Below are 72,089 nucleotides of genomic sequence, written 5' to 3' on the forward strand. Positions count from 1 at the left end.
AGCCCTCTCTCTGCCATGTGAGGAAACTAGGAAGAGGACCCCGAACAAGAACCGACCACACTGGCACCCTGATCCTGGCCTTTCAGCCTCCAGAACCACCAGAAATAAACCCTTGTTGTTTAAGCCCCCGGCCGATGGCACTTCTGTCACGGCAGCCGCAGTCACTGAGCCAGGCAGTGAGGGAGGACCTCTCGGCCGGGAGTCGTGGGGCAGGCGAAGCGTGAGGAGATGTCTGTGGGAGGGGAGGGGGGCATTTTGGACAGAGGGACCCAGAGCTCCTCCCAGGGCCCTCAGGTGGAGGGGGCTTGGGGAGACTGAGGAACAGCAGGTGGGTCACTGTGGCCAGAGCAGGGAGGGCTGCGGTAGCAGGACAGGGTGCAAGAGATGACCCAGCGAGGGACGGCCGGGACCCAGCTCGTGCAGAGCCCTGTCAGCCACTGTAGGAGAGATGGGAAGCCACTGGGGAGTTTTGAACAGAGTGACAGCATGGTCTCACAGTGTCTCACAAAGATTGCTCCGGTGGCTGGGGCTGGGCTGGAAACAGACTGGGGGTAGGGCAAGGCTGGGTGAGAGAAAGGGGGCTCTCACAATGCTTTACGGGGGGACGATGGGGGCTTGGCCAAGGCAGTGGGGTGGGGATATATCCAGACTCAGTGCTGGGCAGGGCTGGAAGGTGCAGCTGTCAGGATTTGCTGAAGGATGGAATAGAGAGAGTGAGAGAAAGATGAGTCCAGGTTGGCTCTGTGGTCTTGGCTTGAGCACCTGGAAGACTGGAACTGCCATTTATGAAGGTGAGGGAAGACTCTGCAAGTAACAGGATTTGGTGTGTGTGTGCACGTGTGTTCACACATGTGCACATGTGTGCAAGCATGCATGTGTGTGCAAGTGGGCGTGTGCTCACGTGTGTGCGGGTTTGCATGTGTGTGCATGCTGAATTTAATAAGCTGATCAGACATTTAAGCAAAGACATCAAGAAGCCATCTGCGCTTGCAAGGCTGGAGTCGGGTGCGGAGGTCAGTTCGCTGGTGGAAACGCGGAAGTCAGCAGTGTGCAGATGGCGCTCAGAGCTGTGGGAGATGAATCCTTCTGGGAGCGAGCGTGGGCAGTGGCAAGAAGAGGTCTAAGGGCTGGATCCCAAGCCCTGCCGTTGTTTGGAGCACAAGCAGAGAAAGAGAAATCAGCAAAGGAGGCTGAGAAGTGGCCCCTCACAGGATGAGGACCAAGAAAGAGTGGTGTGAGCAGAGTTTCCAAGAAATAGGAACCATCCCACGTGCCGTGCGCCCACAAGGATTCAGCAGGAGGAAGCTCACGAGCTGACTGTGGGATGCGGCTGCACGGAAGCCACCAGCAGCCTGGCCAGGTGGCGTTTTGGTGGAGTGGCGATCAAGGACCTCCCAGGAGGGGGATCGAGGGAGACCAGGAGGAGACGGGGTGGAGTCACAGAGAAAAAGGAACTCTTTGGGAGTTTCGCTATCAGGGCGAGTAGAGAAATGGGGTGGTGGCTGGGACAGGGTGTAGGGGGACAAGGTTGTTTTTGTATTGTTCGTATGTTTTTTTAAGATGAGAGAATTACAATATGTTTATTGGCTGGTGGGTGTGATCCAGTAGAGAGGAAAGATCTGATGATGCAGGAGAGTGAAGGGATAATTACTGAATTATTTGTCACAGCAAAAAATTAGAAACAGCCTAATGTGTCTATCAAGAGAAGAATAGATAAATAAAATATGTTATATTCAAAATGACACGCTACTATACAGCTGACTCATTGCCTGGAGGAACAAACTGCAATAGCAAGACCAGGTCTCTGTGCTGCACTGGCTTGTTGGAACGGACGCCTGGGCCCTGCACTTGGGTCACATAGCCGCCTCCAAACACCTTCATTCATCAGAGAGGACCGCTACGTTGGAGGCTGTCTTGGAAGATTTTCCTTCTGTTTGCCTTGGCCAGAAGAATTCTGTATGATGATGATGATAAAAGAAATAGCAGGTACTAATTATGGAGTGTTTCATCCACTCCTTGCCCTCATGAAACTTACATTCTAGAGGGACATTAAACAACCCATTCTAGCAATCGTTGATTTCAGCTATGATGAGTGCTATAGAGGAGAGTGTCAGAGAGGCCCCGCCTAATCTGTAATAGGAGGATCAGGAACTCTTCTGGTTTAAGCTGAAACCGGAAGAATGAGCATGAGTCAGGCAGGCAAAGGTGGGAGGAAGTGAGAGGGAGGAATATTCCAAGCAGAAGGAATGGCATCCCTCCATTTACTCAACAAATCATTTCTGAGCGTCAGCTATGTCCAAGGTGCGAGGACACATGAGTGAACAAGGCACAAGGCCCTGCAGTCTTGGGGCTGCCATCCTAGCAAGAGAGGCCGAGTAACCACACATGATGCATGGTTTAGGTGGGTGATAGGGTTGTGAAGATAATAAATCAGGGGAGCCATTGGGGGAGAAGGATTGATTATTTCAGACAGCGTGGTTTGAAAAGATATGGAGAGAGAGGTGACCTCACACCTGGAAGAGAGTCCCAAGTATAAGAAACAGCAAGTGCAAATGCCTTGAAGTGGGAACGGGCTTGTCTTGTTCAGAAACAGCAAGAAGGGCAGTGTGCCTGGACCTAGGACAGGTGGATAAGGTGGGAGTGAGGTCAGAGAGAGAGGCAGGGGCCAGGTCACGTTGGGCCTCATGGTAGCGTTTTAAGCTTCTGTAATGCTAGGTCTTAGCTGCGCTGCAGGGTCAAATTTTTTGGGAAAAAGTCCAGGCTCCCCAGGTACTGGGTGAGTGGCTGGTTTGCCTCAGCTGCAGAGGAAAGACTTTTTCAGCCCCCACCCTAGCCATATATCTTACCTTATCACTCCCGTCCATTTAGCATGAGCCATAGACTCCACTCCAGAGGAGAACTCTCACTTAATTAATTTTAGATTTAAAGCAACAAGAAGTCCTTATATTAAAAACGGAGTGGGGGGAGAACAGCTTGTTAATTAAAATGTCAGTTAGGGTGTTCCTGGAGAAAACTATGATTAGTGGGTGTTTCCTTTGGTTACAAGCCCTTGTGCTTTGATATTTCATGTGTGAATTTAAAGAACCTCACACGTGTGCCCAGCACCCAGGGACCGGCTACATTTTATGGTGGTTTCAGTGGGTCATTCTGTTCTGCAAATTTCAGTGTACCCCAGGTCTTCTGGGATGGCGCCCCCTGGCCCCAGGACTCTAGCCTCGGAGGGGTCCTCTTTCTCTTGTCACATGCCATTGCCACCTCGCAGGCTCTTGCTCTCTCCTGTCTTTGGGAAAGCTCTCTATTCACCCTTTGGGGACCAGTGGCACCTTTTACAAAAACTTACTGAATACCCATTCAAAAATATTTCCCCCTCTTTTGTGCCTTCAAAGATTGCCTGCATCTTTGTTAGAATCTTTGTGGCAAAACAAACAAACCAAAAACTGAGAAATGAAAAAGTTTTAAAAAAAATTATTTCTGCTATCCAGCTACCTTCTAAGAAGGGTGGAATCTATGAAGGCTCCTCTGTGTGTCGTCGTACTGGGCGATGGGGGTGGGGGGCTGGCCTGGAAAAGCTGGGGGAGTCCATGCCAAATGTCCCCTCCTGAGGAAAGCAAGAGCTGTAGGAGGACGGGGGGAGGAGGGTGGAGATCCAGGTGGACTGGCCGGCACAGTAGAGAGACTCAAGAGGGGAGGGTGCCGTGTGGGGAAGGGCCTGTGGGGAGAGGAGGCAGCTGATGGCCATGGAGGACATTTGAGGGGCTATGCAGAGGAAATAAATATTTCATGGGGGATTTCTGTTAAGATTTGTGTGTGATACGCTCTGTAAATCTCTCTTTTGTCTCTCCATGACATATTTAGTGACAGCTGTTTTTCACTAGGGCTTTGTGAATTGGATCAAATTGCTCCTGAAAGGGTAAGTATCAAGAACTAGGAAGGATCTGAGATTCGCCTTACATGCAGGGTACCAAGTCCGCCGGCCGAAGTGTGACGGATGCAGGCTGAAGACATGAGACTGTGGATAAGACACAAGGACTTCGTGACTCAGAGTGCGGATATTTGTGTTGATTCCCCAAGCTCTGATTCCCAAAGGGTGACACAAAAAGAGCCACCTAACATCTGCAGCTCAAGTTGTGGGTTTACAAGAACCACTAGCTTAGGGAACCTGAACCTTTCATAATGAGTACGCAATCCTGCTTGAAATGTGCCCTGGAGAGAGACATTTTTATTATGTTGGACAACCAATGCACCTTCCCATTGCTCTGGAGAGAAACTCTCTAGTTTCCAAGGCTGTTCATTACACAAATATCCTTTAAAAGATGGTGCCAAAGACAGCCAGTGCCTTTTCTTTCAAAATGTACAGAAATGTAAGAGATCCAGAGGAAGATCCAGTGCTGATTCCTGCTTGACAGTAGGTGTAGGATGAGAACAGAGGATGTTTATGAGGCCCTCGTGACATCTGGGTTATACATTTTTATAGTATTTTTTTGAGAAAATCAGTTTATTACATTCTGTATCAGTTAGCGATTGCTGCATAACAAACCACCCAAGACATGGTGTGTGAATTAAAAATTATTTATTGCTGCTTGTGAATCTGAGTCATCCGGAAGTGCTGCTGGTTTTGGCTGGGCTGGGCTGATCTTGGCTGTGCTTTTTAATAAATACTTCAGCCCCAGCTGGGACAACTGCACTGACTTAGCTCTGTTCCATGTGGTCTTTCACAGCACAACGAAGTTCCAAGGGACTGAGAAACAGTACCCCAAACCTCCTGGGCCCAGGCGTGGAGCTGCCACATTCTATTGTCCAAGGCAGATCACAAGACCAGTTCAGATTTAGGCATGGGAAAGAGATTGCACCTCGTAAGAGGAACCCTGAAGTCACCTTGCAAAGGCCTGTACATACAGGTTGAGGAATAATTGGGGCCATTTTTATAATCAGTATATCATGTTTGCTTTCCCTAGTGGACTCTAAGCTGCTAGATGACAGGAATTATGTCCCATTCATGCCTGTATCTTGGTGGCTGGCCTGGACTGAGCATAAAGAAAGCATCGGTAATGTCTATCAAGCCGGGAGCGGTGTCTCATGCCTGTAATCCTAGCACATTAGGAGTCTGAGGAAGGAGGATCCCTTAAGGTCAAGAGTTCAAGACCAGCCTGAGCAACATAGGGAGACCCCATCTCTACAAAAAATAGAAATATCAGCCAGGCACAGTGCTATGCGCCTGTAGTCCCAGCTACTTGGGAGGCTGAGGCAGGAAGATCCCTTGAGTCCAGGAGCTTGAGGTTGCTGTGAGCTAAGATGATTCCACTGCACTCTAGCCCAGGTGACAGAACAAGACCCTGTCTCAAAAAAAAAAAAAAACAAAAAATGTCTGTCAAGTGAATGAATGCTATGCAATAGGGTGAATGAATGATACAAACAAGAGGTTGTTTCCTTGGAGGACTAGGCAGTCTGCTGAGCGATTCACTGAGATTCCCCGATATCTGCCCCAGATCACAGCTGCCTGCCCAAGGATGTGTACCGTTCTCTCAGCATCTTCTCATCCCTCCTGCATTCACGTGGGACCTCATCCCACCACACCTGGACCACCCTACAGCCCTGTCACTCTGTGCCTGCCTCTCCTCTCTCCTTTCGACAGTCCCCCACATCAGCTCCAGGGATCTGTATCAAATGCACACCTGACTGTCACTCCCCAAGGCCTAGAAGATAAGGTCTCAGCTATTAGGTATAACATTCCAGGCCCTTTGCCCTTGGGACTTAGATCCTATGTTCCTTCCTGCACATCCTACCCTCCTGCATCACCAGGTCACCAGATCTTGAACGTGGAGCAGATAGACCCCTGCACTTAGGTTCCAGCTGTGCTGTCTGCTGTACACTGGCCCAAATTTCCCACCTGTGCTCAGGTGTCACCCTGGTCTTCCAGGGAGGGGTGTTTGCCTACACTTTTCTCTCCTGGTTTTCATGGGAGACCCCGCCCTACCATTGCAACTTATTCTGAGAGCAGAATGGGGTCTTATACAGAGTTGACTCCCATAATATTTGCTGAACCCAACTGAGAGAGAGAGAGAGAGAGAGAGAGAGAGAGAGAGAGAGAGAGAGAGAGAGAGAGAGAGAGAAAGGAGAGGGTAGCAGAGGGGAGGAGAGAGAACTTGGAGTGCAATTAAAACATAGGCACACAGGTCCAACACATGTGTCTCTAATCCCCTAACCTCCCCCCACCCCCCAATCTGTCCCTGGGCCTCATCTCCCAGAAGCCCTTTCTGGAACAGCCCTTAGCCTGTGGGCTAGAGCCTTGCCAGCCTCAGGCTCCTCCTGGAAGTGGAGCCCCAGCCCCAGCCCCCAGCAGCAAGGCCTCTGCTTGGCACTGCTGGAGGGGTAAGGGAGGGAGGTCTCCCATTGTCTTGGGTTTTCACCATTTTAGTCTTTGTTTCTAGCTTTATTTAATTTAGTACTTAATTACTGTTTACTGAGTATGCTTGTAGCTAACATGTATTTATTTACTCTGCACTTTGAGTTCAGTGGATTTTTTTCCTTTTCCTTTCTTTATCTCTGTATTGTTTATTCTAATAATGCATGATTAAGTTAAAAAAACTTTTCTTACAGAGAAAGTAAAAGTCCCTTGATATTTCATCCTTCTGAGATAACCATTGTTGACAGTTTTGTGTATATCCTTTCAGACTTTTTTAAAATGCTTATATAAATATATATGGATGTGACCCAAATATATCTAGGAAGCCTTTAAGGCCAGTCTCTGCTCAACAGTCATCCAGAATAACCCAAATCAGACTGCAGAAGCCTGAAGAATAATGTAAATCTTTATTGTTGGTTTCCTTAAAAAGGTAATGCAGGGGCTTTTCACAGTTTTCTGAGTCGGCTTTAGACATCTCTCTTTCTCCCCAGTGTCTCATTCATAGCAGCTGCTAAAAATCTCTTCCTGCTTCCTCCCACCACCTCTTCTTTCTCTGGGCTGTGTTCTCCTGAATTCTATTGACATGGAGCCCTCACCCCCAAGCATCACTCCACAAAAGTGCTGTTCTTCTATGACTGCTGTTCTTGTAAGAATCAGCCTTTCTGATATTTTTAAGAAAAAATTTGCTACATCACTTTATCAACATAAATAGGATTATGTTATACACATTGTTCCGTTAACTACTTTTTTCCTACACTCTGCTGTCTCATAGATAGATTTCTATGCCTATGCTTTCAAATCTGCTGTCTTAGTCCATTTTCTGTTGCTATGACTGAATACATGGGAGTGGGTAATTATACAGAAAAGCGTGTTAACAGGGCACAGTGGCTCATGCTTGTAATCTTAGTACTTTGGAAGGCTGAGGCGGGAGGATTGCTTGAATCTGGGAGTTTGAGGCTTCCATAAGCTGTGATTATGCCACTGTACTCTAGCCTGGGTGACTGAGTGACACCCTGTCTCAAAGAGAGAGAGAGAGAGAGAGAGAGGGAGAGAGAGAGAGAGAGAGAAGAGGTTTGTTTTGGCTCGTGATTCCTGGAGTCTGGGAAGTCCAAGATCAGGCAACCTTCTGATCAGCTTCTGATGAGGGCCTCATGGAGGATCATAACATGGCAGAGGGGGCATCACATGACAAGAGTAGCAAGAGCATGTGTGTCTGTTCTTTCTTTCTCTTCTTATAAAGCCACCAGTCTCATCTTGGGGGCCTCACCCTGATGACCTTACACTAATATAATCCTAACCACTTCTCCAAAGCTCCACCTTAAATCCACATACAAATTTGGAGATTTAGTTTCCAACATATGAAATTTGGGGGACACATGCAAACCATAGCATCTACTATTTCCTTTTTAAGTCTAGTGTCTAGCCCCATTGAATGAATGTTCTATAATTTATGTAACCAGTCCCTTGCTGCTGGATCTTCCGGTGGTTTCCAGCTGTTACTACTAAGAGCAATGCTGCAATGGACACCCCTATGACTTTGAACTTTTATGCCTTTTCCTTCTCTTCTATGTTGACCTCTTAGCCTATCCTAAGTTTTGTTGTTTCCAGCAAAATATTTGACAAAGTTATAGTTTTTTGGTTTGTGGTGTTATTGCTGCTTTGCTCAGCACATGTTTCCAGTGTCTTCCTTCTGGTTCCTTTGGGAAATTCTCCCCTCATTCCATGTGACCCTGGTGGACTGCCAGGATGTTTCCCAACCCAGATATAGACATGTGACCAAACTGGAGAGTCCAAACACCCTTTCCTGCTGACCTTGGTGATAAGCCAATCAGTTTCCCTGCCCTAGCACCCCCATCATCCCTGCCCAAGCCCCTGCAGCAGCCTTCTCTGTCATCTCTGCTTCTAGGGATGTGTAGCACATCCACCCTCAAATGGTGGCTCACCTTCCCTGCCTCTGTTGCCCCTGTGCCTAAAAGCATTGATAGTGATGCCCTGCTTTCTACAAATGAAGTCCTAGCTCCTCAGTCTGCTACCTGGAGCCCAAGGGACCTGGGTCCTCCTTCCCTCTCCAACCCTGTGGCTCCCCACTCTATTTCAAACATCTCACATTCCTGACAGGTTGTACCTCCCCCTGGGTTTTGAATATGCCCTGCATTTTCTGGCTTCCATCCTTCTGACCATTTACTCTTTGCTCCACAGAAGTGTCACCCCCACACAATGTAGGTGCAAGTCCCACCTAAGTTTTAAGCTCCTGGCACCCAAACCTCCCCCAGCTGCAATGGGAAATAATCAACTTCATCTTCCTTGGGGCTTCCAAAACATGCTGACAACTTTGTAACATTTTTGCATTCCTGGGGGATCCCTGCTCACAAAGGAGTAATCTCAAATGGGGGGTGGGGTGGACAGTGGCTATTGTAAGAACATGGAAGTCCCACAGACACCAAACTCAGCCAGAACTCATTGGAATTGAAGCTGGGACCAGGGAAACCACCAAGGGTTGGAGGGACCCTCTCCATTGCTCAGTGGCTACTTGCCTTCCTGCCTCTACCTGTTCATTGATTTCAATGTGTGTAATGGCAGCTTATGCAAATACTTGCCTCCTCCCCATCATTACCCTGGAAGCACTTTTGTATTCATATTCCTCCCCAGAGTCTAATCCAGTGCCTGGTCCACTGTAAGCAGGATAAAAGCAGGCTAACATTATTTTAGCACTCATATGTATGATGCACAGGGTTCGTGTTTTCATACTTTTCTGGTTTAATTCCCCCCCCCCCCCCCGCCAAGAATAAGTGCTGTTATTTATCCCATTTTACAGGTAAGGAAACTGAGGCAGCACTTTGCCCAAGCTGACCTAGCCAGCAAGTGAGAGAACTGGGACTTGAATCCAAGCCTGTTTGAGTGAATATATTCACTCATTAATTAACAGAAGTGATCTGTTCACTAACAGAAGTGAACAGAGGTCACCCATGCAGACCCCAGCCTCTAGTTCAGGAGTACAGATCCACTTTGTTCTGGAGGCAGCCAGCTGTTTTCACCTTAAACATCCCCAGAGTGAGCCCTCCAATGATTTTATCCCTCCTCCTAAACGTCAGGCATTTCTTCTTTGAAATCCCTTTCCTCTTGTTCATTTTGTGTTACAGTAACAGCTACCACACTGGGTAATTTATGAAGGAAAGAAGTTTATTTCTTACAGTTTTAGAGGCTGGGAAGTCCAATATCAAGCATCTGCTGTGATCTTTCTTGCTGTGTCCTCCTGTGGCAGGACAGGGGAGGGCAAGAATGAATGATGGGGTGCAAGAGGGTCAGGAACTCACTCCTGCCGTAACAGCTTTAAGCCATTCAGAGGGTGGGGCCCTCATAGTCTAATCATCTTTTAATAGTCCCACCTCTTGCTACCATCATGGCAATTACATGTCAGCTGAGTTTTGGATGGGACATTAAAACCATAGCACCTTGTCAAGCTTCCTCAGACTTGAAACCAACTCTTGCTTGGCAAATAGTCACCTGCTCTTTTTGAAATAACCCTGTGAAATAAACATTTTAAAATTCTATGTAATAGATGAGAATCTCAATAAGAAGGGAAACAAGCCACCTTAGGTCATGTAGGCCAGACACAGTGGATCTAGAACTTGCACCCAGGACCTTGGACCCCAAATGACCTCTCCAGCCAGTTTCTCCACATCTCCCACTAAGTTGGAGGCACAGTCTGGGATCACGGAAGGAACAGACTTGGCTGTTTCCAACGTGGATAAGAATCAAGGAAGGAAATAGCAAAGCTGGGAGAGGGATGCACAAGAGGGCAGGAACTGTCTCTTAGGTTCGGGGTGGAGTGTACAGGTAGAGGTGGGGGGCACAGGGATCAGCCTGGGGACAGTGGAGAATATAGAAAAAGCATACCAGGCTGTTGGCCATGGCTTTTGCTGGGTGACCATAATATTAGCTAGAACCACAGGCCTGAGCCAGGACTATCCCAGGCAAACTGGGACATCTGGTGACCCAGCCTAAAAAGCTCTCTCTGATCTACCTTCCTACCTCTCTCAATGTTTCTCCATCCACTCACCCTCTCATTTGTTATTGCCCCAACACACTGGCCTTCTTGCTCCTCTGTGAGTGTCCTAGAGTGTTGCTGTGCCAGGACTCCTGCACTTCCCTCTGCCAGGAAGGCTCTTCCCCTTCCCCTCCACGTGGCTGCTCCTCTCGTGGTCGAGGTCTCAGCTCGTGTGTCATTTTCCAATAGAGGCTTTCCTGGCCCCCTATTATGAAGTAGTCCCTTACCTCCTGCCCTCTCTCTGTCCTGGTTATCTACTGCTGTGTAATAGATCAACCGCAAATCTAGTAGCTTAAAACAACAATATCTCTTATAGTTTCTGTGGGTCGGGAACTTGGGAAGGGCTCTGCAGGGTGGTCTGGCTTAGCATCTCTCATGCATTGCAGTCATGGTACCCAGAGCTGGAATAGTGAAGGGCTGGAGCCTGGCTCAGCATCCCTCTCTCTGTGCATGTAATCTGATGGCCTCTCCATGTGGTCTTTTGAGGAAGGCTAATTTGAGCTTCCTGACAACATGGCGGTCTGAGGATAAGGATTGGTGGCTGGTTCTCATGACACTAGGGACAAATATTTTACTACACAAGACAGAAGCATCATCACCTTTTAGAACCAGCCTTAGAAATCATACTTAGCTTCCTCTGCCATATCCGATTGGTTACAGGTGAGTCACAAACCTTCCCAGATTCAAGGGGAAGGAGATTGACTTTAATTCTTCATGGGAGCCTTGATTATGTCTTTTAAATTTTATTTTATTTTCTGTTTACTATCTGTCCTTTCTCCTTGATTCCTACCCCCACTAGCAAATATAATCCATGGAGAAAGAGACTTTTTCTGCCTGATTCACCTCTGTATTCCTAGTGCCTGTCTCATAGAAGGCACATAAAAGTTTCACTGAAATGATTAATGAAATGCTACAAGGTATACCAGAGACCTGGGGTGGCCTCTCAGGTGCCTACAGCTCTAGTGTTTGAGCAGTTATTCAAAAACCATGGTCGGAAACTCCGAATGATATTTTCACGGTTGTTTTGTGGGCTAGGGTGCCTGGTTCATTAGTCTGAGTGTCCCAGACCCCAGGCTCTGCTGCCCCTCAGCTGCCCCTGGTCCCTAGTAGCTGGGCACAGCAAGAACCCCTCTTCACATGAGAACCCCCAGATGGGCAGTGCCTTCCTATCCATGCCTTCCTGTCCTTCCTAACCTATCATTGTTTCAGGAATCCTGATTCAAGGGAAAGTGCTCAACTATTCTAAGCTCCTAGACCTTCTGTGAAATAATTCTTGCAGGGATTTTGGGTGTAAAAGAAAATTTACAAAGGCCAGCTATGAATCCCACTCTGAAGCCATCTGAAAAATATTTATTAATTGGTGTGTTTAGGCAGAATTCACCAGAGAAACAGAACAACAGGGTGTATGTGTGCAGAGAGAGAGAGAGAAAGAGATTTATGTTAAGGAGTTCGTTCGTTTGATTGTGGATTGTAAATTCAAAATCTGCAGGGGAGGCTGGCAGGCTGGGACCTGGCAAGAACCGTAGCTCAAGTCCGGAGCAGTCTGCGGGAGGAGTTCCTTCCTGCTCAGGGGTCAGTTTTGGTGAGCCCACTCTCACTGTGAAGGGAAATCTGCTTAACTCAAAGTCCACCAGTTTAAATATTAATCTCATCCAAAAAACACCTTCACAGAAACATCCAAAATAACGTTTGACCAAATACCTGGGCTCCGTGGACCCGCCGAGTTGTCATGGAGAATTAATCTTCACAATGGGCCCGTGCAGGGGACAGAACTGGAAAGGAAAGACCCAGCCCTGGTGAAAGTCACATTCTAGCAGGGAGGCAAATACCGCCACAGTGGCTCTTAAAATGCACATTCTAGTGCATGGAGCTCGGAGCTCAGCGCCGGGGTCTGGGGAATTCTGCTCTGGAGGCAGGTGGTCCCCTTGGGCTAACATGCCCCTGACCAGGTCATGCTGGCACAGAGCACGTGGCTCCTTCCGAAGCGGGAGCAGCTCTTCTGGATGGTGGCTGCAGGGCCTGGCCCCCAGGTGCCTGCAGTGTAAAGGTGGGGAGGGTGCTCCAGGCAGAGGCGATGACAGATGGAGTGAGGGCATTGGGTGGGGTTGCAGTGTGGGGTGGAGAGGCCAGGAAGGGAGCACAGGAGGCTGATAATGAGGTTTGAACCCACTGCGGCAGTGTGGCCAGGCGGTTAAGGTCATGGGTGTTTAGAACCAGACAGACTTACTGCTGAATGCAGACTTGCATACTTCTATATGTTGAAACTCCAGGCAAATCACATAAACTTGCTGAGATCCTGTGTCTTCATCTGGAGAAAAAAGGAGGGCTAATTGTACTGTATTAGTTTCCTGTTGCACCTGTGACAAATTACCACAAGCATGGGGACTTAAAACAGCACGAACGTAATATGCAGTTCAGAAGTCCAGAATGGGTCTCGTGAGCTCACATCAAGGAGTCGGCAGAGCTGTGTTCCTTCTGGAGAGAAGAGAACGCCTCCCTCCCTCTCTCCGCTGCCCCCGCATCTTGGCTTATGTGCATCGCTCCAACCTCCGCCTCCGCCCCACGCTTCCTCTCTGACTCTGGCCCTCCTTCCTCCCTCTCACCAGGATTGAGATTACACTGGAGCCACCCGGGGAATCAGGACCATCTCCCATCTCAGGATCCTTGACTTCATCACAACTGCAAAGTCCCTTTTGTCACGTAAGGTGACATATTCACAGGTTTTGGGGTTAGGATGTGGACATGTTTAGGAGGCCATTATTCTGCCCACCATGCCCATCAACGTCACTGAGTGACGTGATTAAATGAGATGACGCGTGTGAACACCTGGCACTCGTGCCTGCTCCCTAGATGGCAGGTGTCATTGTCCTTATAAAGAGTTGTGCGTCCACCATAAAAGCTTGGGCCTCATCCTGAGAGGAATGAGAAGTACAAGCGGACCCTTTCCCCTTAAGACTTCTTTGGGTTTTAAGCATAGGAGCAATAATGCCGATAGTACTTTGTGATGCGAAGGAAGCAGAGAAGGGAAAAATACTAAGTTTTGGACTTTTTTTTTTTTTCAATGAGGCTCAGTCCTTTTAAGAACGACTTGCCATCTCCTCCCAAGATGTGCCAGGGGATGTCACCAAAGGGGAGGCCCGCACCACGAAGGTGGCTGCAGTGCCAGTTCCTGCGGTTGGGTTTCTACGACTGTTACAGAAACGCCACCGTCTGACCCGCCCGTCTCTGTCCGTCTCTGGTTCCCTGGTGCCGGTTTGGTCCTCAGTTTGGCCAAATTTCCAGTCTTCCTTCTTTGTTGCCTGGAACCTAATCAGTGCTCCTCCACCTGCCTGGCGTCTCCACAGACGCAAAACCCGGGGGTGAGCAGTCACAGGCGACACCCTTGTCACAGGCAGCTCTGACCAAGGGCTCCGGGTCCCAGGAGTCAGCCTTGTACGGACTCCGCTCCTGCGGCCCCTATAATGGTACCCAGCACCGCAGAGCCAGCACGCGGGGTGAGCCCTGCTCCCCGCCCGCCTCGAGCAGGAGGCCTTCACCTGAGGGCCTGGGACCCCGGGAGAGGAGCGGCTTCCCCTGGAAGTGCCGGCAGGATTTGCCCACGAAGGGACGTGCACCTTTCTAGGGAGGGGAGGGGGACATAATTTTTTTTTTTTTATCAGATTCTAAAATGGATCTGTGAACCCCATTGAACCCCTGTGGACCCCTGTGTTTACAACCACAGAGAAACATGCCATCGCTTAAATTCTTGACCCTGGTTGATACCGCTCCTTTGAGTTGCCCATCCACCAGGTCCGGGCGGTCACGTGACCTGCTGGTGCGGGGCGGAACCGCACGGCCCCCTCCTAGCTGGGAGCGGCTCCCGTCTGCTCCGCGTCGCGGGCCTGCAATTGCCGCGCAGCCGCGCACTGTTTATTCTTCCGCGGAGCGCCGCCGCGCAGCCCCGCGTTCTTCATGCGGGGGCTTAGCCGGAGGCCCTGGGAGAGAGGCCCGGCCCGGCTCCGCTGCAGATGCGCGCGGTCCCCCTGGTCGTGCCCTCTATTAGAGCACCCCTCGGCCTTTCTCCTGGAATTTGAAGGGATCAGGGCGAAGGCTGAAGCTTAGATTTTTGAGCAGAGGTAATTTCAGAAGGTGGAATCATAGCTTAAGAAACTCTCTGGGGAATCTTCCTGATGCAAAGCTAACAAGACATTGTGATAATTTCTCTGGAGCTGGCCTCATTCCAAGTTGGATTTTAAACGCAGATTATAAAGCAAACACCATCCCCCACAAGTATTAAAGGAGGGGAAAATAACAGAACGGGGGCTGCAAAAATGGTCTCTATTGTGGGACCAAAAGCCGTCAATCATGCAGGCTGACAGGCGTCAGAGATTGACAGACAGGCCCTCGCTCCTGACTTCAGTTATCAAGGGGAATGGGAAAAGTGTCTGCAAGAACATGTTAAATTGCCAAAGTCATTACCAGTCACCAATTACCAAAGAAAAGATAACAAGGTGTATTTTAGAAAAATCGATGCAACAACATGCATTTCAATACAGCAAGTTTTTCAGAACTTTCAAAAACAAAACGAACTATTTAGGGAATACACAATGGTTTTCAGTGAATACCAAACACCAGGCTTTGTAAAGTCATCAATATTCACTTTAGATTTGGCTCTGCTGTAGGGGAGCAGGGATCAAGCAGTAAACCAATATACTCCATTTTTTCCCCTACAGTTCCACCCAAAGGACAAAAACGATGACTGGAGGGCCAGGTGGCTTTCTGTAAACTCCTCCCTAAAAACGACCTCGGTGGTCACTAAGGGCACCTTCTGGGGCCCTGGGCATAGACGGGACACAGGTCATGTATGCGGTGGCATGTGATGAGACGAAGAGTGTTTGTCCCGTGGGACCCTTCCATGTGACCCAGCAGCACTTCCTACTCGCCTGCCCTGAGCCCTGCCCTGGGCTGGCCCCTGGGGAGGGAGACATGAAGGACACAGTGCTGCTGCCCTATTGGGTCTCAAGTCTGGCATGGCAGAGGGAGGCACACGGACCCAGTGGATTATAAGGCAAAGCAGATGGATGAGAGTTACCGAACTAGTATGAATGTCGTGCAGTGGGAAAGGAAGAGGCTGCTGTAGCCCGAAGTCGGAGAAGGGTGGAGAGAGAAGAGAGCATTTGAGCCCATTCTTGGAGAATGAGGATGCTTTCACTGGAGATGCAGACACCCAAAACGAGGAGTGTGAAGCCTCTCAGCGGGACAGAGCAGCAAGATGGCAGTATTGGGGCAGGAGTGAGCTCTACTGGGGTGATTCTTCCAGGACAGGCTGAAGTGTTGGCCATTTTGTCAGCCACGGGGAGCCATTGCAAGTTTTTGAGCCAAGTTGTAGAATGGCCAGAGTTGTGCTTTGGGAAGACAGCTCTGGCAGCACATGGACAAGGGGGTGACACTTTGGGGGACTGTTGGAGTACGCCCCATCCTGGACTAGCGTGGGGTATGTGGAAGATGCAATGGGCAGCCGTCATACTGCACGCATGAGCCCAAGAGGTTCAGTCTGGTCTCTGCCGCCAGAAGGCCTTCTCAGCACGGAGGCCCTGCTCAGACCCCGCTTCCTCGCGCTGCCTCCCTCTCCCACCCACTGTTAAGAAGCTCCCACCTTTCTTGCAGCTGCCAAGGCTCTCTGTCGAGTGGCTCACTGGGTATGAGCTGCACAGTTGCCACGGTAGTCCAAGTTAGGATCTCTGCAAGGACAGCAACCGTGTCACACGCATCTCTGAGCTCCCCCGGTGCACAGGCAGCACCCCCCCCCCCCCAGCAGAAAGGAATAGTTAAGCAGCAAAACCCTGAGCGGGGCAAACATTTCGTGGCTGTGCTCAAGAAACGCCAGACTATCCTGAATTTGCCCAAAGGGCCACTCATTTTCAGCTTGAATTCAAATTGCCAAAAGGGTCTCATGGGACTAGATAAAATGAGACTTAGAAACCCTTCCTGATCCTGCAGTGTTTGCACAGGGAGTGCCCAGGGAGAGAGAAAGAGCTGTTGGGCCTCAAAAATAGAAAGGCACAGGCAGGAGGCAGAGGCATTTGTCGTTGTCAGCTCTGGAGGAAAGCAAACCCTTTCCTGAATGATTGGTAGGTGGCGTGACCGTATCATTAATTGTCCAAAGAGAGACACTTTTGAGGGTGAAAGGGGCACCATCTGCAGTTTCTACATGATGGCAGGCTTTAATTGGGATTGTCCCTGACAAAAACGGTGTGGTCACCATGATGATGGGCCCTGCCTGGCTCATCTCCCTGCACACATGAGTCCTTATATTTTATAGGTGGCGGGAGCATCCACTCTTAGCCTGTCCCCATTCCTCGCATGCTTCTGCTCCTCCCTGAGACTTAACTGACAGGTGCGTTTGGAATGAGGACAGAGCATGGCCGGCCCCTTCTAGGTTCTCTCTGTCTTTGGAGCAGGCATCCTCAGCACCCCAGCATTCTCTCTTCCTCCTCGTAGCTGACCTAAGGGAATGTCTGTCTTTGTAGAAGAGGCCGAGGTTGGACAGTTGGCCAGTGACCAGGTGGAGGGAGAACTAACAGGGAGCCAGATTTGATCGCTGACCTAAAACATTAATCAGCCTCATCAAAGACGGACCTGATATTTTCAGCTTTCTCTGCCTGATTCTGGTATGTCCTTCTCAGTTGGTTTCATACTCAGATTAGCATGTGGCTGTCACTACCCCAAATTCAAAATCCATCCTAAGCAGAGGCTGGACATTTTCAGAATTAGGAAAAAAGTTTTCACACATGGGAGTGGTGTGCCAGTGCAGGCCCACTCGAGACCAGAACTGAGAAGGACACAGCAGTAGAACCTGAACAACATTAAGAAAAAGAAAAATTTGAGCTGATTCGTCTTCGTGTCCATATCTGGATGTGAGTTTTTGCTGGTTTCTTTGGAGAAGGATATGGAAATTAATGATCAGAACTCCATAATATGTATATATTTAAAGAAATAAATTTAATTGAGGTAATAAATTATATGCAATAAAATAAACTAATTTGAGTTTTGACAAATATATACACCTTTGTGACCACCACACTAATCAATATATAGAACATTTCCATCTCCCCAAAAAGTGCCCCTGCACCCTTCTCAGTCAATCCTTCCTCCAAAATTTCCCACCCCAGGCAACCACTGATGCAATTTCCATCGTTATAAATTAATGTAGTATATTCTAGAATGTAATACACATGGATTTATGTTTTCTTTTGTGTCTGATTTATCTGTGTTGTAGCATGTATTGGTAGTTCTTATTTTTTCATTGCTTAGTAGTATTCCACTGTATGGGTATGTCACAATTTATCCATTCATCAGGTGATTTCGATTGTTTCCAGTTTTAGGCTATTTTGAATAAAGCTACTATGAATATTTGTGTACAGATCTTTCTGTGGCCACATATTTTTCTTGGGCAAATACCTAGGCATTGCTAGATTGTACAATATGTGCATATTAAGATTCATAAGAAACTGCACAACTGTTTTCTAATGTGGGGGTACAATTTTACTCCCTCCACCAGAAATGTGTGATATTTGGTATTGTCAATTTTTAAAGAAAATTAAGCCATTGTAGTGGGTATGAGCAGCACTTCATTGAGGTTTTGATTTGCATTTCCTTGGTGACTAATGATGTTGAGCATCTTTTTATATATTTATTAACCATACGTATATCTTCTTTTGTGAAATGTCTAATCAAATATTTTGCCTATTTTTAATTTTTGTTATATTCTTAAGTTGTAAAAGCTCTTTAAATATTCTGGATATAAGTCATTTGTTGCATACACAGTTAGTTATTACTTTTTGTATTTTATTTTATAGTTTATAGTTTTAGGTTATATATTTAGGTCTATGATCCATTCAAGTTAATTTTTCTGTATGGCGTGAGGTAAGGGTTGAATTTTTTTATCCCTTAAGAATACCCAGGTGTTCCATAAAGACTATCCTTTTCCCCATTGAGTCATCTTGGCACATTTCTTGACTCTATTCTGATTCTTGACTCTATTCTGTTTTATTTCTTGACTCCATTCTGTCCCATTGACTTATTTGTATATTCTTATGTGAATACCACATCGTCTTGATTACTGTCAGCTTTACAATAAGTCTTTAAATCAGGTAGTGTAAGTCCTCCAATGCTAGAATACCACACTATAGATCATTTGTGATTGTTGCAAATAAATGTGCTTGAATTAAATGCATAATAAATTGTATACATTATCCTTTCTTAGTGCGGGTTGTTCAATCACTCTCAATCAATACGGTTGTGGTCTTCAGAGAATCCTGAGTTAAAGTACTCATTTAGGTTTTGTAATAAATAAAGATCTAGACTGGTGGAGTCCCTGTTGTAGTGGCCATGATTCTGCCTGCAAATCAGACAGCTGGCCTCCCTTACAGGCTGTTGTTCTTTGATAAGGTGAGTCCTGGTCTGGGTTATCTCCTCCTGAAACCAGCAAACACAAAGCTGTCAACACATCTGCTGTCTGGTTTCACCAGCTGTGGCATGGTGGAAAAAATTCTGGACTAGCTAGTGGCAGAGTGCCCCTTTCTGGCATTCATGACAGAGCTGCTTGGGATTTTCATAAATGGCTAAAAAAAGGACTAAATTAAAGAGTCAAATTCAGGGCTCACCAAAGCCCCCGGTCCTCCAGCTCCCCAATGAATCTTCTGGTCCCTAGCCAAGAGCTGCCCTCAGGTAGGGTCTTCCAGATACCCAGCAATGAGACACATAAGACATCCTTATCAGAGCCTGACTCTGGGCCAGGCATTAGCTAGACACCCAAACAGTACCACTCCATTCCAAAGGGACTGTTTTCCCAGGCTGCAATGGACTTCAAGCCTCCCATAATTCTTGTTGCCCTGCAGCCAGTACCCCACCATCAACTTGGCCTGCAGTGTAGATTTGGAATCAAAATATCTAGGTTCGAGTTCTGGCTCTGACATCTACTAATAGAGTGACCTTGGGTGAAGCACTTTACGTTTCTGAGAGTCTAGCTCTTTCTCTGCAGAATAGAGACTCTAACATCTGCTTCACAGAGTCACTGCAAGCATGTGAAAGTGTGTTATCAATATAGATCACAGTGCAGGAATCCATATAAAAGATTATTATAATATTATTATTTCTCCTTTGAGCCAAAATATAGTTGATGGAGGCATGAGGAACATCAGTGGCTCCTAAAAGAGAAAAAGAATGTTTATTAGTATTAGTTTATTAGTATTAGTATTGGTTTGCGATGGCTGCTGAAACAAATTACTACAAACTTAGATTAAAACAACAAAAATATATTACATCACAGTTCTGGAGGCAAGAAGCCCAAACTCAGTCTCACTGGGCTGAAACCAAGATGTGGACAGGACCACACTTCCTTCTGAGGCTCCGGGGAAGTAGAATCTGCTACTTGCCACTTCAGCTTGTGGTCGCTGCCAGCATTCCTTGTGTTTGTGGCCCCAGCGCTCCACTGCTGCCTCTGTCTTCTTATCACCTTCTCTTCTTCTTCCGTGTCTACCTTTCTTCGTCTCTTTCTTCAAAGGACACTTGTGATGGCATGTGGAACCCCTCCAGATAATCTAGCATCATTGCCTCGTCTCAAGATCCTACACTTAATCACATCTGCAAAAATTTTAGCATAGTTAGTATTCCAGGTTCCAGGGATTAGGATCTGACATCTTGGCAGCCCCACTACTCTGTGTGCGTGTGTGCGCACACATGCGTGTATGTGTGTGTGTGTACATGTGCACAACACATGTGCTGGTGGGTGTGATATGGAACAAGAAAGGAAAGCGTATCCCCTCTATCTCATGTGTACAAATCACCTCCAAGACAAAACAGCCCGTAATTCAGTCTCAATGGCCGTTGTGAAAGCTCGCCCCCAAGTTCTTCCCATGGACGAGCAGCCCTTTCACAGATTCACAGAGCACAGAGCTGCCAGGGATTTTACTATTCCCTTAGCCCAGGGGTCAGCTAATTGCAGGCCCGTGGGCCAGACTTGGCTCCTGCCTGTTTTGCCAAGTTGTGTAGTTATGACAGAGAGCGTATGACTCGCAAAGCCTAAAATATTTACTCCCTGGCTCTTCAGAAAAAGGGTGCCAGCTGTTGGCCTAGACCAACGCCTCTGCCATACAGGTGGGGGAAGGCAGGCTCAGAAAGGCAGGTGACTTGCTTGAGCTCCACAGTGACTTAGGGGCAGATTCCAGACCTGCGAGTCCAGTGCTCTTGCCCAAGTTGACTCTCCCCGGGGGCTCCTCTCTGCCACGACTTGCTCTTCCTCAGGCATGAGGGCAGGTGGAGCCCAGCGCCTGTCAGAGTCCAGCAGATCTCAGCCCCCTGTGAGGAAGACTTCCAGCAGGGGCTGCCCCCAGCCACTGGAGAGGTCCAAGCAGATGCTGGGTAACTTCCCAGTGGGTGCCCTCTGTGTCCAACATGGTGCCAGATGAATAAATGAACGGATAGTGGGATGAGTAAATGATGTGGTCAAGGTGTCTCAGGGGCCTGTGCTGGCACAGTGCTTGGAAAACACTGGAAGCTGGATCTGGGGCAGCAGAAGGGGTCCCAGAGACAGCCCTGGCATTCAGATCTCTGGCCCGAGGCCAATATGGGGCAAAACCCCCAACTCCCCACCTCCTCAGAGGCCGAGGGAAAAGTCAGGGTTTGCAGAAGCAGCTGAGCGAGTGAAGTCCACCGGCAACTCTCAGAGAGGGGGGGAGGGACCGTGGGGCCTTTAATGATGACTAATTTGCAGCTTATTAATGCGGCGGTAATTAAGAATATTCATTTTATTAAAAGCCGTTTATTGTAATAGTGCATGCAAATCCGGAGACTGGCATTGTGCTCACGTACCAATCGACAGAGGTCTATTGTGGCTCTGCGGATGGCAGGTCGCTGCGTCACTAATTGTTAAGAGTTTAGGGTCTAATTTTAAACCCTTTTAATTCCATTTGAAATAATTGCCCTAATGAAATTCAAAGTACTCAGAGGCAGCCCTGGAAAAAGTGGCTGATGCCCCCCTCATTCCCCCAGAGAGCCGGGCTTCGAGAGCGGGGGCAGGAGCTGTGCTTGTCCTGGGGCTGCGCGGGCTGCCCTCTGCCCGGGTACAGAGGGACACAGGAAGAGGACGCTGTCCGGGGTTAGTTGTTTCTGTGAGCCACACAGGGGAGGATCTGCAGAGAGGAGAGGGAAGCCCCCACCCAGAGATGAAGGTTTTAGCTGCAGAGGCATGGTGGGCTTGCTGGCAGCTCAGCGGAACCCAGGGACATCTTCGTTACGATAGAACTCTTACTGAGAGCTCCCTGCTGCCGGGTGCTCAACCGACCCGAGCACTTTACCTGCGCTAATCCTCACAGCTACCTTCTAAGGTGGATCGCGTCGTCTCTTCATTTTACCGATGAGGCGTCTCAGGCTGGAAGAGGCTCAGTATCTTTTCAAAAGCCAAGCAGGCCAGGTGGCAGACGCAGACTTGAGCCGGGCACACTGGGGACAGGGGACAGTGAGTGGGAGGAAAGGCTCTGGAGCTTGGAAGTCTGTGGCGTCTGTTGGACAGCCCTGAAGACGGCCCTTGGGACCCTGCCTTCTGGTGTCCACGCCCCGAGTGCGGGTGCAGCCTGTGATGTGTTTCTGACCAATGCATTATGGCAAAGGTGACATGTCACCACTGTGATTTCAGGACTTTTAGAAGACTCCTTCTGGCTGGTAGTCTTGCTCCCTTTCTCCTGCTGGCTTGGAAGAAGTTGTGTGCCGTCAGCAGAGGGACCCACGTGGACAAGGGCTGCGGCTGGTCTGTAGGAGCTGAGGGCCTCCATCCTTCAGCTTCAAGGAACTGAAGCCTGCAAACAACCTGAGAGCCTCACAGTGAGCCCTTCCCCAGGCAAACTCCAGGATGAGAACACAGCCCCGCCAGTGCCTAGATTGCAACTCCGTGAGACCCTGAAGCAGAGAACCCAGCCAAGCCAGGCCTGGACTCTTGACCCACAGTGACTGTGAGCCAATAAATGCTGTTTTAAGTTACTAAATTCGTAGTCATTTGTTACTCAGCAATAAAGAAACGAATACAAAATTGTTGGGGTGCAGAAAAGGATGCCCCCCAATACAGTAGGCTTTGATGTGCTCAAATAAAAGGAGACAGCCTCAAGGTTTCCCTTGGACCTTCCCAGGCCTCCCTGTCTCTCTGCTGCTGTTTTTTTTTTCCTAGAGCACCAGAAGGGCTTTCTCTCCAAGTTCTCTCATCTGATGAAGAAAACTTCTAAAAGAAATGCAACTGTCTTAAAACCCTTTCCCTAGGAATCTTACCAAGTAACCAGGGAAGCTTAACCACTAGAGGAGAGAGGAAACTGGGAGTCATGACCAAGCTCATAGTTTTCACCTATGCCAGAGGCAGCTCTTAGAGTTCACCTGGGCACTGTATCCGTGTAATGACACAACCTTTGTTCACATGTGGGTCTGTCCTCACCTCTCTGTGACTCGTCCACAAGCTATTGTTTGCCCTTTGGTCCCATTCGGCATCCAAAGAGAATCATTTAATAACCACTGTCTGGTCTTCAGGTCCATTCCTTGACAGCCCCCAGCCCCATTTCCTTCCCTCAAATATAGAGGGTGTTAAAACAGCAGCCATCTGGCCCTTTCCTTGAGTTTTCATGTTTTTTATGACTTGTGTGCACATGTGTGCATGTAATAAATTTGTTATGCTTCTCTCTTGTCAACCTGTCTTTTGTTATAGGAGTGTCAGTCTTTAGGAATAGGGAGAAAAGGGATCACCCACTTTCTGCCCCTACAAGCATCTAATAAAAAGAAAGAATGGCAAGAAAAGCAGAGGATAGTTTTCAATCTTTTTGCCCATCTGACACATCCCCTGTCAGAAAGTGTGGCTGCTGATGGCACTACAGAAAGTTAGGCTGCAAAGGGAGACAGGGCCTTCAACATGAAAGGCCTTTTAGGGGCATGTTAAGAAGTGTGGGCTTTCTTCTGTAGGATTTAAGTGGGGTAGAGTTTTAGGATGTATTAGAGAGATGGAGTATTAGAGAAAGATCACTCTGGTGGCCAGAGCCTAGGATGGGTTGGAGGCAGGGAGCCCCGGCAGGACATTCCAATGGTTTCGGTGAGAGATCAGAAGAGCCTGAACCAAGGGAGAAGTGGGGAAGATAGACAGGCATGTAATTTGCATTTTGGAGGCAAAAAAGTGGAATATCCAGTAAGATATATTTCTCTTACTCTCAAAGATCTTCGGGAAAGGAAATATTCTAGCTCATGCTTTCCTTGTGTCCAAGACTCAAAGGCTGACTTCCTTCACTTGGTTTTAAAAATCACCTCATTAGTGACATTGCTACAAAGTCTTCTGTGTTTGGGGATGCATTTCTTCCCCCAAGCACTTTGCATGGTACTCTTGCTTTCCTGAGGGGCAGCCATGACTGCTCTCATTTTACAGAGCCTCAGAAAATGACTGCAGTAAAACACTTCCACGGGATCTTTCTGGTCAAATGCCACTTATTATATCATCTGCTACCACCTAAAGGATTTAGCATTTTTCCCCTTTCACAGGGAAGTTATTTCAAACTCAGTCAGATCTTGCAGAATGAGATCTTGAAGAATGAGTGGTGAGTGCAAAGACAGAAGTATTGACGCTTCACCATCTATCCATTCTTTCAACATTATTGACACTTAGGTATAGGGATCGCCAGAGGTAAATAAGAAATAGCCTTACGTTCAGGGCATTCATAATCTGTGGAGAAAAACAGATGTGTAAAGCAAAAATTGCAGCAAACATTTCTCTACTAGATGCATACGTTGAATGATCTGAGACTCTCAAAGAAGGGATTGATATGGCACTCAGGTCGAGAGATTCTCTAAGCAGAAGGTTGAGCTAGTGCAACCTTGCATAAGGGAATGAAAAGACACCTCTGGAAATGAGTGTAGCTCAGGATTCAAAGGAGAGAGGGAAGGAAAGTTGGGGGCCTGAGGTTGGAGACGTCAGAATGGTCCAGATCCTACAGGGCCTCATGCATCTAAGAGGCTTGGACAGTATTTTGTAAGCAGGAGGCATCCTGGAAAGTTTACGCTTGTGCATTATGAAGCTTACCTTACAAACTGGGTGCTCCTTTGGGTGCTCCGTCTCGGTGAGTGAGGCCAAAAGTCTGAGAGTAATCTAACAAGCACCTTCTTCCTTCAGTCCCCAAGCCCTGTCCATGTTACCTCCTCGGTTCCTCTTAACATTGTTCACTTCTCCTAGAGTTCCTCAAATCCACTCTCCACTCTGCAGCCAGATCATCTATTTTTCTTTTTAAGGTAAAATCTTTTCTTGTAAAACAAAATTTACTTACAATGAACTGCACAGATTCTAACTATGTAATTTGATGAGTTTTGGCAAATGTATATACTCTTGTAACGCCCCACCCCAGTTGGGACATATCCATCCTTCTAAAAAGGACCTGCTTTTCCCAACCAGTCAATCTCTACCATACCACAGGGAACAGCTGTTCTGATTTCTATTACTAGAGATTAATTTTGTATCATGGTGCTTTTGCTCAACATCTTTTTGGGATTCATTCAAGCTATGATGTGCATCAGTTCAATGCTGTTTATTGCTGGGTGGTATTCCATAGTGTGACTATACCAGAATTTATTATTGATTTATCTGTTAATGGATATTTGGGTTGTTTCTTGTTCGGACTATCATGAATACTGCTGCTAAGGACATTTATGCATGGGTGTCTTAGAAGAAACATGTCTTCATTTCTCTTGAGTAACTACCTAGGAGCAGAATAGCTGGAGCATATGGTAAGCATATGATTTACTACTGAATGGTTCACCATTTGACACTCCCACTAGCAATATGGAGAACTCCAGTGTTGCTACATCCTTGTCAGCACTTACTAGTGTCTTTTTAATTTTAGCCATTTTGGGCGTAAAGTGATATCACAGTGGCTTTCATGCATTTCCCTAATGGCTAATGATATTGCCTAACTTTTCATGAGCTTATATTCACTCATATGTATTCTTTTGTGAGGTATATATTTAAGCACTTTGCTCACTTTTGGGGGGAGATGTGGTTTGTCTTTTTTTATTGAGTTCTGGGACTTTGTTTTATATCTAGACAGACATACATGTATTAAGAATGTTTTCTCCCAGTCTGTGGCTTACTTTTCATTTTAGTAATGGCAAAGTAGAAGTTTGAAATTTCAATAAAGTCTAATTTGCTAATTGTTTTCTTTTATGATTAGTGGTTTTTCCCTCCAGCTTTATTGAGGTATAATTGACAAATAAAATGATTAGTGTTTTTCATGTGCTAAAAAATATTTGTTTGCTCCAATGTACAGACTGTCTCCTCTGTTTTCTTCTAAACATTTTAGAGGTTTAGCTATTGCATTTAGGTTTATTATCTATTCAAATTAATTTTTGTATATGGCGTTAGGAGTTGAATTTCTTTTTTTTTTTTTTTTCCTTTCATGTTTTTTTTTTTTCTAGCACCATTTGTTGAGAAGATTTTCACTTCCACATTGAATTGCCTTGGTGCTTTTGTTAAAATTCAAATGACTGCATATGTATGGATCTATTTTTGGACTCAATTCTGTTCCATTGATCTAATTGTCTATCTTTATCTCCACGCTACACTATCTTGATTACTGGAGTTGTACAAGCTTTTTATAAGTCTTGAAATCAGGAAATGTCCTCCAACTATGTTCTTTATTTCAAGATCATTTTAGCTGTTCTAGACCCTTGGCAAAATCTCATATATATTAGAAATAACTTATCAATATCATTAAAAAAAAGTTAATTGAATTTATGATTGTGATTGCATAGTATCTATAGACATTTGAGGGAGAATTGATATCTTAACAATGCTGAGACTTCCACTCCATAAACATGGTATATTTCTTCATTTATTGAAGTATTCTTTAATTTCTTTAATTTAATAATTTACAGTTTTCAGTGTAAAGGTCTTGCACATCCTTGGTTAAATTTATTCCTAAATATTTCATGTTTTTATGCTATTGTGAATGAAATTTTCTAATTATTTTCTGCTAGTATATAGAAATAAAACTGCTCTGTTTACATTAACCTTATATACTAGTGATCTTGCTAAATTAACATGAGTTTGAGTAGTTTTAAAATGTTTGTTTCTTGTAGTTTCTACATAAATATCATTGTTGAATAAAAGACAGTTTTACTTTCTTCCAATATTTATTTCTTTTTCTTCCAAATGGTATTGGATACAACCTTTAATATGATGCTGCACAGAAGGAATGACATCAGACATTCTCACCTTCTCCTCAGTATTAGGTGTACATTGTTAGTATTTTACACACTAGATATGGTGTTCATGGTAGGGTGCTATTGTTATAGTTCTTGTTATCATTGCTGTTGTTGTTTATAAAGCCCTTCATCAGACAGAGGAACTTTCTAAGAGCTGAATGTGTGCTGACTTTCTCAAATGATCTTTCTGCATCTAGTAAGACGGTTTTTCTCCTTTATTTTTGTAATGTGGTGAATGACATTGATTTTCAAATATTAAATCAACCTTGCATTCCTGGGATAAACCCCAATTGGTTTTGAGGCAGTATCTTTTAAAAATATTTCTGGGTTCAATTTATTAATATTTCATTAAGGCTTTTTATACCCAGGTCCATGAAAAATATGGGTATATGACTTTTTGATTGTAATTTCATCGTCTAATATTGGTATCAGGTTATGCTGGCTTTATAGAAATGAGCTGGGGATTGTTCCATCCTCCTCTATTTTCTGGAAGAATTTATGTGAAATTGATGTTATGTGTCTGTAAATGTTTAATAGACCTCACCAGTAAACTCAGCTAGGGCTAGAATTTCTTTATGTGAAGATTTTTTTTTTATTACAAATTCAAATTATTTAACATAGGTCTATTCCAATATTCTATTTCTTCATGTGTCAATTTTGATAAATTGTGTTTGATGTGTGTGTTTTTAAGGAATTTTTCCATTTCATCTAAGTTATCTAATTTATTGGCAAAATAGTGTCTTATTTTTCTGTTAATATCTGTAGCATCTATGATGTATCTTTTATCCCTAATATTGTTCTCTCTCTCTCTCTGATCAGTCTTCCTAAGGTTTTTTCAATTTTATATGTTCTTTCCAAAGAATTAAATTTGGCTTTGTTAATTTTCTTGCTTCTTTGCTTTTTTTATTATTTAATTTATTTCTGCTCATATCTTTATTATTTCCTTCCTTTTACTTTGATTTAATTTTCTCTTCTTATTTTAGCATATGAAGGCAGAAACTTTGATCATTTGTTTTAAAATCTTTCTACTTTTCCAATATGAGCATTTAAATACACACAAACAGACACATCTACGCACATAAATTTCCCTCTCAACACTGCTTTGACTATAATCCCACAGGTTTTGATAGTTGTATATTCATTATCATTCAGTTCAAAATATTTTATATTTTCCTTTACCATTTCTTTTTTGAAACATTGATTATTTAGAAGTGCATCCTTCAATTTCCAATTATTTGGAGATTTTCCAGATATTTTACTGTTATTTCATTTTTAAAATTAAAATCCACTATTGTCAGAGAACATACTCTGTAAGTTTCTAATCTTTTTGAAATTTATTGGAACTTATTTATGGTCCAACAAATGGCTTATCTTGGTGAACAGTCCCCTCTGCACTTGAAAAGAATATATATTCTGCAGGTGCTGGGGTATAGTGTTCTGTAAATGTGAATTAGGTAAAGTTGGTTGACAGTGTTGTTCACATTTTCTATACCCTTACTGATTCTTTTTTGTCTACTTATTCTCTTAATTACTGAGAGGGTGATATTGAAATCTCCAAACATGATAGATAATGTCTGCTTTATTTATTTTGACGATCCATTAATAGACACATTTAGAATAGTCATGTCTTTCTGATGAATTAACCCTTTTATCATTATGAAATAGCCCTCTTTATAAGGAATGATAATATTCCTTATCTTGAAGTCTAATTTGTCTGATATTAATACAGCCACAGTGGCTTTCATATGCTCACTGTTTGCATAAGAAAGAGCATGATATATCTTTTCCCTTCAATCTATCTGTGTCATTACATTTAAAATGTATCTTTTTGTGGACAGAAAATAGTGGAATCTGGCATTTTTATCCAGTCTGATAATCACTGGACTTCAAAGTTTCTGAAGCTGTACAAGGAGGGGCTTCAGCCAGCGGATTGGAGACCTGCCTTCCAGTTCTGTCTCTGTGACTCTGATAGATGGGGAGAGAATCCCTGAGTCTCTGGGGCATCTTGTCCTTGGCTAAGGGACCTGCTTGTCACTCACCTGGGCTGCCATGATTTGGAGTCAGGACTCAGGGTGGGACCATCCAGGGAGAGTGAGCTGGTGGGGGAGGGTGGGTGCCAGTGTGTGAAAAAAAGTATCAACTCTGACTACTTTCTCCACGTGGTCTTGCTTTCGTAATGCCGCTTTTTATCATAGTCACATTCCCATGATTCTATCTTTGGCAATCTATTCCCTTAATTATAGTGTTCCTGTGGTTGAAAAGGTGCCATTCTGAAGAACACACTCAGGGAAACGGCTTCTCCTGTCATTCCCCTCCTCCTTTGCTTTTCGTCCTTCCAAAGCCCAGGGAGTTGCTCTGAATCACTTGCATGAGGATTTCTTCCAAGGGAAGAGAACAGGAAGTGGGAGGAAGAAACTAAAGCACATGGAGGGCCTGCCATGCCTCAGATCTGTGTTACGAAACCCTCATGGCCACCTTAGAGGCGGTGCATTTACTGTCCCCGTTTCACAGCCGAGGAGGCAGATCTTAGGGGGGATGAGTAACTTCCCAAGGTCATTGTAGCTACCACTAGAGTGTAGTGTGTCTACCACTGGGGAGATCCCATGAGTTGCCTGTCACCTGCCCACATCCTAATATAATCCTCTCCCCCCCATGTGATTCAGAGGGGAGCAGACCCATCCCAGCGCTATGGATGTAAATCCCAATTAGTGGAACAATCCACGTGTGGCCTTCTCCTGCAATCAGTCATTGCTCCAGGGGGTGGGCTGGCAACACAATTGACTCAGTTAGACCAAAAGGAAGGATTTCTATCCCATGTTAGGGGGAGAGGCTCATCCCTCTTTTGCCAGATGTGAGCCAGGAAGCTTGTGTTCTTTGCCAGGGGGAGAGGAGGGCCAGTGTTGAGTGTGGCAGAGTGAAGAGAGAAAGTAGACCTGGATCTCTGATGATACTGATCCATCAGTTGCTGGTACCCTCCCTGCAGCCCGCACTAGCTCTAATGTTCTCATGTGAGGAAATGCATTTTTGTATTGCTTAAGCCGGTTTAAATAGCATTTCTGTTTCTTGAAGTTAAAGGCATTCTAATTGGAAAAGTCACAGAACGAGCAAGTGGCAGGCAGATCCCGATCCAAAGCTGGGGTATGTTCGGATCCAGAGCCAGTGCTCCAACAGCTCAGCTCCATGCTCCTTTACCCCCCTCCTCTAGTTAGAGTTCGTGACCCCTGTCTTACGGATGAGAGAGCTGAAGTTTAAAGAGGGGAAGTGATTCGCCCAGGGTCACAGAGTTAGCGAGAGGCTCGCCCTGGCTCAGAACTCCTGTTTGTCTGACTGCAGAGCCCACGTTCCTCTCTGCACACCTCCGGTGGCTTCCCACACTTTTCTGGCTGCCACCGTTCCTGTACCTTTGACTCCAAACAGAGGCCTCTCCGTCACCAAATAATGTGATCAAATCAAACCTTCTTTCCATACAATTAGAAAACATAACAGGTTACAGCAAAAAAATGCAAAAACCTCCAAAGCCGCTCAAAGCTAATTAATTTCTATTACTAGTGAGAGAAGAACCACTTAACATGTCTTTTCTTATTCAAATTACCATTGACGGCACCTGCTTTTTTATTCTTGGGAAATCCTGCTACAATGCGGGTAAATTATGTAAGACTGTAGAATTTATGAAGATAAGGCAATTAGCATTACAAAACCGAGTCCGGGTTACAATTTCTGGGGAACAGAAACAGTTATGATGCTCCCTTAAATGGCCCAGTGAAGTCTCACAGATTGAGTTAATCCTGTGGTAGTCAGGAAAATTGAAGGCGAAACGGCGCCATGCTGGTGGGTAATTAATTGTCTGGGCCCCTTGGTGATGGGGGTGTCTGTGCCCAGGAGGAGGCGGGGACCAGGGCTCTCTGCCTGCTCCCTCCAGCAGGAAAAGGAATGGAACCCGAAACAGAGCTTCTGGGGTCAGGAGGCGGGAAGGGGAAGAGGAACTTCCTCCCGAGGTCCCTGGTCTTTGGGTCAAGCAGGGTCCTGCTCCCTGGAGCCACCCTCCCTTGTGGTTTCCAGAAACCTCCATCCTGCCTGCCACTCCAGCTCTCAGCACAGCTGCCACGGAGCAGGTGCTTCCCTGGAGTGTTTAGATGTTGCTTAGACTTTGCCTCTGAGCTGGGAGGACTTTTAAAGACACTCTGGATTAGCAGGGGCACAGATAGAGGGTGGGGTAGGTTGAGTGGTGTGGGTCTCTGGAAATTGAGTGCAAAATTTAGGGGTATGTGTGTCCTTTTCTGCAGGAGGGTCTGCAGTTTTTTATTAAATCATGAGTGAGTTTCAGGCCACCCCATCCTTGGCTCCATTGGAACCCATGTTGCACATTTGGAAGGGCAGAGAGGGGCGGGGGTTTTCCCACTACCCAGCTGGTCCTTTGCACCTGCCTGTTGCTGGTTTCCCGCCCAGTAGTGACTGTTCCCTGGATCAGAACTAAGGCTGCAGCACCTGCCTTCTGGGCCTCCAGCTTAAATGTCAACTGCCTGTCACCCAACCAGCTCCGATAGCAGTGTCAGCTTCCCAAGCAGTTCACTGCTGGCTCATAGAGTGCCTTTGTGTGAATTAGGAGATGGTGCACTTCCTCTGGAGGATGCAACCCTGCACAGCGGTGTACCATTTAGCAAGCTTGGCAAGCAGCACCCAGGCTGGATTCCAGACCCTATTTACCACCTTGATTTGTGCCCTTGTGCAGTGTACAACGTGCACAACCATACATATCCTGTTCTCAAATTCCTCGCTCCAGAGGCTGAGTCACTGACTGTTACTAGCTTTTTTTCCTGACAAGGAACTGAGCATATGCTAGGTACGCCTGGCCAGTGGAAGAGCCAGCTGAGGATCCAGGTGACCATATAGCCAGTAACATAAATTTCCTTATGGCAAGGCAGATGTACCGAATATAACACTTATCTCCAGCTGACCTTAGAGTCAGGCCAGGCATATCTAGAAGTGGCCACGCAGAAGGAAGAGCAAGTGCAGAAGCCCTGGAGTGAGAAACGCTCCCCTATGTCTGAGGATTAGTGAGCAGGCTAGGGCAGGCCGGAGGGGCAGGAGTGTAAGTGAAGGGCAGGCAGACTGGGGGGCAGCCTGTGGGGGGCCTTGTAGGCCACTGCAAAGACTGTGCGACCCTGAGTGAGCTGGGGGTGGGAAGCTTTAGAGGATTCCAAGCATCGAAGTGGTGCCATCTGGCCTGACTTGTTCCACGGAGTCGGAGTCACGATGGCTGCTATGCGGGGAGGAGGTGTCAGGAGCAAGGACAGAAGCAGGGAGATGATGGGAGTTATTGAAAGTGTTCATCCAGATAAGACACACTCATGGGGCTTGACTCATGAAGGAAACCGTACAGATGGGTGAGACGTAATAGCATTCCCAGATGTTAAGATCCAGCCAACAGGACTTACTGATACATGGGGTGTAGGGTATGGGAGGAGAAAGGAGTTGGTAATGCACCAAGCTTTCAGGCCTTGTGAAATGGAAGGTAGAGCATGTGTGGAGATGTTCTCTGAGAGCTCAGCAACACAGACATACCCAGGCTCTTTGTTAAGGCTCTGATTCCAGGCCAGAGTCTCCCCACTGGCATCTTTCCCCACCAGGCCTGCACAGGGTGGCCCAGACTGTTGCTCTTGACTTTCTTCTACAGTGTTATCCTGGATTTTTCTGCTAAACTGTTGCCTTGTACCTGCCTCTCAGATGTCATCCATCTATCCATCTGTCTATCCATCCACCCATCCATCGATCCATCTGTCCATCTATCCATCCATCCATCCATCCATCCATCCATCCATCCATCCATCCATCCATCCATCTGTCCATCTATCCATCCATCCATCCATCCATCCATCCATCCATCCATCCATCCACCCATCCATTCATCACTACATATTTACTGAGTACCTACCGTGTGCAAGACACTGGTCTACATCAATGTCCGAGAGAGCCATGAACACTGTCATCTCAGAGCTTGAGCTTCCTCTGGACACCATCATCCACTCTACCAAGGGTCCACCATCTACCAACCCACCTACATGCCACTTCCTGACGTCAACCCTTCTGCTCCTCCAGGGAGACCTGGAAGGCCCTTGGACTTTACCTCTCTTGCCCCTGACATTTCTTTAGCAACCAGATGGTCATTTAGTGCAGTAACAGGAGGACCTGGAAGCCCCTGAGACAGGCAGCTTAGGCACAGAACTTATTTTCTACTCTGTCCACAAACCACACATTCCATGGGTTACTACAGTAGCCTCAGGAAGACGTATGAGAACACCATTTCTTGGAACTCTTTCCAGCTGTTTACCTGTGTTATTTTGGGACCCCAACTGGTGTGGCCCAGGCTGACAGGCTGACAAGGGGTATTGGGACCTAGAACTTGCCCTATCCTGTGGAGAGGGGCCATAACTTGCCTGGACAGGGCCGGGGTATGTTCTGAAAGAAAGTCCAGTCAGGCAGTGGATCATAGCAGAGGTTGGAGGGGACCACATTCAGGTAGGGAGAGGGCAGCGCCCAACACCACCTGGGAGGGAAGCTGAGGAACATTGTCCTTCTTGTAGGACAAGGTTTTGTTGCCCAGAGCTCCCAATGAGGTACATACAGCTCAGCGGCCTAGGACCATGCATGGGTTTGGGACATCAAAAGCCCTTCTGAACCATTAATCCATCACTCCACACACTGAGGCCATGAGCACAATTTTTCTCATTTTATAGACATCAAAGCTGACGCTTAGAGACAGAACACCTGGGGCCTCCAGAATGAGGGCAGAGCTGCAAGGATGTCCTGGTCTTAGTCTCCTCGTAAAGCTGCTTCTTCTGCCAAATAGAGTCTTCTAGGCCACCCTGCCTTGCCGTGGGTACCGAATGGCCTTGGATCTACCAAAGGTGAACACTGGAAACGAGCCCAAAGCCATCCTCCTGTGCCGGCCCTATCCACGTGCCAGGCCCTGGGGCGATCCCATCAACACAGCGTCTCATCCAGGTCTCCCAGTGTGTCTGGTGTCATCGTGCCATTCATCTCTCATTTTATAGGGGAAACGGAGGCCTGGAGAGGTGGCACCTCTCAGAGCTGTGTCTGTTCCTGTCTGACACCCACAGATGTGGATTCAAGTCTTGGTCCCACCACTTACAGGAGGGTATTTGAAAGTTAGGAAAGTCTTTCTGATGCTCAATTTTCTCATCTGTGAAATGGGCTAAGAATACCTACTTCCGAGGGGTATGGTGTGGATTAAAATGTTATAATATGTAAAGTACAGAGCCTGGCATAGGGATGGCATGAATTCGCATTTGCCCACGTCCAATCCCCAGCGATGCTGAGGAACCCAAGCCGGGGGAAGTCCAGGGAGGAAAAGGCATCTCCCCAAGGGGTCGTTCGTGACCAAAGGTGCGAGGAAGCAGGCTCGTGGGAAAGGGGAGAGTGGCATGTAGGGCTGTCAGATTTAGCAAATTAAAGTACAGGTCCCCAGTCAAAGTTCCATTTAATTTAAATTCCAGATAAACAACACATGATTTTTAAGTTAAGTATGTCCCAATGGGCACATCTGTATTGTATCTGGCAAAAAATGTGGGCTGCAGACCAGACGGGGCCTGTCGCTGGTCCCCCTGGGAGCCCAGCAGCTTGGCTTGGGCTCCTAACCCGAGGGGCAGAGGGGGGCCTGTGGCACCAGCCCTCGGGGTGCTCTGCGGGGCCCTAGGGCTTCACAAAAGAATAATTGACGAGTAATTATCATCAGTTAGATAGGAGCTCTGAGCAAAAGCCTTTTCAGCACAGGAGTGGATTCAAGTTCTTAAAAGGATTTGCAGACTTGAACAAAGGCCTTTCTTAATCAGTACAAATTGTTCCTTTAAACAAGAGAGTGATGGGTCCACTTCTCCTTTCAGTTAATGAGCAGTCAGTGTCACCCCTGGGCGCCTGGACCCTCACCCTTCCCTCTGGGGTGCAGGTGATGGCTGTGCAGGGTTGGGGTCGGCACCGAGGGTGGTGAGAGGACCCCTGGTGAGAGTCCCGGCCAGCCAGGAGGCTCCGGCTGGTGCTGGTGACTTACATAGAGGCCCAGCTGTCTACAACTGTGTCTCAAAGGACGAGTCCTTGATCATTTTGGACTCAGCTTTCTCACCTGTAAATGAGAATAATGATGACTCCTACCCAGTGCACAGGACTGTCCTGTCCCTCAAATAGGGGAATGTGAGTTATCAGGCTTCCCTGGTGCAGAGACGCCCTCCATCTCCCCCTCCAGTATCTTCATTTCCAGAACTTCTGGAAACAGACCTGCACCCGAGCCAGCAAAAGATGAAAAAACAAACAAACAAACACCCAAAACAAAGCCCAGCTGATTCTACATTTATATTCCTCCTCTCCTCCTGTTGTGCCCAATGTTCATGGCTCAAGCGCGTTTGTCCCTTTAGGCCCCTATCTCGGTTTAGGTGCAGAGAGTCATTTATCTGCTGACGTTGTGTTGGAGCAGTTCTGACTTTCTCCAGTCTCCAGCCTCGCCACCAGGGCCCCCACTCTCTCCACCGGGGCTGAGCTCTGCCCTGCCCACTCCCAGCAGCCCCTCAGCCCCGCCTGGTCCCAGCCATGCCTCTCTCGTCTCTGTCCCCTTGCTCAGGCTAAAGGCAGAAGTGAAGGGAGGCTCAAGCCTCTTTGCAATCCTGAACCTGGGGGATCCTTTCTAAATAAAGAGGCAGAGAAGCTGGAATCCCTGCAACAGTCTCACATTTCCTTTGTGACTGGGCTTCCCAGAGCTACTGATGGTGGCATCATCTTAATCCTGAGACTCCTGGGTGGCCCAGGGTGGAAGCTGGTCTGCTTCAGCAGAAAGGAGAAAAGAGAGGAAAGGGGGACGGGGGAAAGAAGGGATTAGGATGGTGCCCCTTAGGTAGGACCTGTACTCTCACCCTCTCAAAGAGAGGGGACATTTGACCAAGGAATTATACCAAAGTCATTGATACAGAATGTAAATTACAGAACAGCCAAGCAAATCCATAAATAAATTCTTCCAATTTCATTAGAGAGTAAGTCCAGGGGAAGTCCAGAAGGCAGTGGCCTTCTCCCTTCTCCAGCTCCCAGCATTGCCTTGAGACTTTTCCAGAGGTCTTATCCATTTGCCTTCTGGACGGAGAGTGGGGCATTGGCTCAAGGAGCCCATGAGGCTGATTTCACCTGTGCAGAGCCCTCACGTTCATGTCCATTATTGCATTTGAAGCCCTCAGAACTGTTGAGGTGGATGATGATTATTCCGGTTTTGCAGACTTGGAAACTGAGGCTGGTTTCCTGAGATCATTCAGTGAGTGATCAGCAGAGCTAGGACCAGATCCGAGTGCCTGCCCCACCACCCCAGAGCTGCCTGCCCAGGATCTGTTAACGTCTCCAGATTTTTCCTGATGCATTATCGCTGGCCTGACCTCAATTTAAATGATGATCTTTTACTGAAAAGAAGGCTTCCCTAGAGGCTCTGCCGGTTCACAGGGGATCATTCAGATAAGACTGTGCTGAACATGATCAAGTGCCTGCTAGACACTGCGGAAGCGGGCCCTGTCATCCCCGTTTCATGCACGGGGCTTGGAGCGGCTGGGGAACTTACCCAAAGCCATTCACGAGTCGAGAGGCAAAGCCAGGATTCAAAGCCACTGCATTTTCTCTCACACCCACCCAAGTACCTCTGCATTCTAGAAAGAAAGCCACACGTTGTCCAAAGAAATATTTATTTACATATTAAAAGAGTAAAGAGATTTTGCACATACAATAAAATCTAAAGCCTTACCATGGCCCACAAGGCTCTGCAGGACCTGGCCTCTGCCTAGTTTTCCAAATGTGTTTTGATTCCCACTTTCCTCATCTAAGACATCCTGGTGTCACCGAATTTATTCCTCTAAGCACCTGGCACTTGCTGTACCTTCTCCCCAGAACCCCCTTTCTCTGAAATATTTTCATGGTTGGCTCCTTCTCATCAATTAGTTGTCAATTTTATCACCTTACCCTCTGAGAGGGGTCTCGACTGCCCTGTCTACATGGGTTCCCCCACCCCAAACCATCACCTGGTCTATTTTCCAATCTTATTTTTTCATATCTTCTTCTTATCATTATCTGAAATTATCTTATTATTTTTTTTTCTTGTTGCTTGGGTGTATCCCTTACTAGATTGCGAATTTCTTATCTACCTTGTTACCTGCTTTATTCCAGTGCCTAGAGCAGCACCTAACACAGAGTAGGTGCCCTGAAAATGCTTGTTGGATGCCAACTCAATGGATGAGACTTCATGTCTTGGGACAATGTTACCCTGATCTCCATCGTGAACATGGTTATTCTTAGCAACGAGAGAATTTTTTTTTCTTTCTTAACAAATCTCATTAAAAGAAGTCTTGCCTCCAAAGCAGGTGTCCCTTTAAACAGGTGGCTTAATCAAAGCAGTGGAGGCACAGTGTGGCCGGGATTACCCACCTTGCTGCTTTGCCCTGGCCCGAAAGGAGAGGGGTTTGTAAATAGGTGTGCAGCTCTCAGAAAGATCCATCCCACTTTCTGCAATAATGTAAAAAGAAAACTTTCAAATACCACAATTTGCAAATGAAGACCTTTAAAATAATGGGACGGTGGCTCTGGAATGGGATTATTAGGATAATGCGATGTTTAAGTGGTGCTTTTCCTCTCAAGGACCTGCCTGAATTCTGCTGAGCTCATTCCACGAGAGACCTCAGAGAGATCAGTTATGACTTTTATTAAAGTCAAACCAATACCTGTATTCGCAGCCGCCTGGAGGAAATTTCTTTCTGTAACTCTGATTGAAGTTTAATGGGAACTACACAAAGAAAATTTACTTAACCTCCTCACCCATCTCTTCTACGGTGGAAGTCTGTTCATCACGTGCTCTGCTCCCAGGAGACACTATCAAAGATAGCACTTCTCAATTTCATAATATTTTTCAGAGTAAAAGAAGGAAGACAGCCGCAGACCCCAACTACTCCAGAATGCCATGTAGTCGGTGTCTGATTTCACTTGCAGGAACAATGCAGACGTTTTTCTCAAAGGGGTGCACATTAGTATTTTGCAGATTGCAAAATAAAAAGCACGCGAACTACCGAGAAATTGTGTTACATGCATGTGAAATTACATGGGTGCAAAGTGTGGGCTAATATGCTTCTGATTTGTTCCTATTGCTGGTCAACCGCAGCTCCCAGCACGCAGGGCAGGTCAGGCACCTGCTTTTACATGGAAAATAAAAACTGCGAGTATCAGTTTTCATTCAAGAGAGAACCAGACATTGTCTCATTAACATTTGTCATGTGTAGCTCTTTATAGGTGGAAAGTACTAAAAAAAAAAAAAAACCCACATTTTTCTCATGAAACTTACACATATACAAAAAGTGTATAAAAATCTATATGTGCAATTTCTTTAAAATATTAAGTAGTGAATATCTTTGTTACCATTATCTACCTCGAGGAATAAAGCCCTTCTATCATGCACCTGCCCTGGTCACCATTGCTTCTTGCCTTCTGACTTTCATTGTACTTGCTTGTTTGCTTTATTTGACAGTTTTAATGCCTAAGTATACAGTCCTAGACAATATAGTTTAGTTTTACCCAATCAAATGTTATAAAGAATGTATGCTTTTGTGTCTGGCTATTTTTGCTTAACATTTTGTTTTTACGATTCTTCCATGAATCTTAAAAGAATATTGTTGTGTGTACTATAGAGATGATTTGATTTGCTGTTTGATCTTCATGAATAACTATACTACAATTTATTTATTGAGTGTCCTGGTGAGAGACATTTGGGCTTGGGTCATTTCCAGTTTGGGACTACTACAAACGATACTGCGATAATATTCTTGTACCCATATTTTGACACACATCTGCATGAGTTTCTCCAGCAGGAGTTGGCTAAATCTGGCCCACGGCTTGTATTTGTAAGTAAATTTCATTGGAATACAGCCATTCCCATTTGTTTACATATTGTTCATGACTGGTTTTGCTCTGTGAATGCAGAGCTGAGGAACTGCCACAGAGACCTTACGGACTGCAAAGCCGAAAAGATTTATTGTCTAACCCTTTTCAGAAAAAGCTTGCCACTCCCTGTTCTAGGGCATACACTTATAAAGGAATTGTAGGGTTATAGGGTTTGCATATCGTCAATCCTACTAGATACTGCCAATTTTTTTTCAACAAACTTCTTTTCACAATTTTTAGCATGCTATGATGAAAAGATTGTTTCAAAGTTTAGTATTGCATATTCAAGACATGATAATACTGCATAACTTTAGGGCTTCATGAAAAAGGATAGAAAACTATTAATTATTCTAGCTACCCTTCGTGCTAAATCTCAGAACATGGCCAAACACTTGATGGAAAATGAGGCTGTGGCGGATCAGTTTTTCAACTGCGGTAAAAAATTCTCATCTTCTGATCTGTTTGGTGGGATTGCCAATCCCTTGCTATTTTAGTGTGCTTTCCGTATTCCAGATGGCTTCGGTTACAATTTTGTCGTGTCTGTGAGGCCCTATATAACGTATTCAGACCTATGTGAGCCATTAGACTCAGCGGCCATTCAGGGTAAAGCTGTACAAGTGTTCAGTCGTGAAGGGTTAAAGGAACACGTGGGTGTTTAGGATGTGAACAGAGAGTCTTCTTTGTTCCCTGATCTGTTCTTCACCATCTTCAATGTTTCTCCTCCATCCTTCACCTAGCTTCTTCTCACTTCCGGGATTCCAACCCCAGGGCATGTGTGCCACTTCCTGCTTCTGTGACTTCCACCTCGCCTGTCCTCCCCCCCTGTAAACCAGTGAACGAAGGCCTTGCAGGGACCACGGCAGAAAACTGTTCCCAGATGCATTTAAACAGCTTGTGTAGGGTGGTGTGGTGGCCAATAGGCATGGGTACCACCTTGCCGCCCCAAAAGGAGGCGCCTCACGTGATCTCCTGCAGTCTTGGAGGAGCGGCGCCTTGATGCTGTTGCGTAGCCAGCCACGCACGAAGCACTCTGTTCTTGCTCTGAGCGGTTAGCATCTGCTCTTCCACCTTTTTCATAGACATGGGACCCTGATCACCACGAGGGAGGGCCCATGTCTTGGCTCATGGGCTGTTAACATACTCTTAACTTGGAACATTTGTTGAGTGAGTCCTGGATCCATGAAGGTCCTGTATTGTGACTGTATCTGGCTCTCAAGGGGGCAAAGTTGGCACAAAGAGCTTGTTCTCTCTCTCAATAAAAGAAATTGGGGACCAGGTGCAGTGGCTCGCGTCTGTAATCCCAGCACTTTGGGAGGCCAAGGCAGGAGGATCGCTTGAGCTCAGGAGTTTGAGGCTGCAGTGAGCTATGATCATGCCACTGCACTCTAGGCAGGTGACAGAGTGAGATCCTGTCTCAAAATAAAAAAAAATAAAAGAAAAAAGAAAAGAAAAAGAAAAAAGAAGTTGGGAGGTAGGTGGTCTCAGGCTAGTATGGCAGTTTGATCGTCGTCAGGAACTCAGACCTCTTCCGTCTCTCTTCTCCGTCATCCTTAGCCAAGGAATACATCTTTGAACCAGAGCTTTAGCCATCAGCTCTGCGCTACAGGTGGCAGTCAGAAGGAGGGTCAAGGGGGGGAAAAGTGCATCCAGCTTCCTTCCCTCTTCTTAAGAGCCTTCCAGGAAGTTCTACCCAACAACTTCCGTTACTTCTCTTTGGCCATAACTTAGGCTGTGGCTTTTCTTAGCTGTAAAGGGAGGTGGAAATGTAGTCTTTTTGTGGTGTAAATTACCACACTGAGTACAATGGGAGAATGGGTACTGATGGGAAAATCTAAGTCTCTATCACAAGGAAAGATGTCACAGCATCCAGGGCACGAAGACCGGTGGGCCTACAACTGGGGTCAGTGATGTCAGCACGGGAGGTAGCTTCTCTCTCCTCATCTCCTTCACAGGGACACGTGGTCTCTTACTCACATTCCTTTCCTACCAATTTGCTTCCTCTACAGCCTCGTGGTTTCTGCTCTCCGAAACTTCAGCATGAATGGGATATTACATGTAGAACATACTCCATCCTTGACTGTACATTTCAACTCAAATTTCCATCATTGGCTAGAGGTGCTGACTCTTATTTAAATTTTGTAGTTAAGTAGTTTGATAGGCCCATGACTGATCTTTGGATAAGTGTCTAGCTCCGGTCCAGACACGTGCTGGGGAAAGGGAAATGTAAGAACATGCAGAAGGTGGAACAGCCCTTTTGAGGTTGGGCAGGCTTTCCCAAAGGGGCTGTGGGCAGGGCAAGTTGTACACAGGGCAAGAATGTGTACAAAGGTACACATTCTAGTTGTGTACCTTTGGTGGCAATGATTATTTGAGGTTTTATAGTATCTACCTCAAACTTCTTTACAGGAGAGGTACACATTTTTTTTTTTTTTTTGAGACAGTCTTATTCTATTGCCCCGGCTAGAGTGCTGTGACATCAGCCTAGCTCACAGCAACCTCAAACTCTTGAGCTCAAGCAATCCTCCTGCCACAGCCTTCCAAATAGCTGGGACTACGGGCATGCACCATCACACCCAGCTAATTTTTTCTATTTTTAGCTGCCCAGATAATTTCTTTCTATTTTTAGTAGAGACAGGTTCTTGCTCTTGCTGAGGCTGGTTTGGAACTCCTGACCTCAAGTGATCCTCCCGCCTCGGCCTCTCAGAGTGCTAGGATTATAGGCGTGGGCCACCACATCCGGCCTATGCACAATTATTTTAAGGTTATCAGCAGAAAGTTCTCCTGGAGTTGGTTCTGGATTTTAAAATTGATGGGGCTGAAAAACTTTTGTTAAAAATCAATAAGGTTTAAGTTAAGAAACCAATAACAGAAAGATACATGGAAAATATCCAAATATGTGTAAGCTAAATAACATACTTCTAAATAACCCACACCTCAAAGACGAAACAAAAAAAATTAGGAAGTATTTTGATTTGAATATAGATGAAAATGTACCATATCAAAATTGTGAGATGCAGCTAAAGCAGAGACATTGATAACATTAAATTTCTATATTAAAAAGAATAATGATCTCAAATCAATGGCCCCAGGTTACATCTGAAGAAATTAGAAAGCAAAGAGCAAATGAAACTCAAAGTAAGCAGCAGGAAAAAAAATAATTAAAATCAGAGTGGAAATCAATGAAATAAAAACAGAAAACAATATCAATGAAACCAAGAGTGGATTCTTCAAAAAGATCATAAAATTGATAAGTCTTTAGCCAGACTGATCAGAAAAAAAAAAAAAAGAGAAGATACAACTTCATTAGTTATAAAGAAAATGCAAATATAAACCACAATAAGAAACCTCTATTGGAACATCTCAAATTAAAAGACTAATCATACCAAGTATTGGTAAAGATGTGGAACAACTAGAACCTCATATGCTGCTGATGGGAATGCAAAATGATAGAACCACTTTGAAAAGAGTTGACAGTTTCTTGAAAGGTTAAACATTCACCTACCATATAACCTAGCCACTCCACATGTAGGTACTCAGGAAAAATGAAAGCATGTGTCTGTGCAAAAACTTACACATCCACGTTATAACACCTTTATTTGTAATAGCCCCAAACTGGAAACAATACAAATGTCCATCAACAGGTGAATAGATACATTGTTGCATATTCAAAGTAAAATACTACTCAGCAATAAGGATGCAAGAATATAAATGAATCTAATAATAATTATGTTGAGTGAAAGAATCCAAGCAACAATAAATAAAGATTACATATAATATTATTTCATTTATATAAAATTCTAAAAAGGAAAACTAAATTATAGTGGAGAAAGCAGATTGGTGGTTATCTGGAGATGGGAGGTGGGCAAGGGAGAGCAGAAAGGAGGGGTTATAGAGGGAAACGGGAACTTTTGGGGCTGATGGACATGTCCATTTTATTAATTGTGGTGATAGTCACAGGCAATACATAGGTCAAAACTTACCAAATTATACACTATAAAATGTGTCATTTATTGTGTGTCACTAAAGCTGTTAGATGCTCAAAAACATCACAAAAGAGCAAGCAGATTTCAAGACCCAAAGAGAATCATAAAAATAAAATATAATAATTAAAACAGAAAACTCAATGGATGGGCATAGCAGCTGACTGTACATGAATGAAGAGAGAATCTGTGGACTGGAAGAGAGAACTCAAGATATCTGGAATGCCGCAGAAGTGATAGATGGGAGAATCAGACAAAAATAATTTATTAAAGAAAATTTCAATGAAATGAACGTATTCCTAGAAAACATAACTTACCAAAAAGAAATAAGAAACTCAGATAGTCTTATAATTGTTAAAGAAGTTTGAATTAATAGTTAAAAGTCTTCTCATAAAGAGAACTCAGATCCTGAAGGTTTTATCAGTGGGTTCTACCAAACATTCTAGGGAACAAATAATTTCCAATCTTACATAAGCATTCCAAAGTGTCAAAAACTGAGAGGCGTTTCTACTTACTTTATGAGGTTAGCATAACTGTGATACCAAAACCTGACAAAAATAGTGTGAGAAAAGAAAACTGTAGACCCTTCCCACTCGTGAACCACATGTACAAAAATCTTAAACAAAGTACTAGCAAATGGTATGTGGCAATGTATATAAATGAGAAACCATTTGACCAAGGTGGGTTAATTCTAGGAATTCAAGGTTAGTTTAACATAAGGAAAATCTTCTCATGTAATTCACAACATTAACATAAAAAAGACCTAATTAAGCTAAGAAAACTCCTTTTTGTCCTCTTGCTATTTCTTCTTCAGCTGTTATATGGACATATAGCTGTGGCATCAGCAGCCGGCTTGAACCATGAGGTGACCTTGAGAAAAAAGCCACACTCTGAGAATTGCAAAACAGAAAAATAGGAGCCTGAATCCTTGACGCCACCAAGAAGCCAGGATACCAGCCTTGGACCATTGAACTCACTTCTTCTATGTGAAAGACAAACAGTATCTTGTTTATTGTTAAAAAGCTACTGCCATGCTTTTTGAAAAAGTAAATTATCAGAACCAAACTCTAATTGATTCTGACACCTGAAGCACATTAGTGGAGGTGAGGGGCGTCAGGAAAGGCTTCATGGAACACATGATTTTCAAGTTGGGACTTGAAGAATGAGTAAAATCTAACCGGATAGCAAGGATTAGAAAGGAAGGAGGCACGTTAGACACAATAATAGCAGTGTGAAAAGGTGCAAAGCATAAAAAAAACCCCACCTTGTTCAGAAAATAACAAGATGAGTGTAACATGTATATTTCTTGAATATTCTCTTTGGGACTTAGGCTTGGGCTGGGACTGGGCTGCATTGAACCAGAGGAGAGGAGGGTCACTTTGCAGCTCCATTACATGCAAGCCAGCACCTCTCGGGGAAGGCAGTGACCTTTTGCAGGAGCTGTGTAAGTAAACAGATATTAGCCAGGCAGGACGCAACTCAATGAGGGGCAGTGAGTCCTTGTCTTGCAAAAAGGTGATTTGAGCTCAAATCTTTGCCTTCATAGCTGAGAATGTGCTTCAGACAAAAGTGACCACGTTGGTCTTTTCCACTGGGGGCTCTGCACAGGCGATCTTGTCTAAGCCTCCGTGCCTCTCCCAACAGTAAAGGACCTGAGAAAGAAAGGCTCTGTAGCAGAATGGAGAAAAAAACTGCTCATCTTTGTGTCTAGCGATTCAGTTGCCTAACATTTTCCCTCAAGAATCAGGAATCTTTACAAGAGGTTAGACCCTAAGGCAGCCAATTGCACTATGCCATACACATTCCAATTTTTCTTAGACAGTCATAGTATAATTATTAATAATGGCCCCCCTTGACTCTCAAACGTATAATTCTTTGGATAATACATTTATGATCACCCTACTCACTTGTGTGGGGATTTTATAACGGAGTTGTTATGTCTTTGCTAGTCATTTCTTTGTTTGTTTGGAGAACAAAAAAATTATAACAACTCTCCTTTCCACCAAAGAAATCTGGGATCAAAAAGAAACTTTTGGGGGAATGGAGTATTTGACCCTGATGTTTCAGACAGAGACACTTAGGAGGGAGGAAAATGTTTCTATAGCATAATAAGACCAGCATTATTTTTTTTTCCAAAGAATAGGGTCAAAATTGTAATAACAGGAAGAATATGGATTTCTTAGCTGAGACGAGGCTGAGTGATCCTGGGAAGAATGGCGCAATTTGCAGCAGGAAGGTGTGGTTGCTCTTGGTAATTCAAGAGAAAACTTGCCACAGGCCTCCCGGGTGGAGAGAGACGGAATTATAGCTGTAACAGCCCCTCTCCCCTTTTCTTCCCAGCTACCAAGACAGATAGATGAAAGGCGCCCCAGTCCCTCCATCGGTGCCAGGGGAACCTTGGAGGTGGGGACCTCTCCTTGAACCTTCCCACCAATACTGGCTGAAGTTTCAGGTACCTGAATTTTCAAGACACAGACTGGATAGGAATTGAATGCCATTTTTTCAGATGGAGATATTGGAACTCAGAAGATTTTTGACTTGCTCGAACTACAGAGTTTATAAATGGCAGAACTCGAGCTTGAGTTGAGGACATTCCTCAATGACAAAACATGATGGTTAAAGGGATTTCAAGTTCCCTAAAGAAAAGCTATGGCCTGAGAAATGGCAAGAAGTGGGATTTTAGCCTGAAGAGAAAGGACACTTAGAGGCCCACGATATGATCTCTGCCATCACATTGCTGGTGGGCTGCCACATGAGAAAGAAATTACACTGATGGAGATTGGACCCAGAGACCAAAGCAAGGGCTAATGAAGGAAAGATAAAAGGAAGCAGATGCCAATTCAAAATAAAGGGAAGGAAACTAACATTTCCTGAATATCTATCTATGCCAGGCATTTTACATGTATATTCCTATTTAATTCTCAGAGGGTGAAAAAAACTTGTGAAGTAGATTTTATCCTCATTTTAAAAATGAAAAACCAGGAGATTTCCAACTTAGGGTAATGGCAGAGTAGCTGGTATTATACTAACTCTCCTACTGATACTAATTATAAACTGTGGATAAAATAGAAAAAAAAATAATGGCTTGAAAGTACTGGAAAATTATCCAAATCAGGCAGGAACTAGAGGGGATTTGACGCTTGATTTAGAAGGGAACCACCCTGGGTGAGAGCTAGTTTGTCCAGCTTTTCATCGGAGGGCAGTGCCCAGTCTGAGTGGTGTGGTGGGCATTTCAGGGAGAGCTGAGGCAGAAAGCTGCAATGGTGTTGAGGAATTAGGTGATGTACCTTGGGTCTGCCACAGCAGTTGAAAATTTGAAGGGGGAAATCTCAGAAAGGAAGAAGTCACAAAAGAGGAGTCCTCAAATCTGCATCCAATCTCCTTGGCTGACACTTAACCCCTGACAGTGTGGACTGAAACTGCAAGAAGCCTTTGGGGAAAGCAGTAACTGGAATACTGAAGGAAAAAAAAATAAAAAAAAAACCACAACTGATTGGAGGATTTGGTAGCTGGCCCCCAGTGGAGACAGAGTTTAAAGTTTGAATTCCACCAAATGAGAGATATTTAGTAAGTACCTCAAGCTTTGTACTGAAACCCCAGAAGGGCCACACCCTGGGATTAAATACTGTATTCTAAGATGAAAGGATTTATGTCAGAACTAAGGGAGAAATCAAACTAGACTTGCCCTAACCAAGCTTAAAAACCAAATCTCTACAAGACCAACGGGATCTGGTGATAATTTACCTGCCTACTAGAACAAAACTCAAAACTCTTTAAAGAATGCAGAGTTCTCTATGCATAATAAAAAATATTTTTAATTGTTAGACATGTGAGAAGACAGAATAATGTAACCCAGTGAAGACAAAAAAATCGGTTGATTAAAAACAAAGTGACAAATGAACCAGATACTGAAATTAGCAGAGTGGAACTGCTATGCTCTGAATGTTTGTGCTCTCCCAAAATTCATATATTAAAACCCCATTGCTGATGTGATACTATTAGGAGATGTGGCCTTTGGAATCTGATTAGATCATGAGAGCAGAACCCTCATGTATGGGATTAGTGTCCTTATAAAAGACACCCCAGAGAGGTAGCTAGCCCTTTTCACCAAGTGAGGACACAGCAAGAAGGTGCTGCACAAAAGGAAGCAGGCCCTCACCAGACACTAAATTTTCTGGTGCCTTGATCTTGGATTTCTGAAACTCTGGAACTGTGAGAAAGAAACTTCTTTTGTTTGAAAACCACCCCATTTAATCTATGTTTCTTAGAGCAGCCCAAATGGACTAAGACGAGAATTTAAAAATAACTGTGAAAAGTATAATAACAAACCTATAGAAAAAGATGTATTTAACGTGTGAAGAGATGGGAAATTTGAAAAGAAATATGAATATTATAACCAAGTACCAAAAGGAAATTCTTGAACTAAAATGTACTAATAATTGAAATGTAAAAAAGTTGGAAAATGTCATGGTAGATTGAACACAGAAGAAAGAATCAGTGAACTAGACTATAGATCAATGGAAATCATCCAAACAGAAGCATGGAGAGGGAGAAAGGTTAAAAAGCAATTAACAGAGTCTTGGTGATTTGTGAGACAGCATCGAATGGCTAAGCAAATGAGCAAGTGGAGTTCCAGAAGGAAAGGATCAAGAGAATATAGCAGAAAAAATATTTGAAAAAATATTGGTCAAATATTTTCCAAATTCGATCAAGAAAAGGAACCCACAGATCCAGAAAGCTCAGCACACCTCCAACAAAATGAATATAAAGAAAATCACATGTAGGCACATCAAAGTTAAACTCCAAAAAACACAAATAAATAGAAAATATAAAAAGTGTCCAGAGATAGCTGATTTCTCATCAGAAACAATTGAAGCCAGAGACATAAACTGCTAAAAGAAAACAAAACAAAACAAAAAGCTATAAACCTAAAATTCTATATCAAGTGAAAATACCTTACAAAACTGAAGATAAAATAAAGATATTTTTAGATAAATGTAAGGCAAGACAATATGCCACCAGGTGATACAACTGCAAGACACGCCAGTGCTCACTTAGGCACACATACACTAAGACCGGAAAAATACAGAGAAGGTTAATGTGGCTCCTGCACAAGGATAACAGCCAAATTCGTGAAACATTTCATATTTTTAGGCCAGGAGAGAATAAGATGATATAGAAAAGTGCAAAGGACAGAAAGAAAAAAAAATGCCAACGAAGAATACTGAACCCATCAAGGCTGTCTTTCAGAAAAGAAAGAGAGATAAGGACTTTCCCAGACAAAACCAAAGCAAAACTTTTAGCTAGACTAAGAAAAAAAGAGGGAAGATTCAAAATCAGAAATAAAAGAGGAGACATTACTATTGATAACACAGAAATACAAAGGATAAGAGACTAGTATGAACAATTATACACCAATAAGTTGAATAACCTAGAAGAACTGGTTAGGGTCCTAGAAATATACAATATACTAAGACTGACTCATGAAGAAATAGAAAATCTGAACAGATAAATAATGGCTAAGGAGATTGAATAAGTAGTAAAAGGTCTATCATTCAACAAAAGCCCAGGACCTGAAAGCTTCACTGCTGAATTATTCCAAACATTTAAAAAAGAAGTAATACCAATCCTTTTCAAACTCTTCCAAGAAAAATTGAACAGGAGGGAACACATCAAACTCATTTTATGAGGCCAGTGTTACCCCGATACCAAAGCCAGAAAAGGACACTCATAAGAAAAGAAAATACAGGCCAGTATCCATGATGAACAGAGATACAAAAACTTTAACAAAATACTAGCAAGCTGAATTCAACAGCACATTAAAAAGATCATTTACCTTGATCAAATTGGATTCATCCCTGGGGTGCAAAGATGGTTCATCATGTGCAAACCAATATATATATAAATAAATACGATATACCACATTAACAGAATGAAGGCCACAAACCATGGGATCATCTCAATAGGTGCAGAAAAAGCATTGGACAAAATTCAATATCCTTTCATGATAAAAACTCTCAACAAATTAGATATATAGGAATGTACTGCAGCACATAAAGACCATATGTAATAAGCCAACAGCTAACATCATAGTCAATGGTGAAAAGTTAAAAGTTTTTCCTCTAAGATCAGGAACAAGACAAGGATGCCTACTCTTAACACTTCTCTTCAGCAGGGTACTGGAAGTACTAGCCAGAGCTATTAAGCAAGAAAAAGAATCAAAAAGCACCCAAATTCAGAAGGAAGAAGTTAAATTGTCCCTGTTTGCAGATGACATGAACTTATATATAGAAAACCCTAAAGACTCAACCAAAAAACTATTAGAACTAATAAATAATTTCAGTAAAGTTTCAGGATACAAAATCAACATAAAAATAAGTAATGTTTCTATACACTAACAGCAAACTATTCAAAAAGAAAGTCCAGAAAACAGTATCATTTGTATATACTACAAAAAATAAAATAAATACTTAATAATAAATTTAACCAAGGAGGTGAAAGATCTGTACACTGAAAACTATGAAACACTGATGAAAGAAACTGAAGAAGACACAGATAAATGGAAAAATATTCTGTGCTCATGAATTGGAAGAAGTAATATTGGTAAAATGTCCACCCTACTCAAAGTTATCTACAGATTCAATGCAATCCCTATCAAAATTCTAATGACATTTTCCCACAGAGATAGAAAAAAACCCTCTAAATTCATATGGAACCACAAAAGATGCTGAATAGTCAAAACAATATTGAGCAAAAAGAATTAAGTTGGAGCTATCACACTACCTGACTTCAAAATATACTATAAAGTTACAGTAATCAAAGCAACATGTTACTAGAATAAAAACAGACACATAGACCAATGGAACAAAACTCTATTTTGCTCCATAGCCCAGAAATAGGTACATGCATTTATGGGCGATTAAATTTTGTCAATGATGCCAATAATACATTATAGGTGGAAAGCAGTTACTTCAGTAAATGGCCTAGGAAAAGGTGAATATCCAAATGTAGAAGAATGAAATTGAATCTTTATCTCACAACTTATAAAAAAATTAACTCAAAATGGACTAAAAGCTTAAACATAACAGCTGAAACTGTAAAACTACTCAAAAAACAAAAACAAAGGGAAAAGCTCTATGACATTGCTCTGGCCAAAGATTTTTTTTTAGATATGACCCCCAAAAAGCATGGGTTACAAAAGCAAGAATAGGTAAATGGGATTACATTAAACTAAAAAATTTCTTCACAGTAAACAATCAACAGAATGAAGACACAATCTATGGAATGGGAGAAAATATTTGCAAACCATACATCTGATAAGGGGTTAATATTAAAATAATATGAAGAACTTGTATAACTCAATAGCAAGAAAACAAAAACACCATTAAAAAATGGGTAAAGGACTTAAATAGACATTTCTCAAAAGAATACATGCAAATTGCCAACAAGTATATTAAAAAATGCTCAACATCATTAATCATCAGGGAAATGCAAATTAAAACAATAATGAGACAGTACCTCACACCTGTTAGAATGGCTATTATCAAAAATACAAAAGGTAAGTGTTGGTAAGGCTGTGGAGAAAAGGAAAACCTTGTACACCATTGGTGGAAATGTAAATTAATATAGTCATTATGGAAAACAGTATGGAAATTCCTCAAAAAATTAAAAATAGACTACCATATGATCCAGTAATCCTACTACTGGGTACATATCCAAAGGATATGAAGTCAGTATGTCTAAAAGATATCTGCATTTCCATGTTCATTGCAGCAGTATTTACAATAGCCAAGACATGGAATAACCAGTGTCCATCAATGGATGAATGAATAAAGAAAATGTGTTATATGTACAAAATAGAATACTATTTTGCTTTAAGCAGAAGGAAATTTCCACCATTTATGACAACATGGATGAACCTAAAGAATATGTTAGGTAAAATAAGCCAGGCACACAAAGACAAAGACAGGTAGCACATGATCTCATTTTTATGTGGAACTCATAGAAGCAGAGATTAGAATGGTGGTTATCAGGGGGTGGGAGGGGTCGGGGGTGGGTCATGGATATGCTGGTCAAAGTATATAAAATTTCAGTTAGGAGAAATAAGTTTAAGAGATCTATTGCACATCATGGTGACTATAGTTAATAACAATTATTATATACTTGAAAATTGCTAAGAGAGTAGATTGTAAGTTTTCTCACCACAAAAAAATTGATTAAGTATATGAGGTAATTCATGTGTTAACTAGTTTGATTTAACCATTCCACAATGTATACATATTTCAAAATACCATGTTATATACCATAGTATCTATAATTTTATTTGTCAATTTTAAAAAATACATTTTTTAAGAGAAGAAATGCTAAAAGAAGTTTTTCTCACTGAAGAGAAATGAGACCATATGGAAATTCAGTTCAATAGGAAGGAATAAAGGGCACTGGAAATGGTAATTATGGAAAAATACCAAGAAAATTTTTCTTTTTTTTCTTAAATATTTAAAAAGTAAATTGAAGGAACTTCTACTTCTGACCAAAATGGAGTAGCAGGGGCTGAATTTAACTTCCCATCTGAAATAAATTTTTTAAAAAGCTGGACAAAATATATGAAACAATGGTTATGAAAGCATTGGACATCAGATAATGGAGGACTGTGATCTATAAGTGACAGAAAACAAATACAGCCATATTATTGACCCAGTTAACCTCCTGGAGAAAGTTTCCAGGCAATGAAACAGGAAGGCAGAAATTTTGCAGAGCCTAGAAAATCGCTGAGTTAAAGAGGCAAAATTGGAGGTCCAGAAAAACCAAGGAATCTAGAATTCCCAGTGCAGTATGTTGAAGAAGAGAGCTGCACATAGGGAAAACTGCAGAAATCTACTAAAGTTCCCTTGGGAATTCAATAGAATAATCATTAGCACATGCATGTGAGAAACTGTCTGTGACCAAAAGGAAAAAAAATCACTCAAAAAAGGTTGAGGGAACAATGCCTGCAACCCACAAGCATGGGAACAGAACCTGTTCCCAATAGCCAAAGTATAATACTCCATAAGTCACAGGACATCAGTTAGAGCACTAAGTAGGGTCTTGCCTCAGTAGTGGAAACAATTAACCCTAGACTAAATGCTGCTCTGGTCCCAGATAATTGGGCTTAAAGCAAGAGCCAAAAGCATCAAGCCATTTCAAAGTAACTTAACCATATCCTCAAACACAGCTCAAGAATACTTTTAGGATTACAAAAATACTCAGCATCCAACAAGGTAAAATTTATAATATCTGGAATCCAGTTAAAAATTATCAGGCACACAAAAAAACCAGGCAAATAAAACCCATAATGAGAAGAAAAATCAATCAAAACTAATTCAGAAAATGATACAAATAAGAGAATTAATAAACAATCACATTAAAACAGCTGTTATAACTGTATTTCGTATATTCAAGAAGCTAGGGAAAAGATTAAATGTTAAGTAGAGACATGCAAGATGTTAGAAGACTAAAACCAAACTTCTGGAGAAGAAAATAACTTTGAGATAAAAATACATTGACTAGGATTGGCAGTAGATTAGGCATTTCGAAGGAAAAGAGTGGTAAATTTGAAGACATAGCAAAGAAACTACCCAAAATAAAGCATACAGAGGAAAAAACTTGAAAACAAAACAAAACAACAACAAAAAAACTCCACAAACTAACAGAGCAACAATGATAACTTCAAGTGGCCAAATATATGTGTAACTGGGGTCCCCAAAAGAAAAGGAGGACAGAAAAATATTTGAAGAAATAGTGACCAAATATTTCAAGTCAAATTTGATGAAAATTGTAAGTTCAAAAAGTCAAGAAGGCCAATGAACTAGGAAATATGAAAAAAATACACTAACATATATCATAATCAAATAGCTTTAAACTAGTGGCAAAGATAAAATTTTAAAAGCAGATGGAGAAGAAAGATATACTACATATATGGCAACAAAGACGAAAATGACAGGAGATTTCTTGTCAAAAACAATGCAAGCTAGAAGACAGTGGTGCAAAATATTTAAAATGCTGCAAGGAAAAAATCTGTCAGCCTAAAATTCTTTACTAAGCAAACATTCTTTAAAAAGTTAAGTCAAAATAAATACTTTTTTAGACATACAAAAGCTGAAAGAATTCATCAACAGTGGACTGGCAGAATAAGAAGTGTAAAAGGAAGTCCTCAAGCAGGAAAAAAAATGAAGATACCAGATGGAAACCTAGCCCCAAATAGAGGTTAGCAAACTACAGCTGATGGCTCAAATCTGACCTGCTGCCTCTTTTTGTAAATAAAGTTTTATTGGAACACAGCCGTCCTTACTCAATTATGTATTGTCTATGACTGCTTTCATGCTAACAGGAACTGCATGGTGTGTAAAGCCTAAAATATTTATTACCTGGCCTTTTACAGAAAAAGTTTACTGACCCCTGATCTATACAAAGTGTCAATCAGCACAGGAAATGGTTTTACATAGGTATATATAATGACTTTATTATTATTTAATTATATTTAAAAGTAATTATCTGTTTAAAGCATAATAGCAACATATTATGAGACACATAAAATATGCAGAAGTTAAATGTATAATAATGCACCCAGGCCAGTAGGGGAGAAATCAAAGCATATTTGTAAGGTTCTTATACTATACATGAAGTAGTAAAATATCACTTTAAGTTAGACTGTGGTAAGTAAAAAATGTATACCATAAACCCTAAAACAACCACTAAAATAACATAGCAGAGTATGGCTAATAATCCAACATAAGAGATAAAATGAGACCATAGAAAATACTCAAACCAAAAAAGACAGGAAAAGAGGAAAAGAGAAGCAAAGGAAATTGGGGGAAAATATAAAACAAATAGCAAGGCGGTAAATTTAAAGACAACAATATCAATAACTACATTATATATAAATGACCTGAACACTCCTATTAAAAGGCAGAGACTATCATATTGGATTTAAAAAGCAATACCCAACTATATGCTACCTACAAAAAACTTATATATATCCATTTTTGTAAGCATATAGGTGTGCATGTTTAAAAATACATAAATAGGTTAAAAATAGAAGAAAACCATGCTAGCACTAATCAAAAGAAAGCTGAAATGACTACATTAATATCAAAATAGATTTTAGCAAACACAAAAAAATTTCTCAGATATAAGAAATAATGATATAGGGGTCAATTCATCAAAAGGACATAGTGACCTGAAATGTTTATGTACCTAATAACAGATCTTCAAAACACATGCAGTAAAAGCTAATAGAACCACAGGAGAAATAGATAAATCCACAATTATAGTTGGTGGTTTCAATTCTCTCTCAATAATTCATAGGAAAAGGAGATAGAATATCAATAAGGATATACGAGACTTGAATAACTCTGTTATCTAATCTGATTTATTTGACATTTATAGAACATTCCACCCAAATAATGGCAAAATAGCAAAAACCACATTTTTTCCAAGTATACACAAAACATTTATCAAAAGAGGACATAAAATATGTCTGGACCATATAATACATCTCAATAAATTTAAATTATTCAAGCCATACAAAGTATGTGTGACTATGGTGGAATTATGTTAGGAATCAATAACAGAAAGATATTAGAAAATTTCCAAATATTTGGAAACTGTATAACACAGTTCTAAATAATCTTTGGATCAGAAAAGTAATCAAAAGGTAAGTTAGAAAGCATTTTGCTTTGAATGAAAATAAAAACAATATTTTGAAATATGTGGATGTAGCTAAAGTGGCATTTAGAGGAAAAGTTATACCCCTCTTTTAGAAAAAAAAGAAAGATATCAAACCAATGACTTCAGCTTTTACTCTAAAAACTAGAAAAAGAGCAAATAAAACCCAAAGAAAGAATAAAAAGCAAATAATAAATATCAGAATAGAAATTAATAAAATAAAAACAATAGAGAAAATCAATGCATTCAAGGGTAAGTTATTTGAGAAGATCAGTAAAATTAGCTTACTAAACTGCTATGCAGACTAATCAGGAGAGAGAGAGAGAGACAGAGAGAGAGAGAGAGAGAGAGAGAATAAATTACCAGTAGCAGGAATAATAGAGGTGATATCATTACAAAGTCTACAGGTTAAAAGGGAATATTACAAAAAAGGGAATATTACAAAAAACTTTATGTTAATAAATTATAAAACATAAATATAGTAGATGTAGTAGTAGACAAATTTCATGAAAGGCTCAATCTACCAAACTTCACTCAAGGAGAAATTTGTAATGCAAATAGCTCTATATTTGTTAAGGAAATTGAATTTGTAGCTGAAAATCTTCTCATAAAGAAAACTCTATGTCCAGAGAGCTTCACTGACGAATTATAACAAACATTTAAGTAATAAATAATACCAATTCTACACAACCACTTCCAGAAAGGTAAAGAGTAGGAAATACTTCCTAACTCATTCTACAAGGTCAGTTTTATTCTGATATCAAAACTAGACAGACATTTAAAAAAGAATACTAAAGATCAATTTCTATCACGAGTATAGATGCAAAATTTGTAAAAAAAATTTTTAGCAAATCAAATGCAACAATGTATGAAAGTGATAAGTCATGACCAATTTTAGGATTTAATCTCTAAAATTCAAAGTTTAGTTTGATATTATCAAGTCAATAGATGTAATTCACCATAACAGACTAAAAATGAAAAATCATATCACTTTTGCAATAGGTGCAGAAAGAACACTTGATAAAATTCAACTTTCATTCCTGATAAGACTCTCATGAATTAATAATAAAAGGGAACTTCCTCAACCTGATAAAAAGCATCTAAGCATATTCTACTGTTAACATCATACTCAATGAAAGATTGAATACATTCTCCCTAAGATCATGAATAAGGATGTTTACTCTCACCACTTCTATTCAACATTGAGGAGGTACAAGCCAGTGCAATTAGGCAAGAAAAAGATATAAAAGCATCCACAATGAAAAGGAAAAAGTAAAATTGTCTTTATTTATAGATGACATGTATCAAATCCCATAGAATGTTTTTTAAAAACCCACCTAGAACTACCATTTGTGGATTGAAAGACTCAATATTTTTGTCATCAATTTTCCCTAAATTGATTTATAGATTTAATGTCATCCATTCAAAATCAAATCAAGTATTTTTGTAGAAATTACCAAGCTGATTCTAAAATATATATGGAAATTCAAAGGGCCTGAAGTACTGTGTTTCTCCGAAAATAAGACAGAGTCTTATATTTATTTTTCAAGAAGACACACTAAGGCTTATTTTCAGGGGATGTGTTCTTTTTTTTTAAGCACGGTACAACAATCTACATTTATTCAAATATAGTTGTCTTCTTCTGGAACATCATCATAACTCTCCAAACCCCGAATTCCATCCTGAATTTCTTGTGACTCTTATTTCCTTTAGAATCATTGGCCCCAATCTCTCATGTTGAGCAATAGAGCTCTCATGGGGCAGATGAGAAGGGCTGCTTGGCTTCTTTACTGCTCCTTTACTGCTCCGTGATGAAATGCATGGGTTGTGCAGATACGCTGGTTAGCCACACCCATCACTAGGTCTTATTTTCGGGGTAGGGCTTATATTGTGCAAATGCTTAGAAATCCTGCTAGGGCTTATTTTATGGGTAGGTCTTATTTTGGGGGAAACACGGTAGCTAAAATAATCTCAAAAAAAGGGACAAAGTTGGAAAATTTATATACTTGATTTTAACACTTGCTACAATATAAAGCTGTAGTAATTCTGATACTAGTGTTGCCATAAAGATAGACAGATAGATCAGTAGATCAAAATAGTGAGTCCATAAAAAGGCTCATATACATGTAGTCAATTAAAATCACCAAAAGTCATTTTATATGAAAAAGATAATCTTTTCAACAAATGATGCCAAAACAATTGGCTATTTATATAGAGAAAAATGAACCTCAACCTTCATATCATACCACATATAAAAAATAATTTGAGATGAAGTGTAGACCTAAATTAAAAAGCTAAAACTATAAAGCTTCTAGAAGAAACCAAAAGAGAATGTCTTTGTACCTTAAGAGCAAGCAAGGTCTCTTAGACAGGATCCTAAGGCACTAATCATAAAAGAAAACAAATCTGGGCCGGGCGCGGTGGCTCACGCCTGTAATCCTAGCTCTCTGGGAGGCCGAGGCGGGCGGATTGCTCAAGGTCAGGAGTTCAAAACCAGCCTGAGCAAGAGCAAGACCCCGTCTCTACTATAAATAGAAAGAAACTAATGGGCCAACTGATATATATATAAAAAATTAGCCGGGCATGGTGGCGCATGCCTGTAGTCCCAGCTACTCGGGAGGCTGAGACAGAAGGATCGCTCGAGCCCAGGAGTTTGAGGTTGCTGTGAGCTAGGCTGACGACATGGCACTCACACTAGCCTGGGCAACAAAGTGAGACTCTGTCTCAAAAAAAAAAAAAAAAAAAAAAAAAAAAAGAAAACAAATCTGATATGCTGGACTTTATAAAATTAAAAACTCCCATTCTTTAAAAAAAGTAATAAAATGAAAAGGCAAGCCACAGCCTGCTAGAAGTGCAATGTATAAGTCTGATAAATCTGATAAAAGACTTTTATCGGAAATATATAAAGAATTCCTATGAGTCAGTACCATAAAAACAATCCACTAAGAAATGTGCAAATGATTTACACAGACTCATCATAAAAGAAGATCTTTGAATGGTCACTAAGCACATGAAAAGATGCTCAACATCACTGGTCACTGGGGTAATGCAAATCAAAACCACAGCAATGAAGACCAACAATGACTGACAACACCACACTTTGATGAGGATGTCAAGCAACTCCAACTCTCATGCATTGTGAAAATGAGAGTGTAAATGATACGACAACTTTGGAAAATAGTATGGGTGTTTCTTATAAAGTTAAATACTTATGTCCTCTATGATCCAGCAATTCTACTCCTAAGTATTTGAACATATGTTCACAAAAAGATGTGTGTGAGAATGTTCCTAACAGGTTTATTCATAACAGCCCCAAACTGGAAACAACTCAATTGTCCATCAATAGGTAAATGTATAAACAGATTGTAGTATAGTAATAAAAATACTACTCAGCAGTAAGTAGAAGTAAGTACTGATATGTGAGACAACATGGATAAGTCTGAAAAATGTTATGTGAAACGAGCTTGATAAAAACACAGGTACATACTGTATTATTATGTTTATAAGATGTTCTAGAACAGGTGACTTAAGCTATGGTGATAGAAACCAGAACAGTGGTAGCTTCAGGAGACAGACAGAATGTGACAGAAAATGAGGGAATTTTCTGGAGTTGTGGAAATATTCAGTATCTTTATTGGGGTGGTGTTTACACATGCTGTATTATAATACTTTCTTCAAGCTGCTGTACTAAAGTACCACAAATAGGTGGCTTAAAACAACAGAAATTTATCATCTCACATTTCTAGAGACTGGAAGTCTAAAATCAAGGCACCGTCAGGGTTGGTTCCTTTTGATGACTCTGAGAGAAAATCTGTTCCACGTCTCTCTCCTAGCTTCTGGTGAAGGATGGCAATCCTTGGTGTTTCTTGGCTTGTGGGTGCATTACTCCAATCTCTGCCTCCAGGTACATTTTCCCTGTGTCCCTGTGTCCAAATTTCCCTCTTCTTTTAAAACCCACCCAATGACCTCATCTTAACTTGGTTATATCTGCAAATACCCTATTTCCCAATAAGGTCACATTCACAGCTACCAGGGGCTAGCACTTTTCAACATATCTTTTTGAGAGACACAGTTCAACCATAAAGCATGAGAACAAATTTTCACAACTGATTCATGGGAGAAAAATCTATGATCTTGGTTTGCTGAAGAGTTTTTAGATATAACACCAAAAGCATTGAGCCATGAAATAAAAAATTGATAAGTTGGATTTTATTAAAATTAAAAACTTCTGCTCTGTGATGGATACTGTTAAGAGAAAGAAAAGACAAACCACAGACTGGGAGAAAATACTTGAAAAACACATATCTGATAAAGGACTGGTACCTGAAATAACAAAGAACTTTGAAAACACAATATGAAAGCAAACAGCTCAATTAAAAATAAGCACAAGATCTAGACAGACTCCTCACCAAAGAAGACACGGATGGAAAATAAGCATATGAAAAGATATTCAACATCCTATGTTATTTGGGACTTGCAAAGTAAAACAACAAGATAAAATGACACACCTATTAGAATAGCTAAAATCCAAAAATCTGACAATACCAATTGCTGGTGATGGTGAAACAACAGGAATTCTCATTCTTTGATGGTGGGAACACAATGTGGAACCACTGCTTTGGAAGACTTATGAAGTGGGCTCACAATTCTGATAGCACTCAGCATGTATACTGGAATTAAACAATTAAGTGAGTGAATGACATATGATAGGAGCCAAGTTTCTCACTATTGGAGTGGGAGGTTTCAAATAATTGGGGAGAAGAGGCTAGAATGATCCATATGATGATGGGTTGGAGTTGGAGACATCAGCACGAACTCAGGTTTAGCTTAATATAGATACAGATGGTTATATATAGAAATATTTGTAGATGTGTGCATATACATGATTTAACATAAACACACATAGTTTTCTCTGTCAGCTTAGAGCACCTAGAAACAAGGACACACCAGTAGCACTGACCACACTTAATGCCAGATCATGGTTCTAACATCATTCTCTAATAAAAGGAACCAGCGTTCTTTGGAGAAATGGTTGATTCTAGAACTAGAGCAGAAAATATACAAGATGATCCTGGTGTACCTTGTAGTGCCAGAAAGTAAGAAATTGCTCAAAAAAACATAATGACAGTGGTAGGTCAGTGACCTAGGAGCTAACTGAAGGAGCTCCCAGGAGCCAAAGCTGGAATGATTTAACAACAAAATAAATAAGGTAGTATTGTATATAACCCAAAGTGTAAAATAAATATCCATGAGCTCTTACTGACATAAATAAATGATTGAATAAATTAAAAATGAGGAAAAAGAGACAAATATTCCATGCAGAAGAATTCCAAATAATTTGTGTAGATGGTCTGGTCCCCAAGAAGCTGGAGCATAACTTCCTGCTCTCCGTAAATAGGCCCTGGGGAGTGGTTGAAAGAGTTTGGGTTTTAACATCAAATAATTGTGAGCGGGAGACCCACATTTGACTCTTGTTATGTTAGCTGTGGGACCCCAGGCAAAGTACCTTTTCTAAACCTTAGGTTTCTCATCTGCAAAATGGGGATAATAATATCACTTAACTACCTGTGATGGCTACTGTGAAGGTAAATGTCTATAAATCCCTCAGAACTGTGCTTGAGATGTAGTATTCAATACATTACAATGTTTTTCTTTTTTAACGTAGTGTCTTAGTCTGCCTGTGCTGCTATAACAAAATACCACAGACTGAGGGCTTAAACAATAGAAATTTATTTCTTCAGAGTTCTGGAGGCTGGAAAGTCTGAGATCAAGGCCTGGCAGTACTTGGTTTCTACTAAGTGCTCTCTTTCTGGCTGGCAGGTGGTTGCTTTGTCCTCACATGGCCTTCCTCAGTGCATCAGTGTGGGTAGGGGAGCGGGTGCAGGGTGAGGATACCTCTCTTCTCCTCTTCTGATAAGACTACAAATTATATTGGATCAGGGCCCCACCCTTATGACTTAATTTAATCTTAACTACTTCCTACAGCCCTATCCCCAAATAGTCACTTGTGTGGAGAGGGGAAGTTAGGGCTTCAATATATAAATTCTGGGGGGAGAAATTCAGTCCATAGCAGGTAGTATGAGACAACTTGAATTCTCACTCTAACTTCACCACTTACTAGCTATGTTGGGGAAATCTCTCAAATTCCTCCATTTTTTTTATTTTAAAAAAAATTGAGGTATTATTTTTATCCAATAAAATTCACACATTTTAAAATATTGTTAAGTGAGCTTTTTAAAAAACTATAATCCTTTTATTTTGGAACAGTTTTAGATTTACAGCGAAATTGCAAAGATAGTACAGAGAGTTCCCATATACCCTGCACCCAGTTTCCCCTATTATTAACATCTAAAATTAGTATGGTACATTGGATGAACTAATATTGACATATTATTATTAACTAAAGCCCATACTTTATGCAAATTTTCTTAGTTTTTACCTAATGTTCTTTTTCTGTTCCAGGATCCCATCCAAGATACCACATTACATTTAGTCATCGTGCCTTCTTGGGCTGTGAAAGTTTCTTGGATTTTCCTTGGTTTCTGATGACCTTGACAGTGTAGAAGAGCACCGGTCAGGTATGTTATAGAACATCTTGTTCCTCCTTGGGATGTCTGATTTTTTTTTTCATAACTAGACTGTGGTTATGAGTTTTGAGGGGGAAGGCCACAGAGGCAAAGAGCCATTCGCGTTGCATCGTACCAAGGGTGCATACGATCAAGGTGACCCGTCACTGTGGTTGTTGGCCTTGACCTACCTGACGAGGCATGTTTATCATGTTCCTCCACTTAGAGTTCTCTCCTCCCCACTTTCCATACTGCACTCCTTGGAATGAAGTCACAGTCCGTACTTGAGGAGTGGGAGTTACATTCCACCTCCTTGAGGAAGAAAGATCTAGTAATACATAAATTATTTCGAATTTTTCTGTGTGGGAAATCTGTCCCTTCTCCTCTATTTATTTAATCTTTACCTACATCAGCATGAACTAACAGCAATTTATGTTTTGAGTTATAATCTAATACTATTATAACTTTGGCTCTTGTGTCCTTTTGACATGTTCTCATCATTTCTCTTATTTTTCTCTCTCTCTTTAGCACCTCTTCACTCCCTGCTCCTATGAAATGCCCAGGCTCGTCTTGTCTTTTCTTGCCCCAGTCCTAGAATCATTTCTCCAGGTAACCCTAGTTCTTTTCACTGGAGAGTTGTATTTAGAAACCGAGATCTGGGCACTGGGTGTGTTCTGCACTGCTAAAGCATCAGCGCTTCTCGGCCCTCTTAGAGGACAGCGATATGAAATGTATGTGCGTACACTCACCCGTGTATACTCACATATCTACATCTTAAAAAATCTAAACAAATAAACAAATGTGACTTAATACTGTTATCTCTGAATTTGATCCAACACCCCAGGATCCATTCCAGTCTTCCTCCCTTGCTCATTTATTTGTAACTTCTTTCTCTAACAGTGAGAAACCTGGTTCTCGTTAGCAGCTCTTCTCATGTTGCTTTTATAAATTAGCCTTTTGTGTAAGATTTCACTTGAAAACCAAACAATAAAAACAACTTCCACAGCTAAATCACAAATTGAAAAACCTTTGGACTAGACTGCGCGGAGCTGAAAGCTCTTCTATCTCCGAGGATCTCTGTGGCTGCGGGGGCGGGAGGGAAGTGGAGCGGAGCTTCGTCTTATTATCTTTGGCCAACAGCATGGAGTGGATGGGATGGGTCTGGAATCTATCCAGCATTCGACAAGTATAACTGAGCCCCTCTTCAATGCCAGAGACAATTCCCGATGCAGAGGGTGCAGGTGTGAGCAGGGCAGGGGGTTCCCCGATGGGGAGGGTCAGACTGCAAGCATGTAAGGAAATGCAGTAATTTCAGGTAGAGATGAGCAGTAAGAATGAAACAGAAAAAAAGAAATGGAGTGTGATGTGGGGGAAGAGAAGAGATAGAGTAGGGGGTGGTGAGAAAATATGGTTAACTTTGAGCTGAATCCTGGGGCATGAGAAGGAGCCAGTTGCTTTACACCTAGAGGAAGGATTCCAGGCAGAGGAATTGCTAGGAGAAGGGATATGAATGTAGCAGGAACAGCCTGGCTCATTAGAGGGACAAAAAGAGGACCAAAGGGGCTGGAGCTTTGGAAGGACAAAAAGAGGACCAAAGAGTGAAAGAGGACGGTGGCACCAGGTAAGTTTGGGAGGGGAGGCTCAGAACATATATAGGCATATAGACCAGAGAAGGCACGTGGATTTTATTCATACGGAAATGGTACCAACTGGTACCATTGCAAAAGCTTTTCCTTGCCTCAGGCAAGACCAGCAGATAGATGGATTCACGGGCACTGGTTTCAGGGCAGGCCCTGCCATAGACTAGCTGATACATTAAGACAGTGTCCTGCTCTAAAAAGCTATGGCTAAAACAAGCCCCAATTCCCTGTTGATGTGTGAACTAGAGACCCCAGGGAATTCCTCAGATATCCTGGGTCACCAAACATACTACTGGGTCCTACAGCTGCTGCCCGCACCATGAAGGATGTTGCTTGGTGTTGAAGGTCTGCATTGGGTATGGTTCCTCAGCCTATCAGCATCGCACAGGCTAACAAATGTATCTCAGCTTCGCTCCAACAAAACCAAAGTGCTTGCTGGCCCAGAGCATCCTGCCCCACGCATGTAACCGTCTTCCATTCACTTCCTCTCAGCCCCTCCACATCCGTATGTCTGTTACATCTTCCAAGACTTGACTTTCAACTCACCTCTAGGAAGACACTATATGGACTTAGGCCACACAATTGGCAAGCAAATTATCTGGGCTTCAACCCAGGATTTCAATCACCTAGTCTGAGTTCTTTCTACGGCACCACAGGCATTCAGTAAATACATATTTTTAAAAATAATTGCATTTATCATCTTACCCTCCAGAAGGGAAGGAGACTTAGGACTGAAACTTGGGGTGCTTAAGCATTTAAAGATTGATTAAAGAAGTGTAAGAGCAGAGGCGGTTGTAAAGCCAAGTTAAATGAAGGAGGAGGAAACCGGAGAGTGTAATGTCCCTGTCTTCTAGAGAAGAAAGTCTTCTTAGAAGGAGAGAGTGACCTCAGTAATGAGCACAACTAGTGCCCAGACCTCGGTTTCTAACTATCAGTCCCCACTAAAGGAACGTGGGCTCCTTAGAGAAAACGTTGATTCCAGGGCTGGGGCAGGGAGAATGCAAGATGAGCCTGGAACTACTGATGGCCAAGAGTGAGTAAGTGCTCAATGAACAACAAGATGGGGGTACCGTGGAAATCGGTGGAGGCTACCCAAATGAGAACAAGCAAAGGCTCTTTATTCTGAGCTTACAAGGGCAAGGGAGTCAGCTACTGTCACTTGTGTTTTGGCAGAGACTCAGAGACAAGCAGAGAAGTGGGAAAGCCTCACATATAGTAGAAGAAAGGGAAGCTCCAGCTATGCCCTGATTGGAGGCTGTTGGTAGGGGGAGGCTACAAGGGAGCTAAATAGCAGTGGGGCATCCTACGTGATTGCTTAGAGGAACATATTTGGCTTCCTCTGGTTGGTTCTAAATTGGAATCAAAGATGGAAATTAAGGAAGTCAGTTATTGATCAAGTCCTGGCCATTTGGGGCTGATTATTAGAAAGGTTATTGTTTGGCTTCTTGTATCAGTTGCTAGAGATAGTGGTTTGACTTCCTATAAGCCTAGCTTATAGATAGTGTGCTTGCTTCCTGGGCTGGTTACTGTAGATACTGGGTTGGCTTCCTGGGCTGGTTGCTGCAGATTATAGTGCAGAGTCCTAGTTGTATATATGTGTTGGCCATCATCTGTTTGTGTATTCAGTATCTCAGTACATAAAAAGGGAGACAGGAGCCAACCTAAAAGAACTCCCACTGGCCAAATTGGGGACAATTTAACCATTAAAATGAATAATAACAGTAATGGATTGTAACTCACTGAGTTAAAAAATAATCCACGAATCCATTCTTATACAAAACAAACAACCAAAGAAAGAAAAAAAGTGGAAGAGAAGGGAAATCCTTACAGTAGAATAACAACTAAAAGGTATATGAGGGAACAATAGATGGTGTAAGAATTTCAGCACTGTGCAATAATTGATTCAGGTAAAAATCATGAATGGATCTAAAATCTATGAGTACAAGTTCATTGGTGATCCAGATGAAAGCACCTCCTACAGACCACTCACCAAATACAAAGAAGGAAAACCCCTTTACAGTGGGGAAACCTGGCGTATCCCACCCTAAGTGATCAAAGTGAACACCACCAAGGTTGGGACAAAGCAGCTTCAGGGCCTTCCGATGTGATACACCAGGAAGGACACATCACTTATTGGTAAATTCCCACCCAAAATGGATAATCTGAATCTAATCAAGAGAAAGGATCAAATGTTCTACAAAAAAGCTAGTGTCCTCTTAAAAAATGTCAATGTTGCCAAAGACAAAGGAAGGGTGAGGGGCAGTTCCAGATTAAAGCAAATCAAATTAACACGACAACTAAATGCAATGCATGGTTAAGGACTGGGCTCTGGATCATAAATTGTGTTGTTGTTGAAAAGGTAAATTACTGCGACAATGGGAAAATTAGAATAGGGACCTTCTTTTAGACAGTGATATTGTGTCAATGATACCTTTCCTTGTTCTTAGGAGACACATGCATAATAAGTATTTAGGGGTGAAGGACCATGATGTCTTATCCTTAAATGGTTCAGCAAAAATAGCAACAACAATAATAGGTCTATTAATATTTTCATGGAGAGAAAGTGCTAATGCAAATATGGTAAAATGTGAAGCAATTAGTGGATCCAGATGAAGGATATATTGGTGCTCATTGTAATATTTGTGCAAATTTTCTGTAGCTTTGAAAGTTTCCAAAATAAAATATTAAAAGTATGCAAAAAGGGAAGTGGTGGTCAACTGTGCTGAACCTTGCTGACAGGTCAGATAAGATGGCTCAGGAAGTGGCCGCTGGATTTAGCAACATGGTGGTCACTAGGGACCTGCACACGCAGCCTTGGAGAGGTGGGACGGAGGCTTAACTGGCAGGAATTGAGAAGAGAATGCACGGAGAGGGAGTAGAGACAGCAATTGGAAACATCTCTCTTACAAAATAATGTTAGCACATTTCGGGTCGGATTGAATGAAATTAGTTGCTAGCTTCCATTCTGTTCTTTTGTTACTAATTATTAACTAGTATCTATGACTATATAAGCCCCTGTGGCCTGGATTTATTCCCAGAACTAAGAAAAATGGTTTTCATTGATCTAAGTACTTAATAACTATAAGAGTCAAAAGCTCTTACAGTCTTCTTTACTGCTGGCTGAGCGCTCCTTTTGGGAGAGGCCTCTGAAGCCCTCTGGCTGTCTCCTGCCACCCCGTTCCCAGCCACTTCCTCTCTGAGTTCACCATGGAGTTCCACAGAAAGGCAAGTGGCAGTCCCCCTCCCCCCACCGTGTCCAACATCCTGCTCCATCCACCAGGGAAGAAACTGATGAAGTACCTTGTGGTCGTCACAGCATCTGTTTTAGACCAATTCTCCACAGTGTGTTCCTTCCAGTCCACACATTCCTCTCTGGTTAATCACTTCTTTACCTTTTCTGTTTTCCTCTTTATTGGTTTGAATTAATTCAAGTTTTTGTCTTTCCTATTCATTGCTGAAGTTTACCTCCTCTGATATATCATTAGATGCTACTTCTTTTCGATACAAAACCTTAAATTTTCCAAATTATAAGTTCATGCCATGCTGTTGCCACTACAGAACACAATAGTTCTTTTGAACAGATCACTTCAAGTAGACCCGCTAGAGAGGCCCGCAGCCCTCACGTGTCAGTTCCTAACAAATTTCCTGGTAAGCGAATTCCAGGAGTTGATGGTGGTTCTTCTGCTTGGATTTATTGCAAAGAGTCATGGGCTTCCTAAATCCAGTTTCCAAAGCTTAGTGGTTGTGTTAAGTGTGATCAGAAAAATGCCAAAAAGATCCTTGAGACACTTGCTTCTCAACTCTCAAGTAATCTTACCAGCTTCAAAGGTCGTGAGTTACAAATGTCAATTCGTTTACTCCTCATAACAGACCTAGTTTTGTTGTTTCCATTTTACAGATGAGACAACAGAGGCTCAGAGAGGCTAAACCTTCCTGAACTCAGAGGGTTGAGGAGCCAGGATCTGTGCTTTTTCCACTACATCAATTTGCCTCCGAAGAAAGACTTTGCTTCCTCCAGTTGCCCAAAGGAACAATGACTCAGCCTTGCAAACATTTTCTTTTTAAAGACTCGGATATGAACTCACCCTACATAAGAGGGCTGTTACAGAGAGGTTGCATGTGAAGCTAATCTTTGTAAATTGAATCACATTGTAAATGCACTGGCTTTTTAGATAATTCCTGAAGCAAATCATTTTGTATTTGTGAATCTGGATGTTCGTCTGTCTATCCTGTCTGCCTGCTGCAGAAATGACCTGTTCTCAACTATCCCAAAGTGGACGCAGAGACCACCACTCAGAAGCAGGGACTAGAATGCTAGTTTAAGGAGGGGATCCCTGACCTGCAGAAAGCACTCAAAGATCACAGATAAATGAAGCCCTACTCATAACTAGCTTTTGGTCGAGCATGATCTTGTACATGATGTTTTCTCTTTGAGTAGCTCAGAGACGGGAGAAGGTGCACAGAGACAGGGATGGAGGCAGAAAGGGCAGGAGGAATGGAGTGTACCACGTAAACAGAAAGAAAGAGAATGCTAGGGAAGGAACTGGAAACGAAGAAAATGAGGCAGGCTAAAAGGCAGAGAGGAGAGAGAGGGATGACTGTAATTAGACACAGATAAGGAAGGAGGAAAGAAGGGCATGAAGAAAGAAGAAAGAATAGAGGATCCAGGGAAGGGAGAGAGTGGGAGAGAACGAAAGTGCCTGGGAGCCATGTCTGCCTGAATCCTGTTCTCTGCAGCCACATGCTCTGCCCTTGCAGCTCAGGCGGTTAAAACCTCCCCCCATGGGCCCAGTTTCAGGGTACAGCTGGATTAGAAGCCCTCATGCCCCCCCAACCCTTCCCTGGCCAGAGGTTTCCAGGCCAGGGGCCTGGAAAGTTCCATCCCCAGGAGGGGAACCTGCCACAGTGTCTAACCCAGAAGTTCCACATTTTTCCCTGGGCCTTGAGGCTGCAAGATCAACTTCTGCATGCATAACCAGAAAAGAGACAGCCCATCTTGGACAGTCCATCTTCAGGACTCTGTCGGGCAGCTTTATGGCACAAACTCTTTCTGTGCAGCTTCAGAGGCTGAGATACGACCAATAATTAGGGAACACACAGATCTTGGCAAAAAAAAAAAACAGTTCTAATTGATCTGCCACAGAAGGAATCTGCTGCCTCAGGAGTGGTGAGTCCCTCATCACAGGATGTAAGTAATCATACAAGCAGAGGCTGGGAACCAACCCTACCTGTGATTGAGCTGAACAGCCCTGATCTCTTTTGTGTCTCCGGTTTCTCCTAAAGCCTTTGAAAAAATAGCTTTTAAAGCCATCATTACTCCTAAACTCTTACTCTATTTATGTGATTAGAAAAATCCTTCCTTCACGTACAGTTCAAGGAGAAAGTTCATCCAAGTCCCTATTCAAAGGATCACGAATTCTGAATCAGTGGGTTTTGAATTAGTGGGGTTTCCCGAGGGAATTCAAATGTTCCCCCCAGGAGACACGAAGAAGAAGGTTCTCGCTTTCCCTGGGAACACAGCCCAAGGAAGGAAGAGGAGATGGCAGGCAGGCTGCCTCCCGTGCGTGCATTCCAACAGGCCCACTGCCTCTCGGAATCTCGACGTTCCAGCCCTGGAACAGTTGGTGGAGACGGAATTGCAGGAAAGGAGTGAAAGCACACCCAGGGAGAAGATGCACCGAGGCAAGGATGGAGGAAGGGAGAGAACTGTCAGTCACTCGAGCATCCGGTGCTGGGGAGGGTGGTTTCTCCAGGGAATGTGCCAAACCGGGGCCTTGACCTTTCCTGGAGGCTGCTGTCAAATGTCATCGCTTCCACGAAGCCTGCCCTGACCCCTGCTCCACCACCTTGGACAGCACCCTGAGCTTTTGCTCACACAGCCTTTGACCCTGGCTGGTTTTGTCAATCTCCCCACACCACTGGGGCAGAAGTCATGCAAGGCGCTCTTAGTGTCTGGGAAGGAAAGGCTGTGTGAGGCTACAGGGCCCGCAGGCAGCAGGAGTAGCCCTTTTCCTCTTGCCTCTGGGATGCTCTGAGTGCTTTCCCATCTGACCAGTTGTGGGTTATGTCCCTAAGGCTTTGCTGTCTCTCTGCCTCTTAGCCGGACTCAACCTGTTTCCAGCTGCCTGTTTCCTATTCTCAGAGCAGCCCTATGTCTCACCAGCTCGGCTAACCTTTGCTTAGGGTTCCAGCCTCCTGGGGATTTGCCCCACCCCTGCACTGCCTAACGGAGAGCTCTCTGCCTGTCCCCGATCCTGCCTTTTCGGTCAGGACAGTCTGGCTCGCTCAGATTCTTTGCCCTCCCAGAAATTCCTCCTCTGTCCTCCAACTGTCCTGACACACTGAGAACTCCACGGAGGCAGAAACTGTGTCTCACACTCCTCTGTATCCCTGACCCCTACAACAGTTTCCTACTGCAAGGAGCTCAGGAAGAAATGTCAAATTAAATTGAACTGAAAGGCAAGGAAAAGTAAATGCTTTCTTTTGTAAAGCAAGATTCTAGCAAGGAAGGCTTGAGACAAATCAGGGAAGCTAACTAAAAGATTTATTGGTTACAGTTTCTCTCTCCCTCTCCTAAACATCACTCACTAGATCTTACAATTATGTCTGAAATGGCCTTCGGGAGTGGCCAATGCCCTGCTTCAACTTGGTGCCTGGGCTGCAGAATAGGGCGACATCCCCATCCTATCGCATCTGCCTCTGGGTCTTCCTCTCTGGAATTGCCCAAAGTTACCCTCTTGGCTGTGAGCACTGTTGGCTGACACCATGCAGCCACCACCTGCCTTTCAGACCCCTCACTGCATCTGGGTCTCGGGGGAGGCAGCCCGATGCTGTCCTCTGTCCCACAAAACATGATTTCACTTAAAATCCGATTTCCATTTGCTGAATGTCCCCATGCATGGGCAGGAGATTGCTATGTCACTGCACATCACACTGAATTTGGCCAACTGCAGAAATTCCCCACAGAAGGTTCTTGGGAAATCGCCAGGTCTTTTGTCATTATAACCCATCCAATCAGCAGCATTGGGTTTATTCCATTCAGCCGTCCTCTCACTTCCTCATCCATAACAAAATCCCCGTGGAGATCGGGTTGGATGCAGTTTGGTGGCCTTTCATCGTTGACTTCCAGCCCCCTTCTCGATGGTCAGGTCCAACTGAGGACAAAATAATGTATTACAGCCAAGCCCAGCTCAAGACGTGTTTGTTAAGTGCCCACTGTGTGCTGAGCCCTGTGCAGGAGCTGCAGACACAGCTTGTTTAGTGGCTGACTTTGCTGTGGCTTGCACCGCAGAGTCTGGGAGCTGGATTCAACAGCATTGAGCAAAGGGTGGATACGAGTGCTCTTCATCTAAGACTCAGAACAAGGGTTATTACTCTAGAGTTTTCATTCAATAAAAACACTTTATCCCCAGCCTTGTGCTGGGTGCTGGGGGAATAAAGATGAATGAGACAATTCCTTTTCTCAAGGAGCTCGCAATCTGGGGGTGGGGGTGGGGAGATGGATGCTCAAAGAGAAGATTATGGTAACCAGTGATTGGGTGCTGTGATAGAGGAAAATGTGGGGTGCTAGGGGACACTCCCCAGCCCAGACTGAGGGTGGGTGACAAGTGTGAGAGAAATCTTCCCAGTGCATGTGATGTTTGAGCTGAATTTCAAGGGATGAGTAAGAGCTTGCCAAGGGGTGTAAGAAGTCACATTTAGACAGCACATGGAAAGTCACAGAAATGGGAGGAAGCCTGGCCTGTTCAAGAACACTAATTACTCGAACAGGCAAGAGAAGAAAGAGCGGGAGATGCATCTGGAGAGGAAGATAAGGGTGAAATTATAAGGAGTTCTTTAGGTTAGCTCAGGAATCAAGCCATTGCCCTAAAATGCTGGAGTCCAGGAGACCGGTTAGAAAGCTTCTGTAATAATCCCAAAGAGAAATGATAAGGGTCCAAACAAAAGGAATAGCTGTGACAATGGAGATAAGCAGGTTCCAAGACATCATTTGAAGACCGAAGCTACAGGACTTGATGATGCATTAAAAACAGTAGGGGGAAGAGATAAGGATTAAATCGGCGATCATGCCCATCTTTCTGGCTTGAATAAAGAGTAGATTACAAAGCCTTGTAGAACAGAAGTGATAACGTAATAATATAACAATAACAGCAATAATAATATTTAAAAAGAATTACTAATGCAGGAGACTGGTAGGCAAAGCTTTTAAAATGCCTAAATAAAATTAAAAAGTAAGGATGAAGCCATGGGGAAAAACATATATATGGAGGACAAAAAAAAAGGAAATCCAATTGAAAAAGTAGAGGTATTCCCAAAGATAAATATGGAATATCTGTAATAAGAGCAATAATCAAAGACATGATTTCTTTTAAAAAAGAATAAAAAGCAAAGCATTCTGAGCAGAAATCAAAGCTGAATATATAGACAGCAAAGATTCACCAACTTATGAATAAAAGTAAAGGAAAGGAGGAATATTGCAATCTCTCGCCACAGTTGTATTTCTGATTATTTATTCTTACATTTCAAATAGCTTTTGTTGTATATATTGGGATGAAAAATTGTTTTGTGCATAAGAGTTCTTGAAATCATACTTTTACTGTAAAGTGTACATTCTGTCACCATAACCCAAGTTTTCCAGATCTTACTAGCACATGGAAACAAATGACACCATGATTTCATTAGCTCTTGTTCTTACCCACTAATGCAGGAGCTATAGACCTTGTTGAAGTCTCTCTTTGTTAGATTTAGAAGCACCCACATGGCAGACATTCCTTTGGCTCGTTAACAAGTTCACTTCCATAGAATGCACCTCCTGCCCCACTAGACATCCATGTACGAGCTATATATTTCCTAGTACCATAATTTCTCATCAGATTTCTACTGGGACTGACATGCCAATGAATGATATTGTTCTATGTTACTCTTCTTATGATATCTATGTCTGTTTTAGTTATCAAGATAATGTTGGCCTCATAAAATGAGTTAGGAGGAGTTCCCCCTGCCTCCATGTTTTTGAGTTTGTGTAGTAGGATTGTGTTTGGTAGAATTCATCACTGAAGCCATCCAGCCCTGGAGTTTTCTTTGTGGGAATATTTTAAATTATGAATTCTATTTCTTATATAAATATATAAGACAATTCAGATTTTCTATGTCTTATTCAGTATTAATCTGTGTCTTTCAAGGAATATGCCCGTTTTATCTAAGTTGTTGAGTTTATTGGTATAATATTGTTGAAATTCCTTCTTATACCTTAATGCCTGTAGGATCTGTAGAGATGTCCTCTTTCTTTCATGAGATTGGTAATGTGTGTCTTTGCTCTTTTATTCTTGATTAGTCTAGCTACAGGTTTTATCAATTTTGTTGATCTTTTCAAAGAATCAGCTTTTGGTTTCATTGATTTTTTTCTGCTGTTTATTTTCTATGTATTGATTTCTACTCTAGTTTCCCTACTTCTGCTTATCTCAGGTTTAATTTGGTTTTCTTTTTCTAGCTTCTCAGGTTGAAATTAGATAATTGAGACGAGAGCTTTAT

The 72,089-nt window shown here is 42.9% G+C and overlaps 1 long non-coding RNA gene and 1 other non-coding gene across 2 annotated transcripts; one reads left to right on the top strand and one right to left on the bottom strand.

Moving 5' to 3' along the window:
- Positions 1-9,565: 9,565 nt before the first annotated feature.
- Positions 9,566-13,128, bottom strand: LOC105879530 (uncharacterized). The gene is made up of 3 exons (XR_012923279.1): positions 12,679-13,128; positions 12,153-12,223; positions 9,566-9,656 (listed from the first exon to the last, which is right to left on the bottom strand). It is a non-coding gene; the product is annotated as an uncharacterized LOC105879530 (long non-coding RNA).
- A 34,567-nt stretch (positions 13,129-47,695) lies between these two features.
- LOC142869766 (U6 spliceosomal RNA) lies at positions 47,696-47,801 on the top strand. The gene has a single exon (XR_012918334.1). It is a non-coding gene; the product is annotated as a U6 spliceosomal RNA (small nuclear RNA).
- Positions 47,802-72,089: the final 24,288 nt, after the last annotated feature.

The sequence above is a fragment of the Microcebus murinus genome, chromosome 2 (assembly GCF_040939455.1).
Source record: "Microcebus murinus isolate Inina chromosome 2, M.murinus_Inina_mat1.0, whole genome shotgun sequence".
NCBI classification, from domain to species: domain Eukaryota; kingdom Metazoa; phylum Chordata; class Mammalia; order Primates; family Cheirogaleidae; genus Microcebus; species Microcebus murinus.